The sequence below is a fragment of the Oryctolagus cuniculus genome, chromosome 1 (genome assembly GCF_051225735.1).
Source record: "Oryctolagus cuniculus isolate XC-2025 breed Fujian yellow rabbit chromosome 1, ASM5122573v1, whole genome shotgun sequence".
Lineage (NCBI taxonomy): Eukaryota > Metazoa > Chordata > Mammalia > Lagomorpha > Leporidae > Oryctolagus > Oryctolagus cuniculus.
The window spans coordinates 59747350-59819438 of NC_142867.1; the positions used below are offsets into that span (position 1 = coordinate 59747350).

The 72089-nt window shown below is 39.4% G+C and overlaps 2 protein-coding genes and 1 pseudogene across 2 annotated transcripts; all 3 read left to right on the forward strand.

The window, feature by feature from the left end:
* Positions 1–38480: 38480 nt before the first annotated feature.
* LOC138846511 (olfactory receptor 2D3-like) lies at positions 38481–39404 on the forward strand. Its single transcript, XM_070062530.2, has one exon. The coding sequence runs from the start codon at positions 38481–38483 to the stop codon at positions 39402–39404; it is 924 nt and encodes a 307-aa protein (XP_069918631.2).
* Positions 39405–46812: 7408 nt separating this feature from the next.
* Positions 46813–50209, forward strand: LOC100352478 (olfactory receptor 2D3-like). Its single transcript, XM_008253380.4, has 3 exons — positions 46813–47719; positions 50086–50118; positions 50160–50209. Exons 1-3 carry the CDS (start codon positions 46813–46815, stop codon positions 50207–50209), a joined length of 990 nt encoding a protein of 329 aa, XP_008251602.4.
* On the forward strand, positions 50196–51309 carry LOC100337697 (transcription elongation factor A protein 1 pseudogene; annotated as a pseudogene).
* The last annotated feature ends 20780 nt before the right edge of the window (positions 51310–72089 follow it).

Genomic DNA, 72089 nt, shown 5'->3' on the forward strand with positions numbered 1-72089 from the left:
TTTGTATTCCTATGGGTATGATCCAGGAAAGTGGAAGGAAATTACTGTAGAAGAAAGTGATTCTGAGGATTAGAATACTGGGGATATCAGTGAGGTTTAGAACCAAGGTCCCAGTGGAGGTTGGTCATTGACAGTTGAAATGATGGAACATTTGGTATGTTTGCACATTTAGGTGAGTGGGAAATTTAAAAAGGGGAAGACCAGGAGCTTTATGGATGAATTTTCTGTTCTAGTGAAATATGGCACAAGGATAAGCAGAAACTGAAGATATGAAATGGTATTTTAAAAATAGAATGGAGACTAGCTTTGTGATGTATAGTAGTATACACTAGTATTGAAGGAAAAGCTGATTAGTATTAAAAATTTATAATTGACAAGTTAATTTATAAGTTCAATATTTGAATCAAATTACCAGTTGGCTTTAAGATGTGGATTATAATATCAAATCTTTTCAGTAAGAAGAAAATATCAGTAGGTATAAAACTCTCATAAGAATTGCTATGTAGACAAACTTAGAGTGCTCTGATATTGTAGGCATGGTGCATAACCATATGTCTTTATTATTAAGGTCAGAAACAAAGCAACTAAAACTGATAAGCACATTAACATGTTAAGAAATAGATAATATAAAAATGTGAAATGAGACTCAAAATAGCAAATTGGATGTGAAACTGAGTGCAGTTTAGAGATTTTTTATAGTATTTTATTTCTTTTGTGATCTTTTCAAATAATTTATGATCAATTTTATCATTTCAACAAGCTATCAATTCAATTAGCATTTTTAATGAAAAGGTTTTTTGTGAGCCTCATGGCAGCAAAGAACAAAAATCTGTAAATGATATACTAAAGGGGACACAGAATAAAAGACTCAAAGCCAGAGATGAAAAAGGAGACACTGCAACAGACACTACAGAAATACAAATGATATTAGCAGCTGTTATAAACAAATATATGACAACAGACTTTACTGCAAAGGTGAAATGGACAAAGCTCTGAACACATACATCTTACCAAGAGTGCATGAAGAAATGGGAAATCTGAGCAGATCAATAATAACTAACAAGATTGAATTACCAAAAAAATTACCCACTAAAGAAACACCTATGACCAACTGACTTCATTCATTTTGCCAAATATTTAAAGAAGAATAATACCAATTCCTCTCAAAACTATTCCAGAAATTGGAGAAGAGGGAATTTTTCCTAAGCCATTCTGTAAGGCTAGAATTACTCTGATATCAAAACCAGACAAGGACAGAAGAACAGCAAAAAACCAAAAAACCCTACAGGACAACATCCCTGATGAATCTAATGAAAACATCCTCGGCTGGCGCTGTGGCTCAATAGGCTATTCCTCTGCCTGGCGGCGCCGGCACACCAGGTTCTAATCCCGATCGGGGTGCCGGATTCTATCCCGGTTGCCCCTCTTCCAGGCCAGCTCTCTGCTGTGCCCCGGGAGTGCAGTGGAGGATGGCCCAAGTGCTTGGGCCCTGCACCCCATGGGAGACCAGGATATGCACCTGGCTCTTGCCTTCAGATCGGCGCAGTGTGCTGGCTGCAGCAGGCCAGCGGCGGCAGCCATTGGAGGGTGAACCAACAGCAAAAGGAAGACCTTTCTCTCTGTCTCTCTCTCTCACTGTCCACTCTGCCTGTCAAAAAAAAAAAAAAAAAGAAAAAAAAAGAAAAAAAAAGAAAAAGAAAAGAAAACATCCTCAACAAAATACTAGCAAACTTAATCCAAAATCACATTAAAAAGATTATTCAGCATGACCAAGTGTGATTTATCTCAGGAATGAAGAATGGTTGAACAAACCAATTAATCATCATTCCATACCAATAGAATGAAAGAAAAAAAGCTATGTGATCATCTAAATATATATGGAGAAAGGCATTTGATAAAATTCAATATCTTTCCATGACAAAAACACTCAAAAATTAAGTATGAATGGAAACGTACTTTAGCATAATAAAGGTCATATATAATAATCCTACAGCAACATCACATTCAATGGTGAAATATTGAAAGCTTTCCCTTTAAGATGAGAAGCAAGTTATTGATGCCTGCTTGTCCAACTTCTATTCAGAGTAGTTTTAGAACTCCTACCCAAAGCTACTAGGCATAACATGGATACAAAATTCGTCCACTTTGAATAAAATAGCCCAAGACTGAACTCATTTATATATGGTCAATTGACCTTTGAAAAGAGTGCCAAGAACATAAAATGGTGAAATACTTTAAAATAAATGGCCTTGGTAAAATTGGATATACTTATGTAAAAGAATCAAATGAGACCCTTGTCTTAACCATACACGAAAAGTAACTTGAAATGAATTAGACTCAAGTGTTGGACTTGAAACTATAAAATGCTTGGGAGATAACATGGGGATTAAAGCTCCTTGATATTGGTCTTGGCAAGAATTTTTTTGTGTGACACCAGAAATACAGCAACAAATGCAAAAATAATCAAATGGCGCCTTCACCACCACACCACACCAGATGCCCAGTTATAAGTCTTACTTTTAGAGATATAGTACCATTCTATGGTTGTAAATTGTGTGTGTCAGCTTGATTAAGCTGAGATGGCTGATAAAACATTAATTCTGTGTGTGTCCATGAGGTTTTATTTTTCTGGAAGAGATTTGAATTTGAATCAATAGACTAACAAAGCACCACCCTCAGCAGTGTGGGCAAACCATCTAATCCACTGAGATCTCACATTCAATAAAAAGATTGAGAGGTCAAGGAAATGTGAATCCTCTCCCTCTCCCTTTCCCTCTCCTTCTCCTTCTCCTTCTCCTTCTCTTTCTCCCTTTCCCTCTCCCTCCCTTCTCCCTCTCTCTCTCTTTTTGTTTCTCCCTCTCTCTGTCTCTCTATCCATCTCCTCCTGCCCTTGGACATGAGAGTTTCAGATTTTTCAGGCCTTCATGCTTTGAAACTTAAACCAAACTCACCCTCTACCATCATTTCTGAGGTCTTTGGCCTCCAACTTCAAGTTACTCATCAGCTCCCCTGATTCACAGGCCAGACAATGGCCTGAATTATACCAATGGCTTTCCTGCTACCGCAGCATTCAAATGACATGTGTCACCTCTCAGTCTTCAGAACTATGTCAGTAAATTTCTATAATAACTCTCCTCTTATGATTCTTTTTTTGACAGGTAGAGTTAGACAGAGAGTGAGAGAGACAGAGAGAAAGGTCTTCCTTCCATTGGTTCACCCCTCAAATGGCTGCCCATGGCCGGCGTGCTGCGCCGATCTGAAGCCAGGAGCCAGGTGCTTCCTCCTGGTCTCCTATGCAGGTGCAGGGCCCAAGCATTTGGGCCATCCTCCACTGCCTTCCCGGGGCACAGCAGAGAGCTAGACTGGAAGAGGGGCAACCGGGACAGAACAGGCACCCCAACCGGGACTAGAATCCGGGGTGCCAGTGCTGCAGGTGGAGGATTAGCCTAGTGAGCTGCGGCGCCAGCCACTCTTATGATTGTATAGGATTCTTTTTTAGTTCTTCTGGAGTGTACTAATACACAATTCCTGGTGATGTTTTGGAACTATGTAAAGTCATTTTTGTTTGCCATAATGATTTGAAATTAGGGGCACTGCTGACTGACATCTAATGGCTAAAGGCCAGGGCTACTAAGTGCTAGTCAATGCATGAAAAGGTTTTGTATATTCTTACAATTCATAATAACTTTGAATGCCTCACAGAACATTTAAGCATATAGGAAACCTGTTTATCATCATATGAATCTAGAACCTAACTCTGCCAAGTGTCTTATAGAACCTAAGGCAAAATTTTTTATGCAGATGCTGTATTGGGGTGTACAAACCCAGAGAAGCAGAAGCTTTGGGAAAAGAGTGAATACAGAGCAGAATGTTCAAAAAGTAATGTACAAAGAATTAGTTTTCATGAAGTTGGCCCGAGACTCACTAAGACTTTTTTTATTGTTCTCAAAATATCTTGTGAGAGATGTCTTAATGAAATCTTAATTTAACACCAATAGTCTATCTTCAGGAAGGATAGAACAACATATGGGCTAGCTTCAATCAATCTCAAATCTGCATCATATGAGAACCCTAAACCTTGACGATTGTGTCTTACCTTTTACAGCAATAGTAAACCCTCAGGTTTGGGAATAGTAGCACACAGAGGATGTGTGAAATTAGTGCTATTGTCTATTACTGATGATACATATGAATGGGTTGGCTCAAAACAGACCAGCTGCTACTATTATTATGACCATAAGTCAAGGTAAAGTACCCAGATTTTCTGTGGTTTGTACATTTAATTTTATCTATACTCTGACATAATCATATATAAATATAAGATGATTTGTCAATTTTAATATGCATTGAATTTTCTAGGAATACATTTATGATATAAGTTGAAGAAAAGTTATTTCTTGTTTTTTTTTTCAGAACGGTAACTAGAATTGCTAATCATTTTTAAAAATTAAAACTCTCAAAGAGAATATACTTATGAAATCTAAAATGCCTTTAAAACCTCATTGTATAAGGTTGTATTTATAGTTCTCCCATTCACAGTGATATTATGCACAGATGAAGCCATATGAATCTGTAATTACCTTCTGATAATGCTATTTCATATTTACTTACTAAACAATATTTTATTTTTAAATTACCTTATTTATGTAATGTAATATATTATTTTATTAATTATGAAAATATTTATTATGCGAAAGAGGTATAGGTATGATCATTCTGAGGAAAACTGACCTGTATTCACTTTATAGGTGACCTTATTTATTTCCAAGGCTTTTGCTGTTCTATATGATTAACCATTCCCAAATTTACATTTCATTCTAGACTATTCTTTGAAATCCAAAGTATATTTGTCACTAATAACTTAAGGACTATTCATAGGACTCATCCATATATACCTAACACTCAGCTCATTATTTGGAAAAATGTTTATATATATATATATATATATATATATACACACACACATATATGATATACAAATGCAAGTGTGATAAATAGTTTATACATATGTGTAGAACATCATGAGACTTTAGTGGACATTCCACTGTTTTATCAAGTGAGATACTTCTAGGTGATTGAGCATATGAAAATATTGGTGAATCCCATAGGTATGAACCTACAGGTATACTTTCTGTCATAAAATGTATGTACTGTTTGGAAGATAATGAATGATTAGATTTTGAACAGAGGAAGTAGTTTATCAGGATTTTCAGAGAAGGGATTGTTTAGAGTTTGATTCCTGTTAATATAAACAGAACAGATTTCATGTATTAAATGATACAATTCTAAGTGGATAACCACACTTGCCTCTAATTGGGGCAGTTATTTCTCACAACAATATCTAGGGAATAGATGTTTGAGTAGAATATTGAAGTGGTATTGAAGGAAAAGTAGTTAGAGTCAAGCAGGCCAAATAAGTGAGAAACCACGGTGTTTGTGACTTCACTACCTTTGTTAAATTTGCTAAAGTAGTGATGGAAATAGCAGCTGGATGTAGTATTATAAGCCATGTGCTGAAGTCATCAAAAATGAAATGTGTGTAGGAAGACAAAACACAGAGGCACACTAATTGAATCATTCATTAAACAAGCAATTATGCGATAGATAATAAATTTTAGACCCTGTGCTAAGCACTAACAATTGGAAGACAACTAGGTCAAGGTCAATGCATTGTTCTCCTTTTAAGATTATTCTATTTATTTGAAAGACAGAGTTACATACAGAAGTAGAGCCAGAGAGAGAAAGAGGTCTTCTCTCTTCTGGTTCACTCCCTAAATGACCAAAATGGCAAGAGCTGAGCTGATCCAAAACCAGGAGCCAGGAAATTCTTATTGGTCTCCCATGCAGGTGCAGGGACCCAAGATCTTGTGGCCATCTTCCACTGCTTTTCCAGGCCATAGCAGAGAACTGGGTCAGAAGTGGAGTAGCCAGGACTCAAACAAGTACCCATATGGGATGCTGGCACTGTAGGCTAGGGCTTTAACCCACTGGGCCACTACTTTCTAAGAGCTGAAAACCATACAACAAAGAAGGAGCTGTATAGGATTGCTGAATTATCTGATTCACAGAATTCTCCTTCTGTATGCCACTGTTTTTCAGTATAACTAGTTTATTACCAAATCACCAGTTACTTATATACTTGTTAAAAGCACAGATTTCTCCTACTCTGTCCATTGAGTTTTGATTTCATGATATCTGGAGTAGGGTATGAGTGTCTACCTGTAGTTTTAAAAAGTACTACAGGGGGCTGGTACTGTGGCTCAGCAGGTTAAGTCATTATCTGGGATGCCAGCATACTACTTGGGCAATGGCATGAGTCCTGGCTTCTCCACTTCTGATCCAGTTCCTTCTTAATGTACTGGGAAAGTAGCAGAAGACAAGAGTGCTGAAGTGCTTGGTCCTCTGCACTCACATGGGAGACCTGGATGGAATTCCTATCTCCTAGATTTGGCCCTGAACAGCCAAGACTGTTGCAGCCATTTAGAGAGTGAACCCAAAGATGAAAGATCTCTCCTTCAGTCCCTCTCTCTCTAACTTTGTCTTTCTAATAAATAAATCTTTTAAAAGATGTGACAGCATATCATGAGATGGTTGATCCTCAATATAAGCAAGGATAAGCTTGATTTAGAAGGTCAAGAAAAATGAAGAACTGCTTTCCTGCCTAAAAATAGATGAAAATATGTCTGACAATTATAAGATGTAAAAGTGCCTTGAAAATGCCAAATGAGTTCCTATGTACTCAGGGAAGATGAAACTTCATGGTACAAAATTTGGAAACCATAATGGGACTAGGAACAATGGCAGTGGGGGAATTTTCTGTAGAATAAGAAAATGATTGCCTAGATTCCTTACCAAGGGCTCCGGCTGCAAAATTTGCTCTTTATAGGGAAGATTTCCAAAGAGACAAAAGTGTAGGGTTCCCAGCCAATTGTTTATGGAGCTCTGGAACCTCCATATAGCACAAAGAATGGCAGAAAGAGGTGACACTCTGGCCAGCACTCAGAAGGTTTAAGCTCCAGACCGCAGTGCCAGCATCCCATATGGGCGCTGGTTTTAGACCTGGCTGCTCTGCTTCTGATCCAGCTCTCTGCCATGGCCAGGGAAAGCACAAGATGGCCCAGATCCTTGGGCCCTGCACCCATGTGGGTGACCCGGAGGAAGCTCCTGACTCCTGGCTTTGGATTGGCTCAGCTCTGGCCATTGTGGTCATTTCAGGAGTGAACTAGAGGATGGAAGACCTCTCTCTGTCTCTCTCTCTCTCTGCCTCTACCTCGCTCTGTAACTCTGCCTTTCAGATAAATAAAATAAATTTTTCAAAAAAAAAAAAATAAGAAAGAAAGAAAGAGGTGACACTCAGGCTCTCTCAGGCCTAACTTTTCAAGAACTACTCAGCCACACCCTCCTGATTTATTATCCCATGATTACAGTAAACATAAATGGGGGGTTTTCAAATTAATTAAGTGTTGAAATGGTCTCTTATGTAGAAATAAATAAGCCAAAAAGAAATCTTGAATTACGAAAATGGGGGTGGGCTATTTTATGATAGTTACTGCACAATCTGATAAAAAGAAAAGGTCAGGAGTCCATCATGACAACAATCCTTTTCTAAATTGTTTGCCTCTGAGTAAGCTTAGGTTGTGGTTACTACTGCTGTTGTTATTTGGTTATTTGTTTTTCCTGAAATCATGGTTAAAATGAGATTGTCAACTTCATATAAGATAATCTTCAATTTCTATGATCCAATAATCAAGTGATATAATGGTGAGAACACTAGGAGCAGAGCACATGATGTTCTTGAGAAAGGAAACACAGTTCTCTACTGTCTATCCCATATCCCCACAATGCTGTCCTGAGCTTCAGTTTTCTTCCTCCTTCTTCTCCTACAATGCTCAATTTCCAGAACTGTACTAGAAAGGAAGTCATATTTCTTATGCCTAATACATAATATAAGCAGCAACATAGGATAAAAACATATCACCAAGTATTAATCAGTGTTTATTAATGAAACTGCTGTCATCCATGGAGAGAAAATATCTTTCCTCCAGGAAGGTAGCAGTGTGCTCAGCAACGTCCTCAATGAGTAAGTAACTAGACTTATGGCAGGTGACAAGGTAAAAAGGTCGTGACATTTTGATTGTTGACTTGCTGGACAGCAGAAAAAAATGATCCACAAGAACCACAGAAAGAGTACAATTACATGTAGAAAAAAACCAGAAATGTAGAGGAAATAGTAAAGAAAGAAAAAAAGTCAATGAACTTAGCTATGAGAAAAGAGTATCTTCAGACTAGTCAGTGGACAACACTCTGCCATATATGTCACATATATGAACAGAACAAAAAGATACATGCAGACCACGTTACTTGGTCTTCCATGGTATAGATAGGTACACCAGTATACTCTGTTGGGTAGGTTGCCTCCAGTGTCAGCCCTTTTGGCTTCTGTCTCAGGTCTGTTAGAGTTTTAATTAATCTTCTGTTAGAGTCATTAATCTTCAGATGACAGACTGAGACACATTTCAAAATATCTGCCCACAGAAAACGTCTAGCACAGATCAAATCATGGGATTGAGAGAAATGGGCATTTCCCTTCAGATTGATGACACTGCCCCTCCCTTGTGAGATTAATGTCCCTGACTAATGCATTTACTTCAAGAGTTATCTGTGGTGAATGCCATCATATCAAGCAGATCTGTTAGGCCTCAGAACCACCAGTGTATTTGTTGAAAATGAAGATTTCTCCACCATACCTTCTGAAATCCTGATTTCAGTGTGTTTATTAAAAAATATAAAAACCACCAAAATAAGAAGGCTTTAGTTGCAAAGACTATTGCAGTAGGAAGAATGTTTTGTCCTCAAAAATAATTAGGATTTGATTAATTAACTTATTAATTTGAGAGCCAGTGTTACACAGAGAGAGAAGGAGAGGCAGAGAGAGACAGAGAGAGGTATTCCATCTGCTAGTTCACTCCCCAGATGGCTGCAATGGACAGAGCTCTTCCAATCCAAAGCCAGGAGCCAGGAGCTTCTTCTGGGTCTTCCATGTGGGTGCAGGGGCCCAAAGACTTCCACAAGCATCTTCCACTGCTTTCCCTGGCCATGGCAGAGGGCTGGATTGGAAGTGGAGCAGCAGGGCCACAAACCTGCACCCATATGGGATGTCAGCACTGCAGACAGCGACTTAACCTGCTATGCCACAGTGCCTGCCCCTATCCCTAGGGTTCAAAATCAAACAGGAAAGTTTTTCTTACGATGAATGAGAAGGAAGCAAAGAAAAGCAGGATCGTTGAAAGAGGAGATTGATAAAGAAGGGCAAAGGGTCAATGAGCGATGGCTTGAAAAGGGCCTCACTGTGGTTAGCTGTTTCCCACAAAAAGTTGTTAACAAGAACATTGTCTATGTGTTTTTGTGTGTGTGTGTGTGAGCCGCGAGCGTCTCAGGAAGTCTGGCCAGCAGACTCAACCCAGGGCCCGCGACGACGTTTTCTCGGGCGAGAAAAGAACGAACAACGCTTACCGGTCTTCAGTAGACTTTTTATTAGAGAAAGTAGACGTGACAGAGGTAGAAAGGAAGGAGGAAAGGAGAGGAGAGAGCGAGAGCTTCCTCCTCACACCCGCGGCTTATATACAATATGTGACCAATCAGAAGCAAGCTAGAGTCCATGCATCAGGAACACCATCCGGTCTCTGTTCACGTGAAGGGCACGAGTCCTTTGGCCAATCAGGTGAGGTGTCACTCAGCAGGCAGGCAGGCAGACTCACTGCGGGGGTCCTGGTGTTATCTTGTTGTTTACCGCGACCTCCATCCCTCCACCTCCGGAGAGCCCCGCCTGTTGGAAAGCCCCCGGTCAAAACCAAAAGTAAAAACCTCCACCTAGCGATGCTGCCGTGGACTATTCCCCAACATGTGTGTGTGTGTGTGTGTATGCGAGTGTGATTCTCAGTTGAGAACAAGCAATATTTTCGACCTCTAAGAGAGAAACCTGACTGGATTTTGATCAATACAAAGCAGAGTATGGAAAATAGGCTATTATGAACATTTGAGCTAGTGGAATGCTGTGTTCCCATTTTTAAACTAGATGCTACAAAGCTCTGAAGATATGGCTCTCAGAACAGGCCAAATAAATTTCAGAGTTCTTAACATAGTACCAGTGAGAACTCGCCTTGTGTATAAGAGTGGTAGACCCACTGTCATTAGTCAGTGGTGGGAAACATACACCTAGAGAATCTCAGTAGTGTCAGAAATTCTGAAGTGCGCGAAGCTACCCACTACTGGGAAGTGGAATGCCAACCTCAATAGATACTACGTTGACCAGAGAAGGTCAGAAGACTGTACTGCTTAGCACAGACCAGAAATGTATCTGGCAATTTTCTCCATAGTCTGCATGCTATGAATTTTGAAGATGGAATAAGTTTCCCCATGATGAAGATACACACACAGGCTAGGGCAGCCAGCATTTTGTGTGCTAATGTGAATTGAAATATAACAGAAAGAGATGACCAAAGCTAATCTGAAGTCTGCTTCAGGAAGGAGCAGTTTCAAGCACAGTGCAGATGTGAGTTTTCAGGAACATCTAAGCAGAAAATGGACAATGTACACAGTCCACCATACAATACATTCTTTTTTTTAAACTTTTATTTAATGAATACAAATTTCCAAAGTACGACTTATGGATTACAATGGCTACCCCCCATACCGTCCCTCCCACCCACAACCCTCCCCTTTCCCACTCCCTCTCCCCTTCCATTCACATCAAGATTCATTTTCGATTATCTTAATATACAGAAGATCAGCTTAGTATACATTAAGTAAGGATTTCAACAGTTTGCTCCCACACAGAAACATAAAGTGAAAAATAATAGATGATTTTTTTTTAAATGATGATGAAATCAGATCAGAACTATTGTCATGTTTAATCACAGAGAGTCAAGTTGGGAATTGATAATTTCTTTTTTTTTTTTTTTACAGAAGATCAGTTTAGTATGCATTAAGTAAAGATTTCAACAGTTTGCACACCCATAGAAACACAAAGTGAAATATATTGTTTGAGTACTCGTTATAGCAATAAATCTCAATGTACAGCACATTAAGGTCAGAGATCCTACATGGGGAGTAAGTACACAGTGACTCCTGTTGTTGACTTTACAAATTGACACTCCTGTCTATGGCATCAGTAATCTCCCTATGCTCCAGTCATGAGTTTCCAAAGCTATGGAAGCCCTCTGAGTTCTCCGACTCTTAACTTGTTTAGACAAGGTCATAGTCAAAGTGGAGGTTCTCTCCTCCCTTCAGAGAAAGGTACCTCCTTCTTTGAAGACCTGTTCTTTCCACTGGGATCTCACTCACAGAGATCTTTTTGCCAGAGTGTCTTGGCTTTCCATGCCTGAAATACTCTCATGGGCTTTTCAGCCAGATCCGAATGCCTTTAGGGCTGACTCTGAGGCCAGAGTGCTATTTAGGACATCTGCCATTCTATGAGTCTGCTGAGTATCTCGCTTCCCATGTTGGATCCCTCTCCCCTTTATTTATTCTATCGGATAGTGTTAGCAGGTACTAGACTTGTTTATGTGCTCCCTTTGACTCTTAGACCTTTCATTATGATCAATTGTGAACAGAAATTGATCACTTGGAATAGTGAGATGGCATTGGTACATGCCACCTTGATGGGATCGAATTGGAATCCCCTGCTATGTTTCTAACTCTACCATTTGGGGCAAGTCAGCTTGAGCATGTCGCAAATTATACATCTCTTCCCTCTCTTATTCCCACTCTTATGTTTAACAGGGATCACATTTCAGTTAATTTTCAACACTTAAGAATAACTGTGTGATAATTACAGAATTAAACCAGTCATATTAAGTAGAACAGACAAAAAAAACTACTAAGAGGGATAATGTATTAAGTTGTTCATTAACAGTCAGGGCTATGCTGATCAAGTCACCGTTTCTCATAGTGTCCATTTCACTTCAGGAGGTTTCCTTTTTGGTGTTCAGTCAGTTATCACCGATCAGGGAGAACATATGATATTTGTCCCTTTAGGACTGGCTTACTTCACTCAGCATGATGTGTTCCAGATTCCTCCATTTTCTTGCAAATGACCGGATTTCATTGTTTCTTACTGCGGTATAGTATTCTAAAGAGTACATATCCCATAATTTCTTTATCCAGTCTACCGTTGATGCGCATTTAAGTTGGTTCCAGGTCTTGGCTATTGTAAATTGTGTTGCAATAAACATTAGAGTGCAGACCGCTTTTTTGTTTGCCAATTTCATTTCCTTTGGGTAAATTCCAAGGAGTGGGATGGCTGGGTCGAACGGTAGGGTTATATTCAGGTTTCTGAGGAATCTCCAGACTGACTTCCATAGTGGCTTGACCAGTTTGCATTCCCACCAACAGTGGGTTAGTGTCCCTTTTTCCCCACATCCTCGCCAGCATCTGTTGTTGGTAGATTTCTGTATGTGACCCATTCTAACTGGGGTGAGGTGAAACCTCATTGTGGTTTTGATTTGCATTTCCCTGATTGCTAGTGATCTTGAACATTTTTTCATGTGCCTGTTGGCCATTTGGATTTCCTCTTTTGAAAAATGTCTATTGAGGTCCATGGCCCATCTCTTAAGTGGGTTGTTGGTTTTGTTTTTGTGGAGTTTCTTGATCTCTTTGTAGATTCTGGTTATTAACCCTTTATCTGTTGCATAGTTTGCAAATATTTTTTCCCATTCTGTCGGTTGTCTCTTCACTCTCCTGACTGTTTCTTTTGCAGTACAGAAACTGCTCAATTTGATGCAATCCCAATAGTTGTTTTTGGCTTTGACTGCCTGTACCTCTGGGGTCTTTTCCAGAAATTCTTTGCCTGTGCCAATGTCTTGAAGGGTTTCTCCAATGTTCTCTAATAACTTGATGGTGTCAGGACGTAGATTTAGGTCTTTAATCCATGTTGAGTAGATTTTTGTGTAAGGTGTAATGTAGGGGTCTTGCTTCATGCTTCTGCATGTGGAAATCCAGTTTTTCCAGCACCATTTATTGAATAGACTGTCCTTGCTCCAGGAATTGGTTTTAGATCCTTGATCAAATATAAGTTGGCTGTAGATGTTTGGGTTGATTTCTGGTGTTTCAATTCTGTCCCATTGGTCTATCCATCTGTTTCTGTACTAGTACCATGCTGTTTTGATTACAACTGCCCTGTAGTATGTCCTGAAATCTGGTATTGTGATGCCTCCGGCTTTGTTTTTGTTGTACAAGATTGCTTTAGCTATTCGAGGTCTCTTGTGCCTCCATATGAATTTCAGTATCATTTTTTCTAGATCTGAGAAGAATGTCTTTGGTATCTTGATTGGCATTGCATTGAATCTATAAATTGCTTTTGGGAGAATGGACATTTTGATGATGTTGATTCTTCCAATCCATGAGCATAGAAGATTTTTCCATTTTTTGGTATCCTCTTCTATTTCTTTCTTTAAGATTTTGTAATTCTCATCGTAGAGATCTTTAATGTCCTTGGTTAAGTTTATTCCAGGGTATTTGATTGTTTTTGTAGCTATTGTGAATGGGATTGATCTTAGCAGTTCTTTCTCAGCCATGGCATTGCTTGTGTATACAAAGGCTGTTGATTTTTGTGCATTGATTTTATATCCTGCCACTTTGCCAAACTCTTCTATGAGTTCCAATAGTCTCTTAGTAGAGTTCTTTGGATTCTCTAAGTAAAGAATCGTATTGTCTGCAAAGAAGGATAGTTTGACTTCTTCCTTCTCAATTTGTATTCCTTTGATTTCTTTTTCTTGTCTGATGGCTCAGGCTAAAACTTCCAGAACTATGTTAAATAGCAGTGGTGAGAGTGGGCATCCCTGTCTGGTGCCAGATCTCAGTGGAAATGCTTCCAACTTTTCCCCATTCAATAGGATGCTGGCTGTGGGTTTTTATAAATTGCTTTGATTATATTGAGGAATGTTCCTTCTATACCCAATTTGCTTAGAGTTTTCATCATGAAAGGGTGTTGAATTTTATTGAATGCTTTCTCTGCATCAATTGAGATAATCATATGGTTTTTCTTTTGCAGTCTGTTAATGTGGTGAATCACATTGATTGATTTGCGAATGTTGAACCATCCCTGCATACCAGGGATAAATCCCACTTGGTCTGGGTGGATGATTTTTCTGATGTGTTGTTGTATTCTATTGGCCAGAATTTTATTGAGGATTTTTGCGTCTATGTTCATCAGGGATATTGGTCTGTAATTTTCTTTCAGTGCTGCATCTTTCTCTGGCTTAGGGATTAAGGTGATGCTGGCTTCATAGAAAGAATTTGGGAGGATTCCCTCTTTTTCGATTGTTCTGAATAGTTTGAGAGGAAATGGGATTAGTTCTTCTTTAAATGTCTGGTAGAATTCAGCAGTGAATCCATCTGGTCCTGGGCTATTCTTTGTTGGGAGGGCCTTTATTACTGTTTCAATTTCTGTTTCAGTTATGGGTCTATTTAGGTTTTCGATGTCTTCATGGTTCAATTTTGGTAGATTGCATGTGTCCAGGAATCTATCCATTTCTGATAGATTTTCCTGTTTGCTGGCATACAGGTCCTTGTAGTAATTTCTGATGATTCTTTTCATTTCTGTGGTGTCTGTTGTTACATTTCCTTTTTCATCTCTGATTTTATTGATTTGGGTCTTTTCTCTTCTTTTTTTCGTTAGTTGGGCCAATGGGGTGCCAATTTTGTTTATTTTTTCAAAAAACCAGCTTCTCGCTTGGCTGATTTTTTGTAGTTTTTTTTTTTTTGATTCAATCCTGTTAATTTCTTCTCTGGTTTTAATTATTTCTCTTCTCCTACTAGATTTGGGTCTGGTTTGCTGCAGTTTTTCTAGGTCCTTGAGATGCGCTGAAAGCTCATTTATTTGGTACCTTTCCAATTTCTTGATATAGGCACCTATTGCTATAAATTTGCCTCTCAATACTGCTTTTGCTGTATCCCATAAGTTTTGATATGTTGTGTTGTTGTCTTCATTTACTTCCAGAAAGTTTTTGATTTCTCTTTTGATTTCTTGAATGACCCCGTGTTCATTCAGGAGCATGTTGTTCAGTCTCCATGTGTTTGCATACTTTCTGGGGTTTCCTGAGTTGCTAATTTCCAGCTTCATCCCGCTGTGGTCTGAGAAGCTGCATGGTATGATTCTATTCTTTTAAATTTGCTGAGACTTGCTTTATGGCCTAGTACGTGATCAATCCTAGAGAAGGTTCCATGCACTGCTGAGAAGAATGTGAAGTCTTTAGATGTAGGGTTGAAAGTTCTGTAGATATCTGTTAGATCCATTTGGGCAATAGTGTCAATTAAATCTGCTGTTTCCTTGTTGATCTTCTGTCCGGATGATCTGTCTATTTCTGAGAGTGGAGTATTGAACTTCCCCAGTACCATTGTATTGGAATCTAAATCTCCCTTTAAGTCCCTTAACATATCTTTTAAATAGACTGGTGCCCTGTAATTAGGTGCATATACATTTATAATAGTTACATCTTCCTGTTGAATTGAACCCTTAATCATTATATAGTGTCCCTCTTTGTCTCTCTTAACAGTTTTTGTATTAAAGTTTATTTTGTCTGATATTAATATGGCTACACCTGCTTTTTTTTGGTTTCTGTTGGCATGGAATATCTTTTTCCAACCTTTCACTTTCAGTCTGCATGCATCTTTGTTAGAGAGATGTGTTTCTTGTAGGCAACAAATAGTTGGGTTGTGTTCTTTGAGCCAGTCAGCCAAACGGTGTCTTTTAACTGAAGAATTCAGACCATTAATGTACAATGTGACTATTGATACGTAGTGACTTTGTCCTGCCATTTTCCCGGAAATATTTTCTAGTATATGCTTTGAGCTTCCCATGCTCTTTTACTGGTAGGTTTTCTTCCTTTCCCTTCTTTCATATTGATGGCCGTGTTTCTGTGTTTCTGAGTGTAGCACATCTTTAAGTATCTTTTCCAGGGTTGGACGAGTGGTGGCAAACTCTTTCAATTTCTGATTGCTATGAAAGGTCTTTATTTCACCTTCATTCACAAATGAGAGCTTGGCAGGATATAATATTCTGGGCTGGCAATTTTTCTCTCTTAGCACCTGTGCTATGTCTCGCCATTCCCTCCTAGCCTGTAGTGTTTCTGATGAGAAGTCTGCTGTGAGTTTAATTGGAGATCCTCTGAGAGAAATCTGACGTTTCTCTCTTGCACATTTTAGGATCTTTTCTTTATGTTTCACTGTGGTAAGTTTAATTACCACGTGTCGTGGTGAGGATCTCTTTTGGTCATATTTACTAGGGGTTCTATGAGCTTCCTGTACTAGGATGTCTCTGTCCTTCTCCAAACCTGGAAAGTTCTCTGCTAGTATCTCCTAAAAAGGCCTTTTAACCCTTTCTCTCTCTCCATGCCTTCAGGAACTCATAGAACTCGAATGTTGGTTTTTTTAATAGTATCCTGTAGATTCCCAGCAATATTTTTTAGATTTCTAATTTCCTCTTCTTTTCTTTGGTTTGACTGTATGTTTTCCTGTGCTCTGTCTTCTAAGTCCGATATTCTCTCTTCTGCTTCACCCATTCTGTTTTTAAGGCTTTCTAATGTGTTTGTCATTTGATCTATTGAGCTCTTCATTTCGTTTTGATTTCTCTTCACTATCACACTTTCCTGTTCTACTAGTTTCTGCGTTTCACTTTGATTCTTCCTTAAAATTTCATTTTCACGAGAGAGATTTTCAATCCTGTCCAATAAGGATTTCTGTAGTTCAAGGATTTGCTTTTGAAAACTTCCAAATGTTCTTATCATAAATTTTTTGAAATCCGTATCTTGCATTTCTTCTATCTCATCATCTTCATAATCTTGGTTTGGGGTGTTTTGTTTATTTGGAGGCATCATAGTGTCATCGTTGATCTTGTTCCCTCAATTTCTGTGTTTGTTGCTTGCCATAGTTAATTCTTGTTTCATCACTGTGCGTTTTTTTTTTAAATATTTTTTTATTTTATTTTATACTATGTCTGTGTTAAGTGGACTGCCTGCTGTTGGAGGAGCCTTGGAGGCTTGAGATGGGTGCGGCCTGAGAGCTCTGCTTGGCTCTTCCTGGTTACGGGTGTGCAATGGTGACACCCTCAGGTTATGCGTGGTAAATCTCTCTCTATTTATTTATTTATTTATTTATTTATTTATTTTATTCAGGGGGTAAGTAACACCGCACGGCACGGCTGTGCAGAATTGATGGTATTTAGCTTCCAGTCTCTGGCTTCTACCCAAAGAGTCTGTGTAGGCTCCTCTGGACTCCCACTGGGTTGCCTAGGCTACTGAATTGTAGTGCCTCAGTTCCTTAGCTCTCCCCTGTTGATATGTAAATCCAGAGAGGGGGCCTGCTCTTTGTCTTTTGCGAATTCTTCAAGCCTTGCAGCCTTGCAACCTTTGCAAGGTTAGGGGAAAGAGAAACCCCCAAGCTTTTTTTTTTTCCTTCTTTCTGGTAGTGAGTTTGCTGCACTTTCTGGCCCCCCTCTAGATTCTGACCCCCGTTTCCCCACCAATGTCTCGGGTTATTGAGCTCACCTCCCCTTCCAGCGCCGATGTGTGGACTCGGAGCCCTGGACGTCGCAACTCTCCCCGCTGTTGTCTTTGTGACATGCACTCCCCTTCCTGCACTGGCACGCAGACCCTGCGGCTTCCATGGCACCCGCAGCACCCGCAGCACCCGCAGCACCCGCAGCTCCCGCGGCTCGGCTTCCACATGGTAGGCGACCTTGTTCTCCCAGTAGGTCCTCCGATTCACAGCAAATCGATCCAGAAGAGTTTCCTCTGCAATATTTTCCTGGTTCTTTTTTCTGAGGCTACCGTAACTCCCCTTTTATTAAACTAAATTTTCCTGGACTATCGGTGCACACCCTCACTATTCCACCATCTTGGCTCCACCCACCATAGAATACATTCACTGAAATTTAAATACCTGCCTAATCTCAGAAATTAACAAAAGTCATGGAAATATGGAACAGATATGTTGACAAGTAAAGAAGAGTATTTAGTTTAAAGGAAATAACGTGAAGATAATAAAATAGTGCAGTAAAACGAAAGTCAGCAAATGTTTTCCACAAAACGACAGAGCTTAAGCATTTTATAGTACTCACTGAGAAGTTTATCACAAAAGTGCACACAGACAACATCTAAGTAAACATGTATAACTGTATTATCTTAAAAATTTCATTTAAAAAACTGGTGATGTGTTTGATTTTGTCTTTTGCCTCTAGTTTGTTAATCTCTGCTATAAGACTCTTATTTTGATATAGTAAGCAGTAGAAAAGTAGATATATTTGGGTTACAAAAGGCAAGACTAAGAAAATTTTACATTTGAAAAAGCACTATCATGCCCTTGATTATCAGCTAGGTTATCAATGATGGAATGCGAAAATGTACTTAATAATCTGAAATATCTTCTATTTTTTGGATCTTCCTTTTTCAGTAAGTGGTTCTAGGAGCAGGCTGGATTTTCCACAAGGGAAAGGAGTGTTCTTCAAAAAGATCTCTTGTTCCCGTATCACTTTGTTGATGGAGGCAGATGATTCTTCCCACTTACTAAGATACAGCAAAATATTGTGCCAAAAAGAACCTACTCTTCTTTGGTAATGTAACTATAATCTTTTTCCTCATTATGTGATAATTCAACAGCAGACTTCATGCCTTAGGGTAGAGTGAGTCAAGTCAGAGGAGCCAAAACAACTTGATATTTTTCTTTGCTCAAGGCTGTTTTCCAGGCTGAGCCATTGCAAAGACAATCACCGCTTAGGCAACTGAAATATCTCAAAAGACCAGTTGATTAATAGCACAAGAAATTCTTTTTTTTCAACTTTTATTTAATAAATATAAATTTCCAAAGTACAACTTTCGAATTCTAGCGGCTTCTCCCCCCATAACCTCTCTCTCACCTGCAACCACCCCATCTCCCACTCCCTCTCCCATCCCATTCTACATCAAGATTCATTTTCAATTATCTTTATATACGGAATTAACTTAATAGATACTAAGTAAAGATTTCAACAGTTTGCACCCACACAGATACACAAAGTATAACATACTGTTTTAGTAGTAGTTTTACCGTTAATTCACGTAGTACAACAAATTAAGGACAGAGATCTTACTTGGGGAGTAGGTGCACAGTGACTCTTGTTGTTGATTTAATAATTGACACTCTTATTTATGATGTCAGTAGTCACCCGAGGCTCCTGTCATGAGCTGTCATGGCTAGGAAAGCCTCTTGAGTTCACCAACTAAGAAATTCTTGAGATTCATACAAAGGTAGACTCTTGAGTGGCCAAGATTGTTATGAGTTGAAACTTATAGAAACAGAACAAGACAAAGTGCTTGTTGCTTGATGCAAACAGGATGAAATGTCCTGGTATAGATCGGTGATAGAAAGAATGCAGTGGATTCCAGAGGTGAGTTTGAAAACCTAACAGTGCAAGGATGGGAGAGAAGCTAAGGGGTTTAAACGTGTGTGTGATAACAACAATTAATTTTTCAAAAGTCCTGCGATTGTACATTAACAAAACATTTCTGGTTGTCTGGTAAGTCTCTCCAGGCTTAGATCAAATGAAATGATTGTGCATTCTGACTTCATGGTAGGTCTATTTTAGAGATTGTTCATGACAGTTTTGTTGGCAGACCTGCAGAAAAGCAAATGTTAATATGGTCTCCTGTAGACATTGAAATCTATACAGGTTGGGAGGTAACAACAGTGACCTGGTTGCTTGCTCTGACAAGAAAAATCAGGGATGCAGCCCTAAGACAATCTTTTCTGTGCATACTCTGTGTTTCTGAGAGAGCATGGATTTTCATAGGAGAGAGATTAGCTTTATGTTCTTATTTAATAAAATACACTTGTCAATTTGTATTTTATATGCACTTTTATATTTATACAGTATTTAGCTTCTTACCTAGTGGATTGAAAGCAGCTTAAGGTAGTTCATCATGCACAAGATGAGGATGCTAATAAATTCCTGACCATTGGAACTCGGGACAGGTCTGTATCACAGAAAATTGTGAGAATGTGAAAAGTGGGCCTTTGCTCCATACTGGTTATGTCACCACTCTCTTGGAAATGTAATATATCTGACTTACCCATTAGTTTCAGGAGTACCTTCTGCTAAATGATATATTGCCTGTCTGCACATAAAAAATCTTTTTTGTGTCTCAAAACCACATGAATATCACAGAATGATTGTCTGCATCCTCATATCATAGGCCTTGAGGAAAATATTTTTGCCTATGGGTAAAAGGATTTCCAAATTGGCTGTTAAATATTAATAGAACAGGATTTCCTTTTGTAGTATGTTCCAACCAAAAGAAAGGACAATGATTTAATCAGCTTCTTTAGAGGTGCATTTCCATGATTTTTTCAGCAAAACTACATAAAATTGACCATTAATCCATCCAATCACTGTGTCTGAATACAAATGCAGTCAATCTAACAGAATATGTCTTCATAAAGACCTCTGGGGATATAAAAGGGAGTGCTGGATCATGAAACCCTTGTCTGTTGGAGAACACTTTGCCTGTATCTTTCTGTCACTTGATTGTCTACTGGATGTGAAGAAGCCTATATTATGTCTATTTAGCCCTTGCTCATTCTCTCTTCTTTGGTCTACTTTGGTCTCTGAAACAAAAGAAAGTGCAGGAGGAATAGGGACCATCAAGAAATAAGAGCTCCATCAGGGTCTCTCAGTTGTTCTCGTATCTCAAATTAGATGGTGAACCCAGACTACTATTTTTTCTTTTCTTCGTATGTCTCATTGTCTGTGTTTTGGCTACTCCAACGCTGGTGATGCCCAGACAAATCAGGTAAATCTTAGAGTTATGAAATCTCTACTAATGAGAAAATAGTCTGCCAAAGAAGAGCAGGCTCACCCTTCTTAGTAAAATAAAGGTGAAAATGACCTCATAATTTAAGTAAAACTAAAACCAAACCAAATCAAATAAAAACAAACACAAAAGGGAAAGAGCATGGAACTCATAGTGGATACACCACAAGATTATCTCATTGGAGTGTTGCCTAAACTAAATATGAAGAGATGTAAACCTAATGCAGTTTTTGTAAGAAGGATGAATTCTATACAATTTTAGGCACGAATTGATGACAAGACAAACTTTGTTATTTCTACTATGTACTCCTGAGTGACAGTGGGTTTGCCCAAGGTGAAGAGTTATAGCTAACTACATAAATCCATTGTAATATTGCTTTGAAATTTTATATTTATTTTTCTACATACTTTTAGTTTCATGTTTTACTTATATGAGTTGTTTGAGTATCAAGGCATATTAAAGATGACAAAAATATTTAACGAGGTCCTAGGAAACAAGGCACAAAACTGCCCTATGTCACTAATCTCTGTAATCACTCTTGATTTCACTCCCTGTTAACTACCCTCACTGTTAACAAATTATTTCTTATTCTCCAGAGGTTAGTTGATATTTATAGGAAAAAAATGGAAACAAATCCTGTTAAATGAATTACAAATCCCAGGAATCATTGAAAGACATTACAGGGTCCAGCAATCTGGCATAGCAGGTAAAGCCACCACCTGCGGTGCCAGGATCCAATATGGGCGCTGGTTCTAGTCTCAGCTGCTCTACTTCTGATCCAGCTCTCTGCTACGGCCTAGGAAAGCAGTGGAAGACGGCCCGGGTGCTTGGGTCCCGCACCCGAGTTGGAGAACTGGAGGAAGCTCCAGACTCTTGCTTTGGATCGGCTCAGCTCCAGCCATTATGGCCACTGGGGTGTGAACCAGCAATGCCTCCCTCAATATGTCCCAGGTGTTTGTTACCACTCTCAGACACTTCATCCACGCTTGGGTGAATATATCATGATTTTTTGAAAAGTATGACACCAGTTTTTTGATTTTTGCCCCCAAATTTAATGCTCCCAGTCCCAATCCTTGCTTCTTGTATGCAAAGAGGACGCAGGACCTCTTCAGGTCTGGTGACCCCAGTGCAGGTGCTTTAATAGATTCCAGCCTTAGCAGTGAGAATATCCAAGATTATATCTAGTTAGAATCTCTTTCTTGAAATGACAGCCCTCTGTTGAGGTTGTAGCTCTGGCAGAGCCTTTTATGAGCTACCATCAGACAGCAATGAATGGGAACGCTTTCTCCATAACCTCTTGACTTCACCTATTTTAGTTGATGTTTGGTACCAGTGACTCCACATTGATATGACAACTTTTGTATTTTCTTATTGTAATCAATATCATTTTCTGAAAAACCTGCATATTGGTCATCCTGTAGCCATATGTTTTTGCTCCTCATTGTCAGGATGGACCCATCCTGGTTGCTGATCTGATCTGGTTCTATATCAGGAGGGAGGTAATTGACAACCAGGAGTCAGTGTCAAAACTCTTTTGGCCACTTGTGAGCAACAAAGAAATTTTAGGAGGAGATTTACTTGGGTTAAGCTTATCTGCAGTGTATTATCAAATATAACACTATTTGTAATGTGGTGATAATTATCATCTCACCGGGTCAGAAGTGAGTTAGGAGTTAGGAATTGTACCTCTGTAGAAATCTGACAGGCACCAGGCATAAAGTCCAAAAAGGAAAATACAAAACAAAGCCAACAAAAATTAAAGAAGTAAATATTGCATCTTTAAAACAATGAACAGAGTTATAATCAACTAAAAGGGTATTACAGTTTTGAGACACAGACACAGTTTTGAGGTTGACCATTTTCATAAATGCATCAAGAAAAATTGATTTACTATGTAGTCATCTCAGAATCTAAAAGCTATCAAAGTTAGGAAACATTCCATGTCAGACTTTAATTTTTTTTTAAAATCATGCTATCTAATCTTTAGATGTTTCAGCACCCAATAAGAACCAATAAATTTATTTACTCATTATAAATGAAATCAGGCATTGTATGTATTCCTAGATATGTCAATATTTCTAGCCAAATCCTGTAATGATGAGCACAGATTCCTTGGACATGTACAAAAAATCATATTTCTGTGAAAACAAAAATACTCAGTTTCTGAAGTTTGTAAGTATTAAATAAGAAGAGCCTAATGGCTTTTTCTATGTTTACACAAATATACTTTATCAAGTGATGTAAAACTTTAGACAACTAAAGAAAAAATTTTATTTCTATTTAGAAGACAAATATTGAGGGGGCGGAGCCAAGATGGCGGAATAGTGAGGGTGCGCACCAATAGTCTGGGAAAATTTAGTTTAATAAAAGTAGAGTTATGGTAGCCTCAGAAAAAGGATCAGGAAAAAGTTGCAGAGGAAACTCTTCTGGATCTAGTGGCTGTGACTCGGAGGACCTACAGGGAGAGCAAGGTCGGCTGAGCCACGGGAGCCACAGGGTCTGCGCACCAGTGCTGGAAGGGGAGTGGATGTGACACAGACGACCAGCAGGGAGAGCAGGGACGCCCAGGGCTCCGAGTCCACACATCGGCGCTAGAAGGGGAGGTGAGCTCAGTAACCCGAGACATTGGCGGGGAAACGGCAGACAGAATCTAGAGGGAAGTGGGCTTGAGGCGGGAAAGTTCACCAGACTGACTACAGGAGAGAAGGAAAAAAAAATGTGGGGGGGGGGTACTGGTACAGACGAGTTTCTCTCTCTGCCAACCTTGCAAAGGTGAGCAAGAGACAAAGAGCAGGCCCCACTAAGGGATATACATAACAAAAGGGTAGAGCTAAGGAACTGAGGCACTACAATTCAGTAGCCTAGGCAACCCAGTGGGAGTCCGAAGGAGAAACTGAGCCTGCACAGACTCTTTGGGTAGAAGCCAGAGATCGGAAGCTAAATACCATCAATTCTGCTCAGCCATGCGATATTACTTACCTCCTGAATAAAAAAATAAAATAAAATAAATAAATAAATAAAAAGAGAGAGAATTTACCACACATAACCTGAGGGTATCAACTTTGCACATCCATAACCCAGAAGAACCAAGCAGAGCTCTCAGGCCACACCCATCTCAAGCCTCCAAGGCTCCTCCAACAGCAGGCAGTCCACTTAACACAGACATAGTATTAAAAAAAAACTCACAGTGAGGGAAGAAGAATTAACAATGCCAAGCAACAAACACAAAAATCGAGGGAACAAGATCAATGATGACACTATGACGCCTCCAAATAAACAAAACACCCCAAGCCAAGAGTATGAAGATGATGAGATAGAAGAAATGCAAGATACGGATTTCAAAAAATTTATGATAAGAACATTTGGAAGTTTTCAAAAGCAAATCCTTGAACTACAGAAATCCTTATTGGACAGGATTGAAAATCTCTCTCGTGAAAATGAAATTTTAAGGAAGAATCAAAATGAAACTCAGAAACTAGTAGAACAGGAAAGTGTGATAGTGAAGAGAAATCAAAACGAAATGAAGAGCTCAATAGATCAAATGACAAACACATTAGAAAGCCTTAAAAACGGAATGGGTGAAGCAGAAGAGAGAATGTCGGACTTAGAAGACAGAGCACAGGAAAACATACAGTCAAACCAAAGAAAAGAAGAGGAAATTAGAAATCTAAAAAATATTGCTGGGAATCTACAGGATACTATTAAAAAAACCAACATTTGAGTTCTATGAGTTCCTGAAGGCATGGAGAGAGAGAAAGGGTTAAAAGGCCTTTTTAGGAGATACTAGCAGAGAACTTTCCAGGTTTGGAGAAGGACAGAGACATCCTAGTATAGGAAGCTCATAGAACCCCTAGTAAATATGATCAAAAGAGATCCTCACCATGACACGTGGTAATTAAACTTACCACAGTGAAACATAAAGAAAAGATCCTAAAATGTGCAAGAGAGAAACGTCAGATTTCTCTCAGAGGATCTCCAATTAAACTCACAGCAGACTTCTCATCAGAAACACTATAGGCTAGGAGGGAATGGCGAGACATAGCACAGGTGCTAAGAGAGAAAAATTGCCAGCCCAGAATATTATATCTTGACAAGCTCTCATTTGTGAATGAAGGTGAAATAAAGAACTTTCATAGCAATCAGAAATTGAAAGAGTTTGCCACCACTCGTCCAACCCTGGAAAAGATACTTAAAGATGTGCTACACTCAGAAACACAGAAACACGGCCATCAATATGAAAGAAGGGAAAGGAAGAAAACCTACCAGTAAAAGAGCATGGGAAGCTCAAAGCATATACTAGAAAATATTTTCGGGAAAATGGCAGGACAAAGTCACTATGTATCAATAGTCACATTAAACGTTAATGGACTTAACTCTTCAGTTAAAGGTGCAGACTGGCTGCATGGATTAAGGAACAAAACTCAACTATTTGCTGCCTACAAGAAACACATCTCTCTAACAAAGATGCATGCAGACTGAAAGTGAAAGGTTGGAAAAAGATATTCCATGCCAACAGAAACCAAAAAAAAAGCAGGTATAGCCATATTAATATCAGACAAAATAAACTTTAATACAAAAACTGTTAAGAGAGACAAAGAGGGACACTATATAATGATTAAGGTTCAATTCAACAGGAAGATGTAACTATTATAAATGTATATGCACCTAATTACAGGGCACCGGTCTATTTAAAAGATATGTTAAGGGACTGAAAGGGAGACTTAGATTCCAATACAATAGTACTGGGGAAGTTCAATACTCCACTCTCAGAAATAGACAGATCATCCGGACAGAAGATCAACAAGGAAACAGCAGATTTAATTGACACTATTGCCCAAATGGATCTAACAGATATCTACAGAACTTTCAACCCTACATCTAAAGACTTCACATTCTTCTCAGCAGTGCATGGAACCTTCTCTAGGATTGATCACGTACTAGGCCATAAAGCAAGTCTCAGCAAATTTAAAAGAATAGAATCATACCATGCAGCTTCTCAGACCACAGCGGGATGAAGCTGGAAATTAGCAACTCAGGAAACCCCAGAAAGTATGCAAACACATGGAGACTGAACAACATGCTCCTGAATGAACACGGGGTCATTCAAGAAATCAAAAGAGAAATCAAAAACTTTCTGGAAGTAAATGAAGACAACAACACAACATATCAAAACTTATGGGATACAGCAAAAGCAGTATTGAGAGGCAAATTTATAGCAATAGGTGCCTATATCAAGAAATTGGAAAGGTACCAAATAAATGAGCTTTCAGCGCATCTCAAGGACCTAGAAAACTGCAGCAAACCAGACCCAAATCTAGTAGGAGAAGAGAAATAATTAAAACCAGAGAAGAAATTAACAGGATTGAATCAAGAAAAAAAAAAAAAAACTACAAAAAATCAGCCAAGCGAGAAGCTGGTTTTTTGAAAAAATAAACAAAATTGGCACCCCATTGGCCCAACTAACGAAAAAAAGAAGAGAAAAGACCCAAATCAATAAAATCAGAGATGAAAAAGGAAACATAACAACAGACACCAGAGAAATAAAAAGAATCATCAGAAATTACTACAAGGACCTGTATGCCAGCAAACAGGAAAATCTATCAGAAATGGATAGATTCCTGGACACATGCAATCTACCAAAATTGAACCATGAAGACATCGAAAACCTAAATAGACCCATAACTGAAACAGAAATTGAAACAGTAATAAAGGCCCTCCCAACAAAGAAAAGCCCAGGACCAGATGGATTCACTGCTGAATTCTACCAGACATTTAAAGAAGAACTAATCCCATTTCCTCTCAAACTATTCAGAACAATCGAAAAAGAGGGAATCCTCCCAAATTCTTTCTATGAAGCCAGCATCACCTTAATCCCTAAGCCAGAGAAAGATGCAGCACTGAAAGAAAATTACAGACCAATATCCCTGATGAACATAGACGCAAAAATCCTCAATAAAATTTTCGCCAACAGAATACAACAACACATCAGAAAAATCATCCACCCAGACCAAGTGGGATTTATCCCTGGTATGCAGGGATGTTTCAACATTCGCAAATCAATCAATGTGATTCACCACATTAACAGACTGCAGAGAAAAACCATATGATTATCTCAATTGATGCAGAGAAAGCATTCAATAAAATTCAACACCCTTTCATGATGAAAACTCTAAGCAAATTGAGTATAGAAGGAACATTCCTCAATATAATCAAAGCAATTTATGAAAAAACCACAGCCAGTATCCTATTGAATGGGGAAAAGTTGGAAGCATTTCCACTGAGATCTGGCACCAGACAGGGATGCCCACTCTCACCACTGCTATTTAACATAGTTTTGGAAGTTTTAGCCTGAGCCATCAGACAAGAAAAAGAAATCAAAGGAATACAAATTGAGAAGGAAGAAGTCAAACTATCCTTCTTTGCAGACAATACGATTCTTTACTTAGAGGATCCAAAGAACTCTACTAAGAGACTATTGGAACTCATAGAAGAGTTTGGCAAAGTGGCAGGATATAAAATCAATGCACAAAAATCAACAGCCTTTGTATACACAAGCAATGCCATGGCTGAGGAAGAACTGCTAAGATCAATCCCATTCACAATAGCTTCAAAAATAATCAAATACCTTGGAATAAACTTAACCAAGGATGTCAAAGATCTCTACAATGAGAATTACAAAATCTTAAAGAAAGAAATAGAAGAGGATACCAAGAAGTGGAAAAATCTTCCATGCTCATGGATTGGAAGAATCAACATCACAAAATGTCCATTCTCCCAAAAGCAATTTATAGATTCAATGCAATGCCAATCAAGATATCAAAGATATTCTTCTCAGATCTAGAAAAAATGATACTGAAATTCATATGGAGGCACAAGAGACCTCGAATAGCTAAAGCAATCTTGTACAAGAAAAACAAAGCTGGAGGCATCACAATACCAGATTTCAGGACATACTACAGGGCAGTTGTAATCAAAACAGCATGGTACTAGTACAGAAACAGATGGATAGACCAATGGAACAGAATTGATACACCAGAAATCAACTCAAACATCTACAGCGAACTTATATTTGATCAAGGATCTAAAACCAATTCCTGGAGCAAGGACAGTCTATTCAATAAATGGTGCTGGAAAAACTGGATTTCCATGTGCAGAAGCATGAAGCAAGACCCCTACATTACACCTTACACAAAAATCTACTCAACATGGATTAAAGACCTAAATCTACGTCCTGACACCATCAAGTTATTAGAGAACATTGGAGAAACCCTGCAAGATATTGGCACAGGAAAAGAGTTTCTGGAAAAGACCCGGGAGGCACAGGCAGTCAAAGCCAAAAACAACTATTGGGATTGCATCAAATTGAGCAGTTTCTGTACTGCAAAAGAAACAGTCAGGAGAGTGAAGAGACAACCGACAGAATGGGAAAAAATATTTGCAAACTATGCAACAGATAAAGGGTTAATAACCAGAATCTACAAAGAGATCAAGAAACTCCACAAAAACAAAACCAACAACCCACTTAAGAGATGGGCCATGGACCTCAATAGACATTTTTCAAAAGAGGAAATCCAAATGGCCAACAGGCACATGAAAAAATGTTCAAGATCACTAGCAATCAGGGAAATGCAAATCAAAACCACAATGAGGTTTCACCTCACCCCAGTTAGAATGGGTCACATACAGAAATCTACCAACAACAGATGCTGGCGAGGATGTGGGGAAAAAGGGACACTAACCCACTGTTGGTGGGAATGCAAACTGGTCAAGCCACTATGGAAGTCAGTCTGGAGATTCCTCAGAAACCTGAATATAACCCTACCGTTTGACCCAGCCATCCCACTCCTTGGAATTTACCCAAAAGAAATGAAATTGGCAAACAAAAAAGCGGTCTGCACTCTAATGTTTATTGCAACACAATTTACAATAGCCAAGACCTGGAACCAACTTAAATGCGCATCAACGGTAGACTGGATAAAGAAATTATGGGATATGTACTCTTTAGAATACTATACCGCAGTAAGAAACAATGAAATCCGGTCATTTGCAAGAAAATGGAGGAATCTGGAACACATCATGCTGAGTGAAATAAGCCAGTCCTAAAGGGACAAATACCATATGTTCTCCCTGATCGGTGATAACTGACTGAACACCAAAAAGGAAACCTCCTGAAGTGAAATGGACACTATGAGAAACGGTGACTTGCTCAGCATAGTCCTGACTGTTAATGAACAACTTAATACGTTATCCCTCTTAGTATATTTTTTGTCTGTTCTACTTAATACTACTGGTTTAATTCTGTAATTAATACACAGTTATTCTCAAGTGTTGAAATTTAACTGAAATGTGATCCCTGTTAAACATAAGAGTGGGAATAAGAGAGGGAAGAGATGTATAATTTGGGACATGCTCAAGCTGACTTGCCCCAAATGGTAGAGTTAGAAACATAGCAGGGGATTCCAATTCAATCCCATCAAGGTGGCATGTACCAATGCCATCTCACTATTCCAAGTGATCAATTTCAGTTCACAATTGATCATAATGAAAGGACTAAGGGTCAAATGGATCACATAAACAAGTCTAGTGCCTGCTAATACTAACCGATAGAATAAATAAAGGGGAGAGGGATCCAACATGGGAAGCGAGATACTCAGCAGACTCATAGAATGGCAGATGTCCTAAATAGCACTCTGGCCTCAGAATCAGCCCTAAAGGCATTCGGATCTGGCTGAAAAGCCCATGAGAGTATTTCAGGCATGGAAAGCCAAGACACTCTGGCAAAAAGATCTCTGTGAGTGAGATCCCAGTGGAAAGAACAGGTCTTCAAAGAAGGAGGTACCTTTCTCTGAAGGGAGGAGAGAACCTCCACTTTGACTATGACCTTGTCTAAATAAGATAAGAGTCGGTGAACTCAAAAGGCTTCCATAGCCTTGGAAACTCATTAAGGAGCGTAGGGAGATTACTGATGCCATAAACAGGAGTGTCAATTTGGAAATTCAACAACAAGAGTCACTGTGCACTTACTCCTCATGTAGGATCTCTGTCCTTAATGTGCTGTACATTGAGATTTAACAAGTACTCAAACAGTATTTTTCACTTTGTGTTTCTATGTGGGTGCAAACTGTTGAAATCTTCACTTAATGTATACTAAACTGATCTTCTCTATATAAAAAAAATTGAAAATGAATCTTGATAAGAATGGAAGGGGAGAGAGAGCAGGAAAGGGGAGGGTTGCAGGTGGAAGGGAAGTCATTGCAGGGGGGAAGCCAATGTAATCCATAAGCTGTACTTTGGAAATTTACATTCATTAAATAAAAGTTTTTTAAAAAAGAAGACAAATATTTAAGTATAGAACCAACAATGTTTTAAGTAAATTTTTATCACTTTGTGGAATCTCATATAATTAACTCTTGTTTGATCTCTGTTAGCAGTTTTATGAATTGATCAGTTTCCTTTTTAGACTCCTAGAAAGTTTTATTTAGTTATTTATCTTAAATTTGCTAGAAACCTGCATCTAATTATAAATGTTAAAAGCTCTTTAAAATTTAATTGTAAATCTTTCTAGAGAAAACTCAGAACTGTGGATGACTCACCATGGTTAAAATTCTGATAATAACTCAGCAAGCAATGCAAATTTAGTTATTTCCATTGAATGCAGCATTTTAGAAACAGCAATAGTGTTTCACAAACCTATCCTGCCCTTTATGGCCTCTGGTTCTGTGATGGGAGGAACAGTACCAAAGATTTTTGAAAGGCTCCCAGGGTCCTTATCCATTACAAAAGAAATCATGATTGATATTGTTCCACCAAGATCAGCATGCTTTCATAAATTTTAAATATCTAGACTAGTTACACCAGTAGCATACTTATACAAACAGAACTTAAAGTTTATCATCATTTCCAGATTTGACAATGTTTGCCATGTAGTCCAACACATCTAATTAGCTGTTATCTCTACAAGATGAGAGATGCATGCTCTGAAAATTTCCAGGAGTCTATTTGGAAATCTCAGGGAAAAAAAAGTTAATTTAGAATTTTCATCTGAGGTAACTTATCTAAGATGGCAATGATTAAATTATTTGGTCACAAGATGACCTCAGATCATTGTGTAATAATAGTTATCTGTTTAATTGGGGTGATTTAACCAGGATTACAGCTAGATTTAATCAGAGTTATAAAGGGACCACTTAAATTGGAGGAATCTGGAAAATATTATGCTGAGTGAAATAAGCCAGTCCCAAAGGGACAAATATCATATGTTCTCCCTGATCAGTGACAACTAACCGAGCACCAAAAAGGAAACCTGTTAAAGTGAAATGGTGACTTGATCAGCCTTTGCCCTGACTGTTGATGAACAACTTGATACGTTATCCCTCTTAGTATTTTTTTCTCTGTTCTGCTTAATACTATTGGTTTAATTCTGTAATTCATACACAGTTATTCTTAAGTGTTGAAACTTAACTGAAAAGTGATCCCTGTTAAATATAAGAGTGGGAATAAGAGAGGGAAGAGATGTACAATTTGGGACATGTGCAAGCTGACTTGCCCCAAATGGTAGAGTTAGAAATTCCAATTCAGTCCCATCAAGGTTGCATGTACCAATGCCATTTCACTAGTCCATTTGATCAATTTGTGTTCACAATTGATCATAATGATAGGGCTAAGAATCAAAGGGATCACATAAACAAGACTAGTGTCTGAAAATACTAACTGATAGAATAAACAAAGGGAGAGAACGATCCAACATGGGAAGCAAGATACACAGCAGACTCATAGAATGGTGGATGTCCTAAACAGCACTCTGGCCTCAGAATCAGCCCTTAAGCCATTCGGATCTGGCTGAAAAGCCCATGAGAGTATTTCAGGATGGAAAGCCAAGACACTCTGGCAAAAAAAAAAAAAAAGAAAAAAGAAAAAAGAAAAACCAAAACCTAAATGAAAGATCTCCGCGAGTAAGATCCCAGTGGAAAGAACAGGTCATCAAAGAAGGAGGTACCTTTCTCTGAAGGGAGGAGAGAACGTCCACTTTGACTACGACCTTGTCTAAATATGATCAGAGTCGGTGAACTCAAAAGGCTTCCATAGCTTTGGCAGCTCATGACAAGAGCCTAGGGTGATTACTGAGGCCATAAACAAGAGTGTCAATTTGTTAAGTCAAGAAAAGGAATCACTGTGCACTTACTCCTCATGTAGGATCTCTGTCCTTAGTGTGCTGTACATTGAGATTTAATGCTATAACTAGTACTCAAACAGTATTTTTTACTTTATGTTTCTATGTGGGTGCAAACTGTTGAAATCTTTACTTAATATATACTAAACTGATCTTCTGTATATAAAGATAATTGAAAATGAATCTTGATGTGAATGGAAGGGGAGATGGAGCGGGAAAGGGGAGGGTTGTGTGTGGGAGGGAAGTTATGGGGGGGAAGCCATTGTAATCCATAAGCTGTACTTTGCAAATTTATATGCATTAAATAAAAGTTGAAAAAAAATAAATAAATAAAGTAAATATCTTTTAAAAATCTTAGATCTTTTAAGATTTATTATTCCTAACCCATCAAAACCTACTAAAGACAACAGGGAATATAAGATATTATCTTTCCAAATAAACAAGTTTTTTTTCTTGTTCAGTTACCAAAAAGTAAAGAAAACTTGCTGCCTTGGTTTGTTTCTTCTTGTGGGAAGCCATCTGGACAGCCTAGAATTTAAATAGACAGTAGAATAATGTGTCTAAGATAATGAGTATACACCGTATTATAAAATAGTGTAAATAAGAAAAACTTGAGGGCTTTTTTTTGCATGTGAACTATATCTAATACAGCATTGGAAAATAAATAATTAAATAATACAGTCTTAAAGAAAGCCTTTAGACATTTGTTATAAAAGTCCTTTGTCTTTCTTAGCTTCTATTTTTCTTGATAAATTGGATTTCCAAGTGAGTTACCCTCTTGCCTCTGTAACAGTACATTTTCCCCTTTCTTTTTATTATTATGTTTTTTATGTTTCTTTACTTTAAACTATTTAAAATAGTTTATTCTTAAATGTTTAAACACACAGAAAAGCAGAGAATGTAAACTGACAATTTTGTTCACACCCAGATTTAAAAACTAGAGATTTGAATGTTTATTTAATTACATTTATAATTTTATATGTATTTATTATTGTAATCCAGAAAAAGAAAAAAAGAAGTGGTGGGGGAGAACAGGAGGGAGAGGGAGGGAACATCATTATATTCTTAGAATTGAATCTATGAACTACATTAAATTTATTTCCTTTGTATTAATATCACATTAACATGAAAAGAGTAACAGATGGCATAAAAGATGGAAGGATGACATTCAGAAGAGAAAGATGGGATGATGTATAACTTAATAGAAATGTTCATAGGGAAGGAAATGTATTGGTAAAGGCCCAGTTTTCCTGGACATCCATTAAGCAGTGACCCAACAAAAAATAATGTAGCTGGCATATGCAGACTTTTTAAGTATTATTTATTTATTTGGAAGACAGAGTTACAGATAGGCAGAGTCAGAGGCACATAGAGAGACCTTCCAACCACTTCTTCACTCCCCAAATGGTAACGACAATGCCTGGAGCTGGGCAATCTGAAGCCAGGAGCTAGGAGCTTCTTCCAGGTCTCCTGGCCAGGTATAGGGGCCCAAGGACTTGGACCATCCTCCGCTGCTTTCTCAGGCCATAGCCGAGAGCTGAGAGCCTATATGGGATGCTGGCATTGTAGGCAGCGGCTTTACCTGCTGCACACAACAGCACCTGCCCCAGACCTATGCAGTTTTAAGGGCAGACTATGCAAGGCTGAAATTCATAGGGCAGGCTGACTGGAGAGTATGTTGGACCTCTCCAGCCTGGGGTAAGCGAAGCTCCTATCTACAGGTGGTATATCTTCTTCCTCAAGGAAGCCTCAGTTGTACTCCAAGGTCTTTTCAACTATTTGAATCAGGCTTCTATATATCTAAGTCAAATGATTTTAGACTTAGTCAAGTCAACAAAATTACTTCAGAGCAACACTTAGATTATTGTTTGAGTGAATAATTGGAGAATAAAGTCTACCCATATAGAAAAATATATTTTTTTAAATTTGTCTCAGAATTGGGGAGTGGCTTATGAGAGAGGGAGCAAGAGAGAGGGAATCTTTCATCCCAAACGACCACAGTATCTGAATGCTGGACAAAGCTGAGTCCAAGATCCAGGAACTCAATCCAAATTTCGTACATTTGGGATGCCAGCACCTCAGGCCAGGGCTTTAACCCACCATGCCACAGCACCGGCACACCTGTTAATTTTTAATACCAGTTAACATTAAACAAAGGCCATGACATACTCAAATGAATAATAATTTTATTCATTTTCCTAAAAATGACTGAAGGTACAAATTTGCATTTTTCCAATGATTCAGGTTAAGGATGCAAAGAGCCTTGGGTGCATGCAATTTATACTCTTTGCTCTCTTACCAAGCAGACATGGACAGATGTCAGTGGTTTCCGAGGCCATTTTTTTTTATTTGACAGATAGAGTTAGGCAGTGAGAGAGAGAGACAGAGAGACAGGTTTTCCTCCCGTTGGTTCAGCACCCAAATGGCTGCCATGGCTGGTGCCACGCCGATCCAAAGCCAGGAGCCAGGTGCTTCTTCCTGGTCTCCCATGCAGGTGCGGGGGCCCAAGGACTTGGGACATCCTCTTTTGCTTACCTGGGCCACAGCAAAGAGCTGGACTGGAAGAGGAGCAACCAGGACTAGAATTTGGTGCCCATATGGGATGCCGGTGCCACAGGCTGAGGATTAAAATAGTGAGCCATGGCGCCAGCCCCTGGGGTCCTTCTGAAGCTCATAGCATACATTTATTTTCTTTCTTTAGAAAAAGTTTGGAAATTAAAGATATCCAAGATTCCAATCCATCACTACAAATAATCATAGTGTCCCAAGGTAACTCATTATGTGGCTAGGTAATCAAATGAGCTGCTCCCAAAGAGAACCCTAGAGAATGTCTTGTTTGCATCACCTCTCAGGACCTAACTCTTTTATGAATTCCTCATAGAAAAAGGGTCAGTTCAGCAGTGGGGCTTAAAAATGAGTGTTTTCCTCAGCTGAGAATAGAGCAAAAGTCTACTGCAAATCCCAGTTAATGCCAACTATCAAGGGATGATTGAGACTGACCAAGACCCAGTACATAGTTTCAAAAACACAGTGTAGTTCTCTGGATCTCACTCTACTGTCCTTCGGGTGAGGCTCCTACACCTTTAGTTCTCCATCTCTAGAATGAGTTGGTCCCAGACCTCCAAGTGAGGAGACAGTACAAAAGTAACAATGTCCTGAAGGAAACAAGACCCTCTGAAACTAAAAACATCTATCCTAGGAGAAGGCCAGCTTCTTATTTTATAGCCTGCAGTCCGTTTGGGAGGTGGGGTTTCTGTTTTCCCCTTCTTTTCTAGAATTCTCAGTCTTAACAAATTTTCTGCTGGGCTCTTCAGGAGAGAGGAACAGTTGAGGTGCTGAAATCACAGGAAATCAGAAGGATGCTTGTTGCTCAAACAGGCTTCCCCTTCTCAGCTACCAAGATTTCCCTTCCTCTAGCCATTCATTCCTTTCAGCACTGGCGTTCTCTGCTGCTCTTACTTTTCTCACAGTCTCTTGCAAGCAAACGTTGGATTCACTGGGCACTGCCTCGGAAGCAAGACAGAGTTTCAGCAGTTCGCCACCCATTTTCTGACACGTGGGAAGGAGTCAGGGAATGGTGAGTACTAATGCTGGCCAGCACCATGGTCCTCAGAGGCATTGATACTCTTTCTTTTTAGGTTCAGAATAAGAAAGAGAACAGGACTGTAAATAGTTTGTCCTCATATCTGCTGGAAGAAGGGCAACTGCCAATGATTCCCTCTTATCTGCATGAGCAGCCCACGTGATATAACTTGTGTTTCTCCTTATTAATGTTTTCTCCTTTCAAAGGAGTTCACCTAGGGAACCACCACAGCTCTGTCCCTCAAAGGCATGCTCTGATTTAGACAGGATGAGTAGTGCCCAATAATATTTGAGTGCATGTGTGTGACAGTACCCATGCATGAAGAAAAGTCCACTCATTCCTACATGATTTAAATCAATCGTTCACTAATTCAATCAATGTGAGATCATTTCATGAAAATGTAGCGCATTCCAGGAAATGTATAATTGTGGAGTAAGTAAGATCATTAAACACCGCCCCACACACACACACAAAAAACGAAAAAACTGAGATCCAAACATTCCAGCTCTCCATTGGTGCCCACACATCCTGGGAGGCAGCATGACATGGCTTTCTGTCACTCCCGTGGGAGACACGGATTGATTTCCTCGCTTCTGCGCGTTGCAGGCAGCAGTTAGGTACTCTGTGACTCTGTCTGCCTCTCAATTAAGTATCTAATTGAAAGTCAAAAAGAGGCTTATAAACAAATATTTGTGTATACTTATTGAATACTTTTGAAAACCATATTGTTATTTACATATACACATCCACCAAATTGTACACATGAAAATACATATTTCATTTAATAATTTAATAAAAATGTACACGTAAGACAGTGAAAATTAATACTTTAAAAATTGTAGGCCGGCACTGCGACTCAATAGGCTAATCCTCCGCCTTGCGGCGCCAGCACACCGGGTTCTAGTCCCGGTCGGGGTGCTGGATTCTGTCCAGGTTGCCCCGCTTCCAGGCCAGCTCTTTGCTATGGCCAGGGAGTGCAATGGAGGATGGCCCAAGTGCTTGGGCCCTGCAACCCATGGGAGACCAGGAGAAGCACCTGGCTCCTGCCTTTGGATCAGCGCAGTGCGCTGGCCTCAGCGCGCTGGTGTGGCGGCCACTGGAGGGTGAACCAACGGCAAAAAGGAAGACCTTTCTCTCTGTCTCTCTCTCTCTCACTGTCCACTCTGCCTGGCAAAAAAAAAAATTGTAGGAAAATGAGATTAGCAATAGCTTATTTTACAGTGTCCTTAAGAACTTTTCCTGTAACAGTATTTTTTTCTAAAGTTTAATGATGATCCTTAATAAGGAACAGATTTACATTGTAAATAGTACACACAAACACATTTGTATTAAAACAAACGTTTTCTGTACAGTGTGCCTATGCTATTGCAAGATACAGTATTTTATTTCCTCACTAGAGATTAATAAACATTAGTGTAACCCACTAATTATATTTCATTATCCATGAACATGTTCTACTTCTGGTTTCAGAGGGACAGTATTAAAAGCACTGACTTACAAGAGAGATTTTTAGTTCATGATGTCACAGACATTATCACTAATTGTTTCATGTTATCTGTTTACACTGTAGCTAAAGAGAGGACCTTGCTTACTTGATTTTACCGGTCCCTCAAAGTATTCTCTGTCTCTTCCTTCATGGCCTATCAAAGACAATTGATCCTCTTGCAAGTTCAGGCTGAACAGAATTCAAATCCAATATGGACAAAAAATCTTATTGTATCCCTGTGGTCTTAAAATCAAGTCACTCCTGGTTGTTCATGAGCAAATGATCCAGCTACGACAATTATGTTCATACTTCTCCTCTACTCCCAGATAGACATGGAGTCTTACTGTGAAAACAAACACTGAAGTAAGGATTTTTGTCATTGACTTTTTAAATCTCGAGACAGGAGGGCTGACTTCCTGACTATTACTTTAATCTTTCTTAGGGATAGCAGGCTTCATCGCTGAATCCAAATGATGTGTGCCTTCCCTTACATTTTCTCACATACTTGTGCATTAGTTTGGACCCACTCATCCTATTCTTTGCTGTGGACATACAGTAGAGTGTAGACTTGGATACGTATTCTGTGCTTGGCTTCAGAGCACTGGATCAGTGCCTGATTTACTACCGATGCACCCACAAACTGAGTGAACTATAAATCAAATCAAACAACAGCATGAATTAGACCAAACACTGTTATGCCATATGAAACCTTACAAATATGCAGACAGGTGGCATGGCCTCACGTGAAGTTTTCCCACACTGCACTGGGCTGCTAGAATCTGGACCTTTTTAGAACTACTTCGGCTCCATGACAATGAGGTCACTTCTTGCTCTACTCTTTTAACAGCATCTTCGGCATCAAAGCTATTCCTCTGATGAAGTTAAGGAAGGAACCAGAAATTTGGATTATATCATGATTGAAAACAGCATCTTAAAATTTTCTTTATTTCTTGGAAGGATGATAAAGAATCCACTGGAAACAAAAAAATATGAAGTTAAAGCTGAAATATGCTGTATTTGTGTAAAATAGAAAACAGCATACACTCTGGGATTTATAAGAATAGGGAATCCACATAACGTATTTGCATTGTTTTTCTTTGGTTCAGAAAAACAATGTATAATTTTATATGAAGATATTTCAAGTTATTGTCCACAAAATTATTCACCAGTGATTCAGTGGATGATAAGACCCTTCTATCAAGAATTACCAAGAAAGCATAGTTCTAGTTTGGCTTTATCTGCCAACCCAATGGCTTCATAAGAAATATAGGAATGGAAAAATTAGAAAAAATCAAGTATCTTAAATTTATAAAAAGAATTCCTAAAAACACATCTAATCATCCAATGAGAACTTGGATTGATCTCTTTCTGTTCATCTGCAGACAGAAATAAACACTGATGGGCAAAGAGAACCAATCCTATCTGACTGAATTCATCTTGCTGGGCCTATCTTCAGATCATCGGACCCAGATCGTACTGTTCGTGTTGTTTCTCATTGTCTACCTGCTGACCGTGTCTGGGAATCTGCTTATCATACTTCTAATTTATGCTGACTCTCGACTTCATACACCAATGTACTTCTTCCTTAAAAATCTGTCATTTACTGATCTCTGTTTCTCCACAACTATCGTTCCCCAGATGTTATTCCACTTTCTGGCCACGAGAAAGGTCATTTCCTTTACTGGGTGCTCCATTCAGATGTTTTCTTTCCTAATAATGGGATGCACAGAGAGTTCACTCCTTGCAGTGATGTCTTATGATCGGTATGTGGCCGTCTGCAAGCCCCTGCACTACACCACCATTATGACCCAGAGGGTTTGTGTTCTGCTGGTCATGGGGGCCTGGGCTAGTGGAGTGTTTGTGTCTTTGGTAGATACCACATTCACTTTATGCCTTCCCTATCAGGGACTTAATGTAATTAATCATTATTTTTGTGAGCCTCCTGCACTCTTGAAATTAGCTTCAGAAGAAACTTACAAGGCTGAAATGGTCATCTTTGCAATGGGTGTGTTAATCCTCCTAGGTCCTGTGTCTCTCATCCTTTTCTCCTACTGGAATATCATTTCCACTGTGATTCAAATACAGTCAGGAGAGGGGAGGCTCAAAGTCTTCTCTACCTGTGGTTCCCATTTCATTGTAGTTGTCTTCTTCTATGGGTCAACAATATTTACCTACATGCAGCCCAATGCGAAGAAAATGAATCAGGGGGACAAGGTGATCTCAGTGTTCTACTCGGTGATAACACCCATGCTGAACCCATTCATTTATAGTCTGAGGAATAAAGATGTGAAAGAGGCATGTAGGAAACTATTTAGAAGATAGCCTCACAGAGAGAGGGATATTTTTATTTGAATATAATATAGAATATGGTACCCACTTATGAGGAAAAGCTGAGAATGTGAAACAGCTTTTAGATGAGTATGATTTTTTAAAAGGGTCTCAACATAGGGCATGGTGAACAGAATTATCATGCATAAATTAAATTTCAAATGAGCAATAGGAAAGTTGTATCATATAATTGAAATTTTCAATGAAAACCTGGCCATGAATCACCTTGCATACATAAAAACTGTGTAACTGACGACCAATAGGAAATCTCAATTGCCTGCTAGAAATTTTTTCTCTCATCATTTTAGAGGTCAAATGCCCACAATCAAGACGTCTTCAGACCACACTCCCCTGAAAGGCTGTGGAAGAGAGAGCTTCCCTACTCTTCCAGCTCCTGGGAGCTTCTGGGGGTCCTTAGCTTGTGAGAGTATCAATCTCTGCTGCTGTCTTCTGAGGATGTATCCCTGTCTGTGTGTCTTTCTTTCTTCTTATAAAAACGTATGCCATAATATTTTGAGCCCATTGAGTCCAGGATGATCTCATCATGAGATTTCTCTTCATTACAACTGCAGAGGAATTTATTTCAATTTAGTCACATTCAGAATTAACAGGTTGATTTATTATTTTAGGTGACACAATTCAACTCATTGGAGACTTGGAGGTTCTTGAAGAGAGATGGATTTTATTTAAATTCAGTGTAAAACATCAAGATACTATGCTTTGAAAGGTCTTGTTGGGAATTGTATGGAAAATAGATTGCGGTGGGATAAGCATGAAAGCAAGAAAATAATCAGTAACTTGAGCCCTATTGCAGAAGCCCCAGTAAGGATAAACTGCAGTGGAAGTAATGGGAGGTGGAACAGAGGAGGAGGAACAACAGCTGGGTAAACAGGATATAGAGATGAAAAAGGAGGAAGGAACAGAATATCCTTACTAAGTCTTTGGCCTGAGTGACAGTGTGGATGATTGGAAAGGCTCAAAAAGGGAAGTTTGGTGGGGATGTCATGAATCCCCCTTCGAACTATTTACATGACTCTATGTTATGTGCAGTCTTGTCACACCATCCTTCTGTGTTTCACTGGTTAGAATAAAGCCTTCCTCTGGACAGCCAGGGCATGTTAGAGTACACAATGAACCTCTGGTGTGTTTCTTACCCTATTAGATGACATGTGGAGCATTTTGAGTATAAATGCAGACTAGGTTTCTAATCCTTTGGTCATTCATAGATTGGAGGGCATCATCACATGGTGAAGAACATCATTGGCTCCTGTTGCTCTAGGGTTCTGCATCTGCAGTTTCATCCAAGTACAGGATGAAAATATTTTACTAATTGCATTTTTACAGGAAATAAATCTACTTTTAAAGGTATTATAAGTAATTTGATGACTTAAAGTATATGAAAATATGGCAATGGTTATACACACAAATACTACTTCAATTCATATAAGTGACTAGAGTATCCATTAGTTATTGCATGTGTAGCAGTCCTGCAACAAATACCCATAGATACTGAGGAATGACTGTACTTATATCATCTGCGTTTTACATTATCATTGTTATTGAAATCTCCACTTTAAAAATTCAGACAAAGTATTTGGGGATGTCAGAGTTCTACACAGCCTTTGGAGAAACTTTAGTGCTGTACCTGGCTTCAGATGAGGGCCAGGCAATTCAAGTTTACATTTTAATTTTAAAAATACCCAAGGGTATCTGTTACTCTAGAAAAAAGTTAACAACATGGATTGCTCTGGGGAATGCCTTGATTATAACACCTCTTAGGATCTCAGGTTTGTAGATTTCCTTCAGGAAAAACCTCCATGCTGGTTTCTAGGAGGGTGAATTTGGGTTTGTGTTTGCTAACAAAATTGTGCTCCTTAGGATGGGATAAAATAAGACTCAGACAGGATCATGTCCCACCCTCAGCAAACTTGGCAAACTATAGGGGAGCTTGCCTGGCTGGATAAGGATTAGCAGACTCCAGAATCCACACCCTTCTTCATCTGTTATCTATCGATCATTGCACACACTGTCCTGTGCCAACCTCATGCCAATGCCCCAGTAGAGAGTTGGTAGGATGATCAGGGGTAAGGCATCGTATTAAGCAGTCTGATATCTTGAATAGTTCATCGGGAAGGAAGGCTTTGCCTTTCCCTGTTGAGCCCTCTCTTTTCCAGCTGGCTTCTAGAGAGAACAGGTCTTCCTCAGGAATCTTGTTCTGCACCTTCTCTAGGAAGGGTTAAATCTGTATCAAAGAACACCAGGTGATTCTAAGGACTGTAGCCCTGCACTGCCTCTCCTGTGGCACTGTGAGCTACTCTGCCAGATTCCCCTCTGCCCCTTGCTCTCTCAGTGCTCCTGCTTCAGGGCCTTCTTTTTGTCTATCTAAGCAATCAGGACCAGGATAGAACTCTGAGCCCTCCAGCTCAGAGTCATAGTCAAGAACCTCTTGTGGTAGACAGCCCTGCATGTCCACACAGGCTGTGTGTGAGGATGCTTATTAACAGTGTGCAGCCCTGACCTACTCTTGTGCTGTCATTCTGAGCTAATTCTACCTCACTGGGACATGGCTTGTGGTGAGTCCATAAATGTAGCGTGATTATTCCTGGGAGTTTTAAGTCAAGATTTTCCTATCCAAATCCAGTGTTTGAAAACTCCTTCTCCAAGATAGACCCACCTTCTCATTCACACTTCTTCTGGTGGCGTGTGGGGGCCGTGGAGAGCATCATAGAGTGGAGTGTCAGCAAGATTCTATTTATTCACTCATTCGACTAACTTTTATTAATACTCTACCATATGTCAACTGATAACTGAAATTCAGTGATAGCAAGACATGATATATGTTACACTACCTTGAAGCAGCACCAATTCAGAAAAAAACCACGGAAATATGTAATTAAAAGGTAATAACAACTGCTTGAAAAGAAGTGGATATCTTTATCTGTACATTGTGAAGAATAACAACTCTACCTTGAAAAGTGAGTAAAAAACTTTACAAGTATTTGATTAATGCTAATTCTAGGTGATTGATTAATGGATAGTTAACGCTAAGGGCCATGACATACTTGTGAATTACTGTGAAATTTAGGGAGAATTGCAGAACATTTTTTGACCCAGAATGAAAAGTGAAAAATTTTATTTTATTTTGATAAAATATATTTAAAAGTTACTGTTTATATTGTCAGAGATGGACCACAAAAATAAATGCAGTCGTTTTTTTGAATGGCCTGAAAATGAGTGGAGGGGGATTGTTTGTATTTTGTCTAGTTTATCATTTACTTTTTTATTAGTTTATCATTTCACTTGAAAGATGTTGATCCTTTTGTTTTGTTTTGTTTTTTAACTTTTGTTTAATAATTATAAATTTCAGGCCGGCTCCGCGGCTCACTAGGCTAATCCTCCGCCTTGCGGTGCCGGAACACGGGGTTCTAGTCCCGGTTGGGGCACCAGATTCTGTCCTGGTTGCCCCTCTTCCAGGCCAGCTCTTTGCTGTGGCCAGGGAGTGCAGTGGAGGATGGCCCAAGTGCTTGGGCCCTGCACCCCATGGGAGACCAGGAGAAGCACCTGGCTCCTGCCATCGGATCAGCGCGGTGCACTGGCCGCAGCACGCCTGCCGCGGCGGCCATTGGAGGGTGAAACAACGGTAAAAGGAAGACCTTTCTCTCCTCTCTCTCACTGTCCACTCTACCTGTCAAAAAAAAATAATTATAAATTTCCAAAGTATACCTTTTGGATTATAGGGGCCTTTTCCTCCCATAACCACCCTTCCACCGCAACCATCACATCTCCCACTCCCTCTCCCATCCCATTCAGATCAAGATTCATTTTCAATTATCTTTATATGCAGAAGATCAATTTAGTATATACTAAGTAGAGATTTCAACAGTTTGCACCTACAAAGAAACACAAAGTATAAAGTAATGTTTGAGTACTAGTTATACCGTTAAATCACATAGTACAACACATTAAGGACAGAGATCCTACATGAGGAGTAAGTGTATAGTGACTCCTGTTGTTGATTTAACAATTGACACTCTTATTTATAACCCGAGGCTCTTGTCATGAGCTGCCAAGGCTATGGAAGCTTCTTGAGTCCACAAACTCTGGTCTTATTTAGACAAGGTTATAGTCAAAGTGGAAGTTCTCTCCTCCCTTCAGAGAAAGGTACCTCCTTCTTTGATGGCATATTGATTCTTATTAAGGATACTAATTCTTGTTCTGCTGTGTATGTATCAGTTATTTCTCCATTTCATTTTCCTAATTTTATTTTGTGCATGTGCATGTATTTAAGATATTTTTAGTCAAATATATCAGTCTTTTGTAGAATATCTTTGTTGCTAGGCTCTAAAAATCTTCTATCAAATGAAATTAGTGAATAACCAACTTATTTATAAATACTTAAGCTTATTATATATACACAAACACATCTTGAATCCCTCTGGAATGTATTCTCTATGATTAATGATGGGGACAAGGCTCATGTGTTCATCTACTAGCTAGCCGGTTGAGTTAGCATGTGGACTTCATTTGCTTATTGGAAATGCACCTTTAGCATTTAACTGATCCTTGGGCAGTTTTTAATGATTCTGATATCTGTTGAAAACCAGTGATTTGTCTTTTTGTTTTTAACCTACTAAAACATGATTTTGTTTGTAATTCTTCATGTTGTCTATATGCTATTTTTATCCTTTTATGTTTTAATTTTAAAAGTGATTTATTTTTAAATAATTTTAATTTTTTACTTAGAAAATTTAGTCTCAACTGTAAAATCATCAAACAATACACACAGGCAAAAAAAAGTCTGTCAATTATTTGCATTGTTCCCACTAGAATCCCACTTCCCGTAATCAGTACCACCAGATTATTTTCAATGGACCTACTAGCCATGTATACAGGCTATTCTGCTGTGGTTCAATAATAGTTTTCCTCAAAATTCTTGCGAATGGTTACATTAATTAATAAAAAAATTAACTTTGGGGACAAATTATGCTCTAATTTCAAACATAAAACATAATTTTAATTTACCTTTCAGAGTTTCAATAATAAAGGAGTTTAAAAAGTAGTTTTAAGTATGATTTGTTATTATATTCAACTTTAAAGAAATAAAAATAATTGGTTACAATACAGGGGAGTGCTTTTTTTTGATACTTGCAATTTTATTGTAATATCATCTCTGCTCTTATGTGTTCAAATCTTCCATAATGGAAACATTTTAAAGAAAAAAAGAAAATAACTGGATTAAATCTACCCAGCCTTGCCTCTCATTCTTCTTGGTTGCATTTGGCTTTTTTTTTTTTTTTTTTTTTTTTTTTTGACAGGCAGAGTGGACAGTGAGAGAGAGAGACAGAGAGAGAAAGGTCTTCCTTTGCCGCTGGTTCACCCTCCAATGGCCGCCGCTGCAGCCGGCGCACCGCGCTGATCCTGGCAGGAGCCAGGAGCCAGGTGCTTTTCCTGGTCTCCCATGGGGTGCAGGGCCCAAGCACCTGGGCCATCCTCCACTGCACTCCCTGGCCATAGCAGAGAGCTGGCCTGGAAGAGGGGCAACCGGGACAGAATCCGGCGCCCCAACCGGGACTAGAACCCGGTGTGCCGGCGCCGCAAGGTGGAGGATTAGCCTATTGAGCCACGGCGCCGGCTCAAGTTGGTTGCATTTGGCTTTGACTTTGAGTTTCCATAGCAATACACTTCCAATCCAAAAGTATAAAAAAGGTAAAAAAAATTAATGAGAACAATCATTTTCCTAAATCAAACACAGCACCCATGTGCTGCTTTGCTTTGCTCTTAACAAGGGTTTTCCTAATCTTGTAATTGCTTCTAGACCATGTTTTCTTCAGTGTACCGAGATGTTACATAATATGAAGTAGACTTGGTTACTGTTCTAAACTTTCAAAATAGCTTATATTTTAGTTAATCATTACATAAACACTATTCTAGATGCATAACTTTTGTTACCATTATATGTATGAAGAAAGCTAGCACAATGATTTGCAATTCATAACATACCAAGCAAGGGAGCCAATATTAAAATTCTGCAATACAGGTTCAGAGCCCTGTCATCAATCCAGGATCAGTGGGCTCCCCCTGCAGGAGAGATGCCTGCAGATAAGCAAATGTCACAGCTACAGACATATATACAAACACATTCCAATACGTGCTCCACTTAAAATATTAAAATGATATATCACGTGTAAGTCTGATCACATTCTTTTCACTTAATAACATAGCATAATCATCTTGCTACATCACCAAATTTGAAAGTAAGTTATATCCATTTAAATTCTGCTCAGAAGAAAAAATATGATTCTGGTTATTCATTTGATGTGCATTTGTTATTTTATTTTATTTTTTTTCTGATCTGAAGCCAGGAGCCAGGTGCTTCCTCCTGGTCTCCCATGCGGGTGCAGGACCCAAGCACTTGGGCCATCCTCCACTGCACTCCTGGGCCACAGCAGAGAGCTGGACTGGAAGAGGGGCAACCGGGACAGAATCCGGTGCCCCGACAGGGACTAGAACCCAGTGTGCCAGCACCGCAAGGTGGAGGATTAGCCTATTGAGCCACGGCGCCAGCCATTTTATGTTTATTTTTCTATTTACCCCTTTTTAGTGGATTTAAAGTCAGATCTTAAGTTATTTGCATAAATTTTTAATGATTGTTCATGTTTTTCTTTGATTTTAAGAGGTCTTCATAAATCAAAAATAATAAAAAATATTTAAGTGCTTTGCAAATACTCAGACATCTCGAGATTTTCTTATATTTTTAATTTTGTTTGAGGTGGCATCCACTAAAATGGAAATCTGATATCTTTAAGGTGTTACATTTGTTAGCATTTCCTTCCTGATTGTTTCTTTCTGGTTATTTTTGTAAAGGTTAGGAAAGCTTTTACTATTCACGCATTGGCTAGATAGATAATATAAAGATAACTGTCCACCTAATTTCATAAAGAGATGAAATGTAAAAAATCAACTTCACTATGTATCTTCAGAAATGTTTTCAGAGAGTTTGTGGCATAAAACCTGTTACAAAGAATTAGTCATCATTCACTTTCCAAGCCTAGTACACAGGAAGTGCACAACAACAGCACTATCAGCATCTGCAGAGTGGAAACACTGGGTGGCCCATCCAAAGCTCTGGTGTGTAGATTCTCAGCATGATTTCTCCCCTACTGGTGCTACTAAGAGATTCCAGGAAGAGAAAATCAGAAATGGCTTTCAATTCTCAGAACTACGAGAAAAAAAAAATTAAAAAGCAAAGACTTTTTACAAATTGAATTATTAAGAAATAGGGATAAGCCAAATTAGGGGTACCTGTTAATTAATATAATAACAAAGTTACTCAGATTATTTTATGTAACTGATGACTGTGTTTCATTTATTGCTGGCAACCAATAGGCAGAAATAAACACCCATGGGAGAGGAGAACCAGTCCTCCGTGACTGAATTTGTCCTCCTGGGCCTTTCCCAGGATCCAGAGACACAAGTGCTGCTCTTCTTCCTCTTTCTGAGCATCTACCTGCTGACCGTGCTGGGAAACCTGCTGATCCTCACGCTCCTTCACATCGACTCCAGACTCCACACACCTATGTACTTTTTCCTGAGAAACCTGTCCTTTGCTGATCTCTGCTTTTCGACTACCACAGTGCCCCAGGTGCTAGTCCACCTCCTGGTAAAAAGGAAAACCATTTCCTTCGCTGGGTGCTCCACACAGATAATTGTTTTGCTTCTGGTGGGGTGCACAGAGTGTGCACTGCTGGCAGTGATGTCCTATGACAGGTACGTGGCTGTCTGCAAGCCCCTGCACTACTCCAGCATCATGACACACTGGGTGTGTGTCCAGCTGGCTGCAGGGTCCTGGGTCAGTGGGGCCTTTGTGTCCCTGGTGGACACCACGTTCACACTGAGTCTGCCTTACAGAGGGAAGAATATCATTAACCATTTTTTCTGTGAGCCTCCTGCCCTTCTGAAGCTGGCTTCAGCAGACACCTACAGCACAGAAATGGCCATCTTTGCCATGGGTGTGGTGATCCTCTTAGCTCCTGTCTCCCTCATCCTCATCTCTTACTGGAATATCATCTCCACCATAATCCAGATGCAGTCTGGGGAGGGGAGGCTCAAAGCTTTTTCCACCTGTGGTTCCCATCTCGTTGTTGTTGTTCTCTTCTATGGCTCAGGAATATTTGCCTACATGAGGCCCAACTCCAAGATAATGAATGAGAGGGATAAGATGATCTCTGTGTTCTACTCGGCAGTGACACCCATGCTGAACCCCATCATTTACAGTTTGAGGAACAAAGATGTCAAGAGGGCCTTCTACAGAATAATTGCAAATTAGCAGGCTTTGAAGGTGGTGATCTCCATGATGACCAGTAGGGATCCGTGGAGAGAAATGGTTGTCTTGTAAGTTATTCCCATTTTTTTTCCCATCTCTCCACTTTTTGCTTCGTCATAGTTTCTTATAGTCTCCAGATCGTTTCCTCTAATTGCCGTTTAACAGCCAGGCACCTCAGTAGACACAGGAAGGACACTAATTGAATTTAAAGGAAAAAGGATTAAGGAGATTGAAGGAAAGGTAGGTCGTAGGGAAGGAAGGAAGGGGTGAAAGTACAGGAGGAGAGGGGAAGGAAGAAAGAGGAATAAGAGGGGGGAGAGGAAGGATTGAAGGAAAAGATGGAGGGAGGGGATGAGGAAGGAAGGGAGGAAGTCAAAACAAGCCAACAATTTAAAATAAATATGGATTTTATTCTGTGTCAAAAAGAGAAAAAGATTCAATAGACAACACAAAACTATCACAAATGTAAGAATCTACTTTGGCAAAAAGAGTGATTGCCTTTATTCTTGCTTGTGATTACCATGTTGCTTTTGAATGACTGGATCCCTGGTATATTTATGGAGTTTGGAATATATCAATAAAAATAAACTCTTCCTAGTGTCATATTTGCTTTTTAAAAGATTTATTTATTTATTTGCAGGGCATAGTTACAGAGTGAAATGGAGAGAGAGAGAGAAAATATCTTTCATCCTCTGGTTCATTCCCCAAATGACTAGAAAAGCCTAACTGGTCTACGCAAAAGGTAGGAGCGAGGATCTTCATCCAGATCTCCCACATTGGATGGCAGGGACCAAAGAACTTGGTTGATCATCTGCCAGTTTCTAAGTCTCATTAGCAGGGAGTTGGATCAGAAGTGGAGCAGCTGGGATTTGAACCTATGCCCATAAGTGATCCCTATGTCTCAGGCACTGGGTCAACCTGCTGAACCACAACACCGGCCCCCATAGTGTTATGTTTCTAACATGGTCATCCAGTCTAAATTTAACAGTTGCTGAAACTGAGGAGAGTACATTTAAGGAATTATTTATTGAAATTTTTCTAAGCCTGTGTATGTTAGGAAAACATAAATAAGGCTAAAAAGAAAAAGTGTCTAGATTAGAAATCTATTGAATTCAATAATAAAAACATGCCCAACTTGTTCTGAGGAGAGCTAAAGATTAGGAGATTTATGGGATAGTGAGGAGCAACTGAGGATAAATGTGATAAAAGAAGATTGAGGGCACTGTCTTAAACATTAGTAAGGCACTTAAACTTTAAAATGTAAACAAATATTTCATTACATGATATATAATGGTCCCTGCTTTCTTATTAAAAATAATACTTCTATAAGTTTAAAATGACAGAGAAAAGTAGTGGCTGAATAAGATACTCCTTTATTGTTTCCCCACAGAGATCCCATTTAGAACAGCTATTCCTGCACTAATATGCATTTACCGAAACTGAGGGAGCCAGTGGACAGACTGTAGTGCCTGGTACAATGAGAAGAGAAGACAAATTGAGGAAAGAGGAAGGAAAGAGTTGCCTGTGTCATCCTCCTAACTCTAAGCAGCACAACAAGGAGAGGGGGGAGTGGAAGGGGACCCAGTACCAGGCCCACCATGGTGAAACCCAGTGCCAGGCAGAGTCCCAAAGCTCCTACTTCCAAACCAGTACCTGCACACCAAGTCCCTGAAACTCTGTCAGCCAGGAGGCCAAAGGACTGTCACCACCACCTCTCCCTCTGCCTTGAGCAGCACATGCCAGTCACTGTGGAATAGTGTAGGAAAGAGTGCAAAGAACTAGACATTGTAGAGTGAGGAGTTCCACAATGGCTTTATTCAGAAGGGAAGTAGCACGCAACATCTTTGTTCCAAGTCTTGAGATCAGCCTTGAGTTGAGTTACGAAACTGTTACATTGCCCTAGATAAAAATCACAACCCATATGGCACTCTGCATCATGAAGTGTCTGGCTGTATGGAGCGACCTTGAGACCCACGTGCCTGGATTCCTTGAAGTAGCTGCTCCCTAACTCATGTTGTGAGTTAGCTGTAAGGCCTCATCCACCCTCCTGTGGCCCCAAGAGAATCTGCGCATCAGACCCTGCCTCTCATTAAGAGTTCGCTGCCCTCCTGACTCTCTCCTGGCTTTGAAAGCAGCCTGATGGCCTCAGTCATGCATCCTCTATCCAGCAAGCAGCTGGACCGCCATCCCTGAGTAGTTTGGCCCACAGAGTCAAAAATATGGCCCTGCCTAACCAGTCAAAACTGCAAGAAACAAACACTTTTCCTGAGTACTTGGACTATTCTAGACTGCTGAGATGCTCCTCCCATTCTCTGGTGATCTCAAAAAGCCATTGAGGGCCTGCCGTGGTGGGACTCGCAGGACGCCGGCTTGCGACTGCTCTATGTCCTCTCCACGCCAACTTCTGCCATTTCGCGGCCCCAAAGGGCTGGGCGCGGGGAAGACCTGCCGGCGCCATGGAGGACGAGGTAGGTAGTCCGCATCGCCAAGAAGATGGACAAGATGGTGCAGAAGAAGAACGCGGCTGGAGCATTGGATTTGCTGAAGGAGCTTAAGAATATTCCTATGACCCTGGAATTATTACAGTCACAAGAATTGGAATGTCAGTTAACGCTATTCGCAAGCAAAGTACAGATGAAGAAGTTACATCTTTAGCAAAGTCTCTCATCAAATCCTGGAAAAAGCTATTAGATGGAAAGAAAAAAGAACCTGCAATTACATCACAGAATAGCCCTGAGGCAAGAGAGGAAAGTAGCTCCAGTGGCAACGTGAGCAACAGAAAGGATGAGACAAATGCTCAAGATACTTACGTTTCATCTTTTCCTCAGGCACCAAGCACTTCTGATTCTGGGCGGTTAAAGTGTAGGGACATGCTGGCTGCTGCTCTCCGAACAGGAGATGACTACATTGCCATTGGAGCTGATGAGGAAGAATTGGGATCTCAAATTGAGGAAGTTATATACCAAGAAATAAGGAATACAGACATGAAATACAAAAATAGAGTACAAAGTAGGATATCAAATCTTAAAGATGCAAAAATTCAAATTTAAGGAAAAATGTATTGTGTGGGAATATTCCTCCTGATTTATTTGCTAGAATGATGGCAGAGGAAATGGCTAGTGATGAGCTCAAAGAAATGCGGAAAAACTTGACCAAAGAAGCCATCAGAGAACATCAGATGGCCAAGACAGATGGAACGCAGACTGACTTGTTCACATGTGGCAAATGTAAAAAGAATTGCACCTACACTCAGGTGCAAACCCGTAGTGCTGATGAACCAATGACCACATTTGTTGTTTGCGATGAATGTGGAAATCGATGGAAGTTCTGTTGAGTTGGAAGAATTGGCAAAATATCTGGACCATTAAGAAAACGAATTTTGTAATTAGCTTTCAAACTAGGCCAAGTAACTAGCTTTCTTGCAAAACAAATTTTTAAAGCAACATACATCCCTTGGATTAATCTGTTTTCAACTGAACATCCCTTCCTTTAAATGCCTTTTGTAGTCAGATCAGTAGGGCCACCATATATTAATTATATGGTATCTGTTTTATAAGTAAGTTGATATTAAACTTTCATTGGTTAAACTTTCAGTAATTTAAGGTTTTTTTCTCCTTAAAAAAGTTCTTTAACTTTTACAATCTGAAACATACACAGTAGATATTTTCTGTCCCTCTGTTAACCCATAAATGAAAATTACATTGTTTTCTATATTGGCATGTACTTACACCAGATATTACAGGAATATAAAAGGTAATATAATTTTAAGTTTACCAAATATGGTGTGTATTCAAATGATACTTGACCATCTTACCTAAATTGTATATAATATTTGAACTAGCACATGAATTTGATTTTAATTATTCACAAGCCTGGATAATTAGATATTATTTTGCATCTGTAACTAACCATGATCATCATTTCTTGTAATTTCTTGTACATGTATATTACTTGTTCTTAATAAATTTTACTTTTGGAAATATGAAAAAAAAGCCATTGAGAACATTATTCTCAGAAATTCAGCCAGCGAGACACTGATAAGCACACATTCAGCCTTACATACCCACACTGATCCCCAACCAGCAGCTGGGCAGCCTTATGGAGTAGATCAGTCCCCTGAGGCTCTGTGAAGTTACCTGTGTGGCTGCTAATTATTCCACAGCTGTGGCCCCACCCCTCTTCAAATTTCAGACACTGACAGGGACCCCAGCTTACAAGTGGGAATGCTGTGCTACATCCATCTTTGTCCATAGGATGGCCACACACTCACGTGACCTGAAGGAACTGGTGAGAGCCCATGCCTGCAGAGAGGCACACCATTCACAGAGCTACCAGTGAATCTGCCCCATGGAAGGTACTGGTGGTGTAATCTCACAACTCCTGTGGCCCAACCAATGAGAAACTCATAGACACCATTGACTAGGTTTTACTGAATTTGTGTTTTGAAGAAATATGTGCACTTAATGTACGTTGCTAAAATTATTAGTGCAAAATCAATAAGTGCTGTTTTATAATTAGAGCTACTCAAAAAATGAAAATAGAGCTGCTCTCTCATGCATTAATCCCACTGCTCTTTCAACATGCCAGTGAAATGAAATCAATCTATTTAGAGACATCTGTATTCACAATTTTATTGTGGCACTATTCCAATAGCTAGGATATTGAATCAAAAAACTTAAAAAGTAGATGAGTGAGTAATGAAAATGTGGTATGGCTCAATGAATTAAGCCACTGTCTGTGACACTAGCATTCCATATGGGTACTGACTCGGTTCTAGCTACTCTGCTTCCAATCCAGCTCCCTGCTAATATGCCAGGGATGCAGGAGTGGATGAACGCAGTACTTAGTTCTTTCTTACCTACATGGAAGACCTGGCTGTAGTTCCTGGATTCTGGCTTCCACCTGCTCAATCTTGATATATCATAGCTATTTGGGGAGTGAATTTGCAAGTGGAAGGACTCTCTCTCACTCGTTCACTCGCTCGCTCTTTTCTCTCTCTCTCTTCATCAGTATGGCATTTACTGTTCACATTTATATAGCCATTCTGGTATTCTGAGCCCTCACCAGATTCATTCATAACTCTCTGTTTAGAGCATTCTTGGTTTTCTCTATTCTCCTCTCTAACATTTTTGCAACATTTTAGAGCAAACCAAAGGGCTCTTCCACATCTTCAGGTTTAAGTATAGCAACGATTCCACTGCTAAGTACTGATTTTCTGTATTAGTCAACTTTTTATCACTGTAATGGAATACTTGAGGTAACCAACTTCACAAAGGCAAAAGGTTTTTAGCTCACAGTTTTGGAGCTCGAAGTCCAAGATTGGTAGCCCCATTGGTTTGGCCTCTGTGAAGGTGGTAAATGCAGTGCAGGCATTTTGAGGACAATCACATGTTCAGCCAGCAATCAGAGTGAGGTGGGGCTAACCTCCAACTTTTTTTTTTTGGACAGGCAGAGTTAGACAGTGAGAGAGAGACAGAGAAAGTCTTCCTTTTCCGTTGGTTCACCCCTAAATAGCCACCAAGGCGGGTGTGCTGCGGCCGGTGTGCTGCGCCGATCCGAGGCCAGGAGCCAGGTTCTTCCTCCTGGTCTTCCATGTGGGTGCAGGGCCCAAGGACTTGAACCATCCTCTACTGCCTTCCCGGGCCACAGAAGAGAGCTAGACTGGAAGAGGAGCAACCGAGACTAGAACCTAGTGCCCCTATGGGATGCTGGTGTTGCAGGCAGAGGATTAACCAAGTGAGCTATGGTGTCAGCACCAATAGTTAAGCCTGTAAAAAAAAAATAGAATGGATACTAGCTTTGTGATGTATAGTAGTATATGCTATTATGGAAGGAAAAGCTGAGTATTATTAAAAATTTATAATTTACAAATTAATTTGTAAGTTTAATAGTTGAAGCAAATTACCAGTTGGCTTTAAGATGTAGATTACTGAATCAAATCTTTTCAGTAAGAAGAAAGTATCAGTAGGTATAAAACTCTCATAAGAATTGCTGTTGTGGTTCTGTTGTGGTGACTGTTCCACAAAGTGGTTGACATGCATTGATCAATGCACTCATATATATCTGGCTGATTTTTATCTGTTTGGTCCATGAGTTACTAAAAGAAAAGTATTAATTATCTAACTGTGGATTTTTTTCAGTTTCTTATTTAGTTCTGTGGGTTTTGTCTCATGTTCTTTTAGATTTATTTTTTATTTATTTGAAAGACTTACAGAGAGAAATAGAGACAGAGAGAAAGAGTGAGAAGGGTCTTCCATCCTTTGGTTCACTTCCCAAATGGCTGTGATGGCCAGAGCTGAGCTGATCTGACACTAAGAGCCAAGAGCTTCTTTAGGGTCTCCCACATAGGTGCAGAGGCCCAAGAACATGGGTTGTCTTCCACTGCTTTCCCAGGCAAATTAGCAGGAAGCTGGATGGGATGTGAAACAGCCAGGGCTTGAATGAATGCCCATATGGGATGCTGGCACTGCAAGCCTGGGCTTTAACCTGCTGCACCACAGTGCTGCCCCTCATGTCCTTTGAAATTTGTTTTATGAACATGGACATTTATGACTATTATATCATAATGACACATGAGCTATTTATTGTGAAGAAAAGTCTCTACATCTGTGGTAACATATTTTACATAAATATTGTTATTTTGTACCAAATATGATACACACTTGAGCTTTTTTTTTAAAAGATTTTATTTATTTGAGAAGTAGAGTTACAGATAGTGAGAGGGAGAGACAGAGAGAAAGTTCTTTCTTCTGTTGATTCACTCCCCAAATGACTGCAACGGCTGGAGCTGCACCCATCCCAAGCCAGGAGCCAGGTGCTTCTTCCTGGTCTCCCATGTGGGTGCAGGGGACCAAGCACTTAGGTCATCCTCTACTGCCTTTCCAGGCCACAGCAGAGAGCTGGATTAGAAGAGGAGTGGCCGGAACTAGAACCAGCATCCACATGGGATGCTGATACCACAGGCAGAGGATTAACTTACTGCCACACAGCACCAGCCCCCTCAACTTGAGCTTTTTATGATTAGTGTTCATATAGTATATCTCTGTAAAATATTTATTTTTATTTAAATGGCAGAGATGGAGAGAGGTCTCATCTTTGATTCAGTTTCCAAATACCTACAATGACTGGGACTGTGCTGTGTTGAAATCATCAGCCAGCAATTCAGTTACTTGCATCATCCAGCCCCCTAGAATCTGAATTAGCAGGAAAGTAGAGCTGGAAGCCAGAACTGTGTATCAAACCAACATACTCCAATATGGGATGCAGTTTTCTTTACTACACTGTACATCCCACTCTGCATGGTGCAGCTTCTTTTACTTTTAGCTTGTGTACCTGTATTAAAATGGATCACTTATGGATTTGCATAATGAAATGTCTTGTTCTTTTAATCAAACTTTACGAGTTCTGTGTTAATCATCAGTCAATTTACATTTAATTAAAATGTGGTTGAAATTAAAAAAAAAAAATGAATTGCTATGCAGGCCAGCGCCGCAGCTCACTTGGCTAATCCTCCACCTGCGGTGCCAGCACCCTGGGTGCTAGTCCCTGTCGGGGCACTGGATTCTGTCCTGGTTGCTCCTCTTCCAGTCCAGCTCTCTGCTGTGACCCGGGAGTGCAGTGAAGGATGGCCCAGGTCCTAGGGCCCTGCACACGCATGGGAGACCAGGAGGAAGCACCTGGCTCCTGGCTTTGGATCAGCACAGCACGCTGGCAGTAGCAGCCACTTGGGGGTGAACCAATGGAAAAAGGAAGACCTTTCTCTCTGTCTCTCTCTCTCACTGTCTAACTCTGCCTGTCAAAAAAAAAAAAGAATTAAAGAATTGCTATGCAGAATGCAGACAAATTCAGAGTGCTCTGATACTATAGGCATGGTTCATAACCATATGTCTTTATTATTAAGGTCAGAAACAAAGCAACTAAAATTGATAACTACATTAATATGTTAAGAAATAGATAATATAAAAATATGAAATGAGATTCAAAATAGCAAATTGGAGGTGAAACCAAGTGCAGGTGTAGAGATTTTTATAGTATTTTATTTCTTTTGTGAACTTTTCATATAATTTATGATCAATTTTATCATTTTAACATGCTATCAAATCAACTAGCATCTTTAATGAAAAGATTTTTTGTGAGCCTCATGGTAGCAAAGAACAAAAATCTATAACTGATATAATAAATAGGACACAAAATAAAAGACTCAAAGCCAGAGATGAAAAAGGAGACACTGCAACAGACACTACAGAAATACAAATGATATTATAAGCTGTTATAATCAACTATATGACAACAGATTTTACTACAAAGGTGAAATGGACAAAGTTTTGAACATATACATCATACCAAGAGTGCGTGAAGAGTTGGGAAATCTGAGCAGATCAATAATAACTAACAAGATTGAATTAGCATAAAAATTGCCCATTAAAGAAACACCTATGACCAACTGACTTCACTAATTTTGTCAAATATTTAAAGAAGAATAATACCAATTCTTCTCAAAACTATTCCAGAAATTGAAGAAGAGGGAGTTTTTCCTAAGTCATTTTGTAAGGCTAAAATTATTCTGATATCAAAACCAGACAAAGACAGAATAACAGTAAAAAAACAAACAAACAAAAAACCCTACAGGCCAATATCCCTGATGAATCTACATGAAAACATAGTCAATAAAAGACTAGCAAACTTCCAAAATCACATTAAAAAGATTATTCAGCATGACCAAGTATGAGTTATCTCAGGAATGCAGAACGGTTGAACAAATCCAAATTAACCATCAGTATATACCATTAGAATGAAAGATAAAAGCTATGTGATCATCTCAATATACGCAGAAATGCATTTTATAAAATTCTATATCCTTCCTTGATAAAAACACTCAAAAATTAAGTATGAATGGAAATGTACTTTAGCATAGTAAAGGTCATATGTAATAATCCTACAGCTAGCATCACATCCAATAGTGAAATATTGAAGGCTTTCCCTTTAAAATGAGAAGTAAGTTATTCATGCCCACTGGTCCAACTTCTATTCAGCATAGTTTTAGAACTCCTACCCAAAGCTACTAGGCATAAGACAGATATAAAATTCATCCACTTGGAACAAAATAGCCTAAGAATGAACCCATTTATATATGGTCAATTGATCTTTGAAAAGAGTGCCAAGAACACAAAATGGTGAAATATTTTAAAATAAATGGCATTTAAAATTGAATATTCTCATGTAAAAGAATGAAATGAGGCCCTTGTATTAACCATATACATAAATTAACTTGAAATGAATTAGACTCAAATGTTGGATATGAAACCATAAAACGCTTGAGAGAAAACATGGGGTTATAAAGCTCCTTGATATTGGTCTTGGCAATAATTTTTTTTGACGTGACACCAGAAATACAGCAACAAATGCAAAAATAATCAAGTGGTGCCTTAACCACAACACCACACCAGATGTTCACTTCTAAGTCTTACTTTTCAGAGGAATAGTACCATCCTATGATCGTAAATTGTGTGTGTCGGCTTGACTAAGCTGAGATAGCTGATAAAACATTAATTCTGGGTGTGTCCATGAGTTTTTTTTTTTTGGAAGAGATTTAAATTTGAGTCAGTAAACTGACGAACGAAGCTCCACCTTCAGCAGTGTGGGCAACCATCTAATCCATAGAGATCTCATGGATTCTAGGTTGAGAGGTCAAGGAAATGTGAATCCTCTCCCTCTCCCTCTCCCTTCTCTCCCTCTCCCTCTTCCTCTCCCTCCCCCTCTCTCCCTGTTTTTCCCTCCCTTCCTCTCTTTTTGTTTCTCCCTCTCTCTGTCTCTCTATCCATCTCTTCCTGCCCTTGGACATTGGAGTTTCAGATTTTCAGGCCTTCATGCTTTGAAACTGAAACACGCCTTCCACCAACATTTCTGAGGTCTTTGGCCTCCAACTTCAAGTTATCCCATCAGCTCACCTGGTTCACAGGCCTTCTGACATGGCCTGAATTATACCAATGGTTTTCCTGGTTCTTCAGCTTTCAAATGACATGTGGTACTTCTCAGCCTTCAGAACTACGTAAGTAAATTTCTATAAATAACTCTCCTCTTGATTCTATATGATTCTTTTTTAGTTCTTCTGGAGTGTACTAATACCCAATTCCTGGTGATGTTTTGGAACTATTTAAGTCATTTTTGTTTGCTATAGTGATTTGAAATTAGGGGCGCTGCTGACTGACATCTAATGGCTAAAGGCCAGGGCTACTAAGTGCTAGTCAATGCATGAGAAAGTTTTTGTACATTTTTTTCAATTCATAATAACTTTGAATGCCTCACAGAACATTTAAGCATATAGGAAACCTGTTTATTATATGAATCTAGAACCTAACTCTGCCAAGTGTCTTACAGAACCTAAGGCAGAAGTTTATATGCAGATGCTGTATTGGGGTGTACAAACCCAGAGAAGCAGAAGCTTTGGGAAAAGAGTGAATACAGAGCAGAATGTTCAAAAAGTAATGTACAAAGAATTAGGTTTCATGAAGTTGACCTGAGCCTCATTAAGAATTTTTTTCTATTGTTCTCAAAATATCTTGAGAGATGTCTTAATGAAGTCTTAATTTAACACCAATAGTCTATCTTCAGGAAGGATAGAACAATACATGGGCTAGCTTCAATCAATCTCAAATCTGCATCATATGAGAACCCTAAACCTTGACAATTGTGTCTTACCTTTTACAGCAATAGTAAACCCTCAGGTTTGGGAATACTAGCACACAGAGGATGTGTGAAATTAGTGCTATTGTCTGTTACTGATGATACATATGAATGGGTTGGCTCAAAACAGACCAGCTGCTACTATTATTATGACCATAAGTCAAGCCAAAGTACCCAGATTTTCTGTGGTTCATACATTTAATTTTAATCTATACTCTGACATAATCATATATAAATATAAGATGCTTTATCAATTTTAATATGCATTGAATTTTCTAGGAATAAATTTTTGGTGTAAGTTGAAGAAAAGTTATTCCATGTTTTTTTTTCTTAACCATAACTAGAATATCTAATCATTTTTAAAAATATAAAACCCTCAAAAAAATCCACTTTTGAAATCTCAAATGCCTTTAAAACTTCATTGTTAAGGTTGTATTTATAGTTATCCCATTCATAGTGATTTCATGTACAGATGAAGCCATATGCATCTGTTACAACCTCTTGATAATTATATTTCATATTTACTTAATAAACAATATTTTATTTTGAAATTACCTTATTTCTATAATGTAGTATTTTATTTTATTAATTATGAAAATATTTATTATGTGAAAGAGGTATAGGTATGATCATGCTGCAGAAAACTGTCCTGTATTCTCTTTATAGATGACCTTATTTATTTCCAAAGCTTTTGATGCTCTCTGTTAGTAACCATTCCCAAATTTACATTTTCATTCTAGACTATTCTTTGAAATCCAAAGTAGTATATCTGTCACTAACAACACCAGGAACTATTCATAGGAGTCATCCATATATACTTAATACTCAAATCATTATTTGGAAAAATATGTATATATATATATGATATGATATGCATAAAAGTGGTAAATAGTTCATACATATGTGTAGAACATCATGCGACTTTAGTGGATATTCCATTTTTTTATCAAGTGAGATACTTCTAGGTGATTGAGAGTATGATAACGTTGAAAATTCCATAGGTGGGAGCCTACTGACATAGTTTTTGTCATAAAATGTATCTACTGTTGGGAAGATAATGAATGATTAGATTTTGAACAGTGGAGTGAGAATTAGTTATCAAGATTTTCAGAAAAGGGATTGTTAAGAGTTTAATTTCTATTAACATAAACAGAACAGATTTCATGTATTTAATAGATACAATTCTAAGAAGATAAACACACTTGCTCCAATTGGGGCAGTTTTTTCTCACAACAATATTTAGAGAATTGTAAGTATGTAAAAGTGCCTTGAAAATGCCAAATGAGTTCCTATGTAGACAGGGAAGATGAAACTTCATGGTACAAAATTTGGCAAACCATAATGGGACTAGGAATTATGGTAGTGGGGGAATTTTCTGTAGAATAAGAAATTGATTGCCTAGATTTTTTTATCAAGGAATCTGGGTGCAAAATTTGCTCTTTATAGGGAAGATTTCCAAAGAGGCAAAAGTACAGGGTTCCCAGCCAATTGTTTATGGAGCTCTGGAATCTCCATATAGCACAAAGAACGGCAGAAAGAGGTGACACTTGGGCAGGGGCTCAGCGAGTTTAAGCTCTAGCCCACAGTGCCAGCATCCCATATGGGTGCTGGTTTGAGTTCTAGCTGCTCCACTTCCTGTTCAGCTCTCTGCTATGGCCTGGGAAAGCAGAAGATGGCCCAGATCCTTGGACCCCTGCACCAACGTGGTTGACCCGGACGAAGATCCTGACTCCTGGCTTCGGATTGGCTCAGCTCTGGCCATTGTGGTCATTTGGAGAGTGAACTAGAGGATGGAAGACTTCTCTCTCTCTGTTCTCTCTCTCTGCCTCTACCTCGCTCTGTAACTCTGCCTTTCAGATAAATGAAATAAATTTTTCAAAAAAGAAAAAGAAAGAAAGAAAGAAAGAAAGAAAGAAAGAAAGAAAGATGACACTCAGACTATCTCAGACCTAACTTTTCAAGAACTACTCAGCCACACCCTCCTGATTTATTATCCCATGATTACGGTAAACATAAATGGAGGATTGTCAAATTAATTGAGTAAGTGTTGAAATGGTCTCTTATATAGAAATAAATAAGCCAAAAATAAATCTTGAATTATGAACATGGGGGTGGGCTATTTTATGATAGTTACTGCACAATCTGATAAAAAGAAAAGGTTAGGAGTCCATCATGACAACAATCCTTTTCTAAATTGTATACATCTTTGGTTGTGGTTACTACTGCTGTTGTTATTTAGTTATTTGTTTTTCCTGAGATCATGGTTAGAATGAGATTCCTAAGTTCATGATAAAATAATCTTCAATTTTTATGGACCAAAATTCAAGTGATATAATGGTGAGAACACTAGGAGCAGAGCACATGATGTTCTTGAGAAAGGAAACACAGTTCTCTACTGTCTATCCCATATCCCCACAATGCTGTCCTGAGCTTCAGTTTTCTTCCTCCTTCTTCTCATACAATGCTCAATTTCCAGAACTGTACTAGAAGGGAAGTCATATTTCTTATGCCTAATTAGTAAATAACGAGAAAAATAGAATAAAAACATATCATCAAGTATTAATCAGTGTTTATTAATGAAACTGCTGTCATCTATGGAGAGGAAGTATCTTCCCTCCGGGAAGGTAGCAGTGGGCTCAGCAGCATCCTCAATGAGTAAGTAACTAGACTTATGGCAGGTGACAAGGTAAAAAGGTCGTGACATTTTGAATGTTGAAATGCTGGCAAGCAGAGGAAATGATCCACAAGAACCACAGAAAGAGTAAAATTACATGTAGAAAAAAACGTAGAAGAAATAGTAAAGAAAGAAAAAAAGTCAATGAACTTAGCTATGAGAAAAGAGTATCTTCAGACTAGTCAGTGGAGAACACTCTGCCATATATGTCACATATATGAACAGAACAAAAAGATACATGCAGACCATGTTACTTGTTCTTCCATGGTGTAGATAGGTACACCAGTATACTCTGTTGGGTAGGTTGGCCTCCAGAGTCAGACCTTTTGGCTTCTGTCTTAGGTCTGTTAGAGTTTCACTTATTAATCTTCAGATGACAGACTGAGACACATTTCAAAATATCTGCCCACAGAAAAGGAGAATAAGTGTCTAGCACAGAACAAATCATGGGAATGAGAGAAACGGGTGTTTCCCTTCAGACTGGTGACAGAGCCCCTCCCTTGTGAGATTTATGTCCCTGACTCATGAATTTACTTCAAGAGTTATCTTGGTGAATGGTATCATATCAGGCAGATCTGTTTGGCCTAGAACCACCAGTGTATTTGCTGAAAATGAAGATTTCTCTACCTGACATTATGGAATCCTAATTTCAGTGTGTTTAGGGTGTCAAATTAAAAAAAAAAAAAAACATAAAAAAAGACTAACATAAGAAGTGGTTTAGTTAGAAAGACTATTGCAGTAGGAAGAATGATTTTTCCTCAGAAATAATTAGAATTTTATTTCTTTATTTGAAAGCCAGAATTACACACAGAGAGAAGGAGAGGCAGAGAGAGAGAGAGGTCTTCCACCTGCTGGTTCACTCCCAAGTTGGCTGCAATGTTTGGAGCTGTGCTGATCCGAAGTCAGGAGCCAGGAGCTTTTTCTGAGTATCCCACATAGGTGAGGGGTCTAAGGAATTGGGTCATCTTCTGCTTTCACTGGCCATAGCAGAGAGCTGGAAGTGGAGCAGCTGGGTCTCGAACCAGTACCTGTATGGAATGCCAGCAGTGCAGGCGGCGGCTTAACCCTCTATGCCACAGCACCTGCTGCAATCACTAAGATTTAAAAATCAAACAGAAAAAACTTTTCTTAGAATTAATCAGAAGGTAGCAGAGAAAAGAAAAATCTTTGGAGCAAGAGCTTAACTTACAAGGTCAAAGGGTCAATGGGCTTTGGCTTGAAAAGACCCTCACTGTGGTTAGCTGTTCCCCATAAAAAGTTAATAAGAACATTGTCTGTGTGTGTGTGTGTGTGTGTGTGTGTGAGTGAAATTGTCAGTTGAGAGCAATCAATATTTTGGACCCCTAAGAAAGAGAGAAACCTGACTGGATTTTGATCAATACAAAGCAGAGTATGGGACATAGGCTATTATGAACATTTGAGCTAGCGCAGTGCTGTTGTTCACATTTTTAAACTAGATGCTACAAAGCTCTGAAGATATGGCTCTCAGAACAGGCCAAATAAATTTCAGAGTTCTTTTTTTTTTTTTTTGTGCAGTTATTCTTTTTATTTTTATTTTTTTAAACTTTTATTTAATGCATATAATTTTCCAAAGTACGACTTATGGATTACAATGGCTTCCCCCCCATACCGTCCCTCCCACCCACAACCCTCCCCTTTCCCACTCCCTCTCCCCTTCCATTCACATCATGATTCATTTTCGATTATCTTAATATACAGAAGATCAGCTTAGTATACATTAAGTATGGATTTCAACAGTTTGCTCCCACACAGAAACATAAAGTGAAAAATAATAGATGATTTTCTTAACATAGTACCAGTGAGAATTTGCCTTGTGTATAAGAGTAGTAGACCCACTATCATTAGTCAGTGGTGGGAAACATACACCTAGAGAATTTCAGTAGTGTCAGAAATTCTAAAGTGCGCGAAGCTACCACTACTGGGAAGTAGAATGCCAACCTCAATAGATACTACCTTGATCAGAGAAGGTCAGAAGACCGTACTGCTTAGCACAGACCAGAAATGTATCTGGCAATTTTCTCCATAGTCTGCATGCTATGAATTTTGAAGATGGAATAAGTTTCCCCATGATGAAGATACACACACAGGCTAGGGCAGCCAGCATTTTGTGTGCTAATGTGAATTGAAATATAACAGAAAGAGATGACCAAAGCTAATCTGAAGTCTGCTCCAGGAAGGAACAGTTTCAAGCACAGTGCAGATGTGGGTTTTCAGGAACATCTAAGCAGAAAATGGACAAGATACACAGTCCACCATAGAATACATTCACTGAAATTTAAATACCTGCCCAATCTCAGAAATTAACAAAATTTATAGAAATATGGAGCAGATATGTTGACAAGTAAAGAAGAGTATTTAGTTTAAAGGAGATAACATGAAGATAATAAAATAGTGCAGTAAAACGAAAGTCAGCAAATGTTTTCCAGAAAATGACAGAGCTTAAGCATTTTATAGTACTCAGTGAGAAGTTTATCACAAAAGTGGACACAGGCCGGCGCCGCGGCTCAACAGGCTAATCCTGCACCTTGCGGTGCTGGCACACCGGGTTCTAGTCCCGGTAGGGGCACCGGATTCTGTCCCGGTTGCCCCTCTTCCAGGCCAGCTCTCTGCTATGGCCAGGGAGTACAGTGGAGGATGGCCCAAGTGCTTGGGCCCTGCACCCCATGGGAGACCAGGATAAGTACCTGGCTCCTGCCATCGGATCAGCGCGGTGCGCCGGCCGCAGCGCGCCAGCCACGGCAGCCATTGGAGGGTGAACCAATGGCAAAGGAAGATCTTTCTCTCTGTGTCTCTCTCTCACTGTCCACTCTGCCTGTCAAAAAAAAAAAAAGTGGACACAGACAATATCTAAGTAAACATGTATAACTGTATTATCTTAATTTCATTTAAAAAACTGGTGATGTGTTTGATTTTGTCTTTTGCCTCTAGTTTGTTAATCTCTGCTATAATACTCTTATTTTGGTATAATAATCAGTAGAAAAATAGATATATTTGGGTTACAAAAGGCAAGACTAAGAATATTTTACATTTGAAAAAGCACTTATCATGCCCTTGATTATCAGCTAGGTCACCAATGATGGAATGTGAAAATGTACTTAATAATCTGAAATATCTTCTATTTTTTGGATCTTCCTTTTTCAGTAAGTGGTTCTAGGAGCAGGCTGGATTTTCCACAAGGGAAAGGAGGGTTCTTTAAAAAGATCTCTTGTTCCCGTATCACTTTGTTGATGGAGCCAGATGATTCTTCCCACTTACTAAGATATAGCAAAACATTGTGCCAACAAGAACCTGCTCTTCTTCTCTGGTAATATAACTATAATCTTTCTCCTGGTTATATGACAATTCAAACTTCAGCCTTAGGGTAAATAGGTCAAGTCAGAGAAGCCAAAATGACTTTATATTTTCCTTTTCCCAGGGCCATTTTCCAGGCTGAGCCATTGCAAAGACAATCACCGCTTAGGCAACTGAAATATCTCAAAAGACTAGTTGCTTAATAGGACAAGAAATTCTTGAGATTCATACAAAAGTAGACTCTCAAATGGCCAAGATTGTTGTGAGTTGAAACTTAGAGAAACAGGACAAGACAAAGTGCTTGTTGCTTGATGCAAACAGGATGAAATGTCCTGGTATAGATCAGTGATAGAAAGAATGCAGTGGATTCCAGAGGTGAGTTTGAAAACCTAACAGTGCAAGGATGGGAGAGAAGCTAAGGGGTTTAAACGTGTGTGTGATAACAACAATTAATTTTTCAAAAGTCCCACAATTGTGCATTAACAAAACATTTCTGGTTGTCTGGTAGGCCTCTCCAGGCTTAGATCAAATGAAGTGCATTCTGACTTCATGGTAGGTCTATTTCAGAGATTGTTCATGACAGTTTTTGTTGTTGGCAGACCTGCAGAAAAGCAAATGCTAATATGGTCTCCTGTAGACATTAAAATCTATGCAGGTTGGGACATAACAACAGTGTCTTTGTTGCTTGCTCTGACAAGGAAAATCAGGGATGCAGCACCTAAGACAACCTTTTCTGTGCATACTCTGTGTTTCTGAGAGAGCATGGATTTTCATAGGAGAGAGATTAGCTTTATGATCTTATTTAATAAAATACACTTGTCAATTTATATTTTATATGCACTTTTATATTTATACAGTATTTAGCTTCTTACCTAGTGGATTGAAAGCAGCTTAAGGTAGTTCATCATGCACAAGATGAGGATGCTAATAAATTCCTGACCATTGGAACTCAGGACAAGTCTGTATCACAGAAGAATGTGGAAAGTGGGCCTTTGCTCCAGACTGGTTATGTCACCACTCTCTTGGAAATGTAATATATCTGACTCACCCATTAGCTTCAAGAGTCCCTTCTGCTAAATAGTATATTGCCCGTCTGCACATAAAGATTTTTGTTGTGCCTAAGAACCACAGGAGTGTCACAGAATGATTGTGTCCTCGTATCACATACCTTGAGGAAAATATTTTTTCAGATTGGTTGTTAAGTATTAATAGAAAAGAATTTCCCATTGTGGTACACTCCAATATCCAACTGTTAAGAAAGAACAGTGAAGCCCAGCGCTGCGGCTCACTAGGCTTATCCTCCACCTGTGGCGCCAGTTCCCCAGGTTCTAGTCCTGGTCAGGGCACCGGATTCTGTCTCTGTTGCTCCTCTTCCAGTCCAGCTCTCTGCTATGGCCCAGGAAGGCAGTGGAGGATGCCCCAAGTCCATGGGCCCTGCACCTGCATGGGAGACCAGGAGGAAGCACCTGGCTCCTGGCTTCGGATCGGCGCGGTGTGCTGGCCGTAGCAACCATTTGGGGAGTGAACCAACATAAGGAAGACCTTTCTCTCTGTCTCTCTCTCTCACTGTCTAACTCTGCCTGTCCAAAAAAAAGAAAGAACAGTGATTTAATCGGTATCTTTCGAGGTGCATTTCACAATTTTTCAGCAAAACTACATAAAATTTACCATTAATCCATCCAGTAACTGTGTCTGAATACAAATGCGGTCAATCTAACAGAATATGTCTTCATAAAGACCAATGGAGATATAAAAGGGAGTGTTGGATCATGAAACCCTTGTCTGTTGGAGAACACATTGCCTGTATCTTTCTGTCGCTTGATTGTCTACTGGATATGAAGAAGCCGGTATTATGTTTATCTAGCACTTGCTCATTCTCTCTTTCTTGGCCGACTTTGGTTTCTGAAACAAAAGAAAGAGCAGGAGGAATAGGGACCATCAAGAAATAAGAGTCCCACAAGGGTCCCTTGGTTGTTCTCCTATGTCAAATTAGATGGTGAACCCAGACTACTATTTTTTCTTTTCTTTGTATATCTCATTGTCTGTGTTTTAGCTACTCCAATGCTGGTGATGCCCAGACAAATCAGTTAAATCTTAGAGTTATGAAATCTCTATTAATGAGAAAATAGTCTCCTACCCCAGAATAGTGGGCCCACTCTAGTCAAAAAAAGGTGAAATTAGCTTCATAATATCAGTAAAACTGAAACCAAACCAAATCAAACAAAAACAAACAAAAAACATTGGACCATGGAAGTCATAGTGGATACTTCATAAGATTAGCTCATGGGAGTCTTGCCTAAACTAAGTAATGAAGAGATAGTAAACCTGCTGTGGTTTTTGTAAGAAAGATGATTTTTGCACAATTTTAAATATCAATTGGAAAAGACAAACTTTGTTATTTCTACCATGTACTCCTGAGTGACGGTGGGTTTGCCCAGGTGAAGAGTTACAGCTAGCTACATAAATCCATTGTATATTGTTTTTTGTTTTGTTTTGTTTTGTTGACAGGCAGAGTTAGACAGTGAAAGAGCAACAGAGAGAAAGGTCTTCCTTCCGTTGGTTCACCCCCCAGATGGCTGCTACGGCCGGCACACTGCGTGGATCCGAAGCCAGGAGCCAGGTGCTTCCTCCTGGTCTCCCATGTAGGTGCAGGGCCCAAGGACCTGGGCCATCCTCCACTGCCTTCCCGGGCCTCAGCAGAGAGCTGGACTGGAAGAGGAACAACTGGGACAGAATCCGACGCCCCAACCGGGACTAGAACCTGAGGTACTGGCGCCGCAGGTGGAGGATTAGCCTAGTGAGCCGCAGCACTGTACCTTTGTATATTGTTTTAAAATTTTATATTTATTTTTCTACATACTTTTAGCTTCATATGAGGTTTTATATTATGAATTGTTTGAGTATCAAAGCATATTAAAGAAGACAAAAATATGCAACAAGGTCCTAGGTGCTCCCAGTCCTAACTCCTGCTTCTTGTTTACAAAGAGTACAAAGAGCTTCTTCAGGTCTGGTGACCCCAGTGCAGGTGCTTTAATAGATTCCAGCCTTAGCAGTGAGAATATCCAAGATCATATCTAGTTAGAATCTCTTTCTTGAAATGACAGCCCTCTGTTGAGGTTGTAGCTCTGGCAGAGCCTTTTATGAGCTACCATCAGACAGCAATGAATGGGAACGCTTTCTCCATAACCTCTTGACTTCACCTATTTTAGTTGATGTTTGGTACCAGTGACTCCACATTGATATGACAACTTTTGTATTTTCTTATTGTAATCAATATCATTTTCTGAAAAACCTGCATATTGGTCATCCTGTAGCCATATGTTTTTGCCCTTCATTGTCAGGATAGACCCATCCTGGTTGCTGATCCGATCTGGTTCTATATCAGGAGGGAGGTAATTGACAACCAGGAGTCAGTGTCAAAAACTCTTTTGGCCACTTGTGAGCAACAAAGAAATTTTAGGAGGAGATGTACTTGGGTTAAGCTTATCTGCAGTGTATTATCAAATATAACACTATTTGTAATGTGGTGATAATTATCATCTCACCGGGTCAGAAGTGAGTTAGGAGTTAGGAATTGTACTTCTGTAGAAATCTGACAGGCACCAGGCATAAAGTCCAAAAAGGAAAATACAAAACAAAGCCAACAAGAATTAAAGAAGTAAATATTGCATCTTTAAAACAATGAACAGAGTTATAATCAACTAAAAGGGTATTACAGTTTTGAGACACAGACACAGTTTTGAGGTTGACCATTTTCATAAATGCATCAAGAAAAATTGATTTACTATGTAGTCATCTCAGAATCTAAAAGCTATCAAAGTTAGGAAGCATAACCATGGCAGACTTCATTATACTGTCTAATATTTAGATGTGTAAAGACCAATAAGAACTAATAACTCTATGTTACTCATTACAAACCTGTGAAGAGGCAAATGATTTTTCTATTTACACAAATATACTTTCTCAAGTGATGTAAAACTTCAGACAATTCAAGAAAAAGTTTTATTTCTATTTAGAAGATAAAATATTTAAGTATAGAACCATCAATGTTTTAAGTAAATTTTTATTACTCCATGGAGTCTCATATAATTAACTCAGTTTGATCTCTGTTAGCAGTTCTATGAATTGGTCAATTCCCTTTTTAGACTCCTAGAATGTTTATTTAGTTATTGATCTTAAATTTGCTAGAAACATGTATCTAATTATAAATATTAGAAGTTCTTTCACAAATTTAATTGTAAATGTTTTTAGAGAAACTGCCATTGCGCAGTAGGTTAATCCTCCACCTGCGGCGCCAGCATCCTATATGGGTGCCGGTTCTAGTTCCTGCTGCTCCTCTTCCAATCCAGCTTTCTGCTGTGGCCTGGGAAAACAGTAGAAGATGGCCCAGGTCCTTGGACTCCTGCACCCACATGGGAGACCCAGAGGAAGCTCCTGGTTCCTGGCTTAGGATTGGCACAGCTCCAGCCGTTGTGGCCATCTGGGGAGTGAACTAGCAGATGGAAGACTTTCTCTTTCTCTCTCTCCTCTCTCTCAAGTCTCTCCTTCTCTCTTGTGTAACTCTGACTTTCAAGTAAATAAATAAATCTTTAAAAATAAAATAAAAACTGGTTTCAGATTAAAGTTCAAAATGTCCTGCAAAAGTTTACTAAGAGATCAATGTTTTAAACTTATTGCTTTAACACTGGGGGCTAAATTCTAGTTTTATGTAAGTGTACCTTTGATGTTAATGCTCAATTTTAAGGAAGACATAAGTCCCTTCTAACCTCAACCAGCCTGATCACACAAGACTCATCTTCCACAAACCTTCTACAACCTTTTTATATTCCTTTGGATATTAGTCATATACTTTTCCTCTTTCCAGTCATTTTACTTCAGAAAAAAATACTTGTTTCTTTCTTAACCAAATCTTACCTGTTTTATCCCATAATTTCACTAACAAAATGTGTCTTAATTTCTCATATATGGAGTAGTTCTCCTTTCCACCTTTCTATTTTTATAGCTTTTTATTTTAAAGATTTATTTATTTATTTGAAAGTCAGAGTTACATAGAGAGAGGAGAGGCAGAGAGAGAGAGAGAGAGAGAGAGAGAGAGGTCCCACATGCTGGTTCACTCCCCAATTGGCTGCTAGAGCTGTGCCGATTTGAAGCCAAGAGCCAGGAGCTTCCTCCAGGTCTCCCACATGGGCGTAGGGGCCCAAGGGCCTGGGCCATCTTCTACTACTTTCCCAGTATGGGAGACTACTACTTTCTCCTGCATGGGAAACCAGGAGGAAGCACCTGGCTCCTGGCTTCGGATCGGCGCAGTGCGCCGGCCATAGTAGCCATTTGGGGAGTGAACTAACAGAAGGAAGACTTTTCTCTCTGTCTCTCTCACTGTCTAACTCCACCTGTCAAAAAATATATATAGAATTCAAGAAATTAAGAGTAATGAAATTCTTATTTAGAAATATTTATCTCTCTTATACTTACTCCACTTATAAGTATAATCAGAATATTTAAAGAGGCTGAGAGTAGACAAGCATGGTTATTATTTTGTTATTTTCTTGTCAAAGAAAACTCTAAAAGTTAAGCTGTTATGCTTCTTTCATAGGAATCAATGAACACTGTGTTATGTCTTCCTTCCCGCATAATTTGTTCCAAGGCCAAATTTTACTTTTATGATTTTAAATATCTAACAAAGGTAACTATGACCTTTTCTATACAGAAAGTTCAGGCACAAACATATGCTAAAAGCTCTAAAGAAATCTTACCCTTCTTTTTCTTTTAATACATCCAAAGCTGTTTATTTATCAAAGATTCATTTAAATCTTGTGACCCAAAATGCTTTTGGATTATTTCAGTTCCTGACTCATTATTCTAGGTTTTTTAAAATTTTCTCTGTATTTATTCACTTTGATATAATAGCATACAAGCTCGCACATACGGAGTTTTCTCCCATTTTCCTTTCTTTCATTAAACATGTCTAGCTGGAATGTAGTGACATAACCTAGAGATCCATTAAATGGTTTCTCCTCATCCAATCCCAAGGAGTACTGTGTCCAACTATTACAACAAAACATCATATTTTTATTCCTAAGGATTCATAATGAAATTTTTCCAGTTGTCGCTCCCCCTCTTCGTGGAGGAATGACACAGGACCCTGCGCTGTTCTTTTCGTCTGCTCGGCCCTCCCTGGGTTTGCTGCTGGTTCTTCCCGGGTTGGCTACTATCCCTTCCACCTCCGTGGAAGGGCAGTTCCCCCTGGCCGCATTCCCCACTTCCGCAGGGGAGCGGCACACCGCCGGCTGGCTCGTCTCGGGGGCTGCACAGGTGTTCCTTCAGCTAGATGTTCCCCATAGATGTTCCTGGTGCATGCCGTCTCTCTCCTCCTTTATAGTCCTCCTCCGCCAATCCCAACTCGGCTGAGTACGCTGCTCTCCAATCAGGAGCAAGTCCTACAGTTAATTGGTTGAACTGGAGGCAGCTGTGCGGAAGCTGTTTACTTCTCTCCCAGCGCCATATTGTGGGAGAGCAGATGCATAGAATAAGTCCTAATTCGAGCAACTTAGTCTAGTCCGGATTGCTCCCCACAGATCCCCCTTTCTTTTTATTTTTTGGCGTTGATACGCGCCTGTCTTCGGTGTCCCGCAGCACACACTCTGCTGTACTTGCTAGAGTTGCCACAGGCTCTTACAAGTCCTATCAATCAGGAAAACCGAATCCGGGTCCTCTCTTCGCCATTGTGAGGAGGTTTTTAGGCGCTGATGCGTGCGTGTGTTCGGTGCCCTGCAGCGCATGCTCTGCTCTGCTAGAACTGCCTGCAGGTGTTTACAAAACCTATCAGGCAAACCGAATCCAAGCCTTCTCATTGCCGTATTGTGGGGGAGACTTATTAGTGTTGGTTCGTGCCTATCTTCGGTGACCTGCAGCTCATACTCTGGTCGAGCTTTGCTGGCGCTTACCGCCTTAAATCAGGCAGACCGAATCCAAGCCTCCTAATTGTTGCATTGTGGGGAAGCTTTACTGATGTTAATTCGTGCCTGTCTTCGGTGACCTGCGGCTAGCCGCCCAGGTACTCATTGCCTCACTAATCGGGCAGACCGAATCCAAGCCTTCTAATTGGCATGTTGAGGGGAGGCCTTATTTTTCTCTATTTCTCTATCTCCGGGCATTTCTATTTCTCCCATTTTACTTCTGTCTGCCAGCATTCCTATTTCTCTCACTTTACTTCTAAAACTTCTGTTTCTCTTATCCCTGCGGCTTCCCGGCACCTCGCCCCGCCGGCGGGTTCCCGGCTCTGCGCCGCTTCAGCCCGCGCGCCTCTCTCATCTGCGCAGCTTCCCGGCTTTGCGCGGCTCGGCTTTGCGCGCTCCGCGGTCTCCACGCTTAACCCTTTCGCGTCTGAACCACGGCCTACGCCAGCGTTCCCTATCTATTCACGCCCCGTGCTCTCTCTGCACGCGGCGGCTTCCGCGAGTAACACAGCGTAGCTTGCGTCTCCGCCACTAGGATTCAATCTAAGTTCCCCGGGCTAGCCTGGCGAATTCAACCCAGCGTACGTCTCCGCCCCACGATCTGGCTTCCCGTCCTTTGCTCCCCGGGCTAATCAGACGGATCCCAATCTGGCTTACGTCTCAGCTTCTGGTTTCAACTTTTCGCCCCCTATTCCCGGGCTAACTTGAGAACCCCAAAGTGGCTTTCGTCT

Excerpts from the sequence above, each read along its gene's own strand:
- LOC138846511 (XM_070062530.2), top strand. The coding sequence starts at position 38,481 with ATGGGCAAAGAGAACCAATCCTATCTGACTGAATTCATCTTGCTGGGC.
- LOC100352478 (XM_008253380.4), top strand. The coding sequence starts at position 46,813 with ATGGGAGAGGAGAACCAGTCCTCCGTGACTGAATTTGTCCTCCTGGGC. Across the intron at positions 47,720-50,085 it reads TGTCAAGAGGGCCTTCTACA|GACTCGCAGGACGCCGGCTT; the intron begins GAATAATTGCAA and ends CTGCCGTGGTGG. Across the intron at positions 50,119-50,159 it reads CCGGCTTGCGACTGCTCTAT|GGCTGGGCGCGGGGAAGACC; the intron begins GTCCTCTCCACG and ends GCGGCCCCAAAG.